The 72,089-nt window shown below is 39.3% G+C and overlaps 2 protein-coding genes and 1 long non-coding RNA gene across 6 annotated transcripts; 1 reads left to right on the forward strand and 2 right to left on the reverse strand.

Moving 5' to 3' along the window:
* Positions 1 to 822: 822 nt before the first annotated feature.
* On the reverse strand, positions 823 to 26,654 carry Gm33594. 2 transcript variants are annotated; one of them, XR_374379.4, is made up of 3 exons: positions 24,780 to 26,654; positions 4,549 to 4,648; positions 823 to 3,883 (listed from the first exon to the last, which is right to left on the reverse strand). It is a non-coding gene; the product is annotated as a predicted gene, 33594 (long non-coding RNA). The 2 variants fall into 2 exon arrangements; XR_374378.4 differs by lacking the exon at positions 24,780 to 26,654 and having other exon boundaries at positions 4,549 to 6,401.
* On the forward strand, positions 16,481 to 59,658 carry Galnt5 (polypeptide N-acetylgalactosaminyltransferase 5). 3 transcript variants are annotated; one of them, XM_006498048.4, is made up of 11 exons: positions 16,481 to 16,519; positions 16,984 to 18,444; positions 33,482 to 33,648; positions 35,749 to 35,868; positions 43,217 to 43,352; positions 43,912 to 44,031; positions 44,675 to 44,792; positions 46,468 to 46,791; positions 50,738 to 50,818; positions 53,830 to 53,991; positions 57,443 to 59,658. In XM_006498048.4, exons 2-11 carry the CDS (start codon positions 17,021 to 17,023, stop codon positions 57,581 to 57,583), a joined length of 2,793 nt encoding a protein of 930 aa, XP_006498111.1. In that variant the 5' UTR covers positions 16,481 to 16,519; positions 16,984 to 17,020; the 3' UTR covers positions 57,584 to 59,658. The 3 variants fall into 3 exon arrangements, with proteins under 3 accessions (XP_006498111.1, XP_006498112.1, NP_766443.2); XM_006498049.2 differs by having other exon boundaries at positions 16,509 to 16,544; NM_172855.3 differs by lacking the exon at positions 16,481 to 16,519 and having other exon boundaries at positions 16,786 to 18,444; positions 57,443 to 57,802.
* Positions 59,659 to 63,745: 4,087 nt separating this feature from the next.
* On the reverse strand, positions 63,746 to 71,495 carry Ermn (ermin, ERM-like protein). The gene is made up of 3 exons (NM_029972.4): positions 71,107 to 71,495; positions 70,382 to 70,474; positions 63,746 to 66,896 (listed from the first exon to the last, which is right to left on the reverse strand). The coding sequence occupies exons 1-3, from the start codon at positions 71,345 to 71,347 to the stop codon at positions 66,385 to 66,387; spliced, it is 846 nt and encodes a 281-aa protein (NP_084248.2). The 5' UTR covers positions 71,348 to 71,495; the 3' UTR covers positions 63,746 to 66,384.
* Positions 71,496 to 72,089: the final 594 nt, after the last annotated feature.

Genomic DNA, 72,089 nt, shown 5'->3' on the forward strand with positions numbered 1-72,089 from the left:
CTTGGCTCTGTGTTCACCCACCTCTTCACACATCTGGATCTGCCCCAGAACCATTCACTCTTCTCAGACTGGTGTTTGACCCTTCTTTATCTCACAGCTGAACTCTGCAGTTCACTCTCAAACCCGGACTCCTGAAGCTTCAGCCCCTTCTTTCTCACACCATTGGTCAGATTCCTTATCTTGTCATTCCAGATTTTCTCCTCCCACTGCTCACACTTTTAGACCTCTGCTGCAGCCATTTTAACTTGTATTCACCATATATAGTATGATGTGTGACAGGAAAGCTAAGACTAGGAATTAAAACTAGAATTAAAAGAAGTTTCCTTTGCTATGTGAAATCTTGTGATAAATTGCTGTCATTAAAAACTTGAATTCTTGTAAATTCATGGCTTTTCAATAAATTCTGATATTATGGAAAGACACAAACGTGTTCACCTGTGTTTATGAAATAGGACACATACAACACCATTTAATTTTGAATTTATTTTTATACTTTAGTTTGCTCTTTCAACTTTATTCTTTTCTTCCTTCTTAACAGGGTCTCACTGGCCCCAAATTAACATCACTCCTGTCTTAGCCACTCTCGTGCTCCGATCTAAGACTAAAAGTATATGTCAACATTATTCATTCTAATTATATACTTAAAATGCCTCTGTCAACACACTTACTTTTAATTAAACCTTATTGGTTATCTATAGTCAAATCACAAAATAATATGGGCCACTCATGGAAACCATTGAAGCACATTCTAAGCCTGTGCACACTAGGAACTTTTATTAGTTAATTCTTTATTGCTGTGATGAAACACACTGACATGAAGCAGCTTATGGAAAAAGTCGTTTATTTTGGCTTACGGTTCCTGAGGGATTAGAGCCCATCCCAGCAAGGACAAAAGGGAAGAAATGGAAGAAATGAGATTTATGACTGAGAGGCCACATCTCAATCATTAACACAAAGAAGAGAGAATGAATTTGAAGTACTGTAAGGGTATATCATCTCAAAGCCTACAGACAGTGATGTACTTCTTCCAGCAAGATTGTGCATCCTACAAGTCTCCAAACAGCACCACCAACTGGCAAATGAGTGTTTAAACACCTGAGCCTGTTTTAGATGATTCATATTTAAATTACCACAGAGTTGAGTAGATTTCAGTCACTTGGGTAGTAATTTTCTATGTGAGTATGGTTAATGTCTATCTACTTATTGGGCAGCAAATCACTTAGCTTTGTAGGAAGTTGTTCTGATGCTAAGGTCCCATTCCCCAATTGGTTCTTGATCTGTCAGTAAAGAAAGCCATGGGACAATTGCTGGGTAGAAGGGACAAGCAGGACTTCTGGGTCCCTGGAGGGGACAGAGAGATGCAAGGGAGGACAAAGTTTGCCATATTTTGGAGAGAAGAGAACCAGGCAACAAAGTGAGATCTTGAAACAGAGTGGCCATATAGGCTGCTCTTCCAGGAAGATGGTCAGGGGAGTTTAGCAGCTGAAGTTTAGGCAGGTGGAGAGATGTAGATAGAAAATTGGTAAGGACATGCTTTTCTAGGTGGGGGATAGCAGCACCCAGAAATAGTGTCCAAAGTCAAGCTAAAATTGTACAACTGTGTGTCTGTCTTTTATCCAAGGATTCAAGGGAAGCCGGGTAGGGGTTGGTAGCATAGTCACTTCCTGGAGCTAAAGGCAGCTAGAGTGTAAAACTACATACAACAGAGCTCAATCTTGAGTAGTTGTTGTTGCTGTTGTTGTTGTTGTTCTCCTCCTCCTCCTGCTCCCCCTCCTCCTGCTCCCCCTCCTCTCCTTCTTCTTCTTCTTCTTCTTCTTCTTCTTCTTCTTCTTCTTCTTCTTCTTCTTCTTCTTCTTCTTCTTCTTCTTCTTCTTCTTCTTCTTTTCTTCTCCTTCTCCTTCTCCTTTTCCTTCTCCTCCTTCTCCTCCTCCTCTTCCTCCTTTTCCCCTGCTCCTCCTCCTCCTCTTCCTCCTGATTCTTTAGAAAAGACATGTTACAGTACTTCACAAAACTCATTTTTTCATCAAAAATTTTCAATACAAATATAATAACAATTGTCATTCGTTGCTATCTAGCATTTCATAAGCAACTACTGTGTATCAGATGCAGGCAACTCTGTCCTCCTTACCTTCAGTTATTATATACTCTCCTGCTAGCAACACGTTTCACTTGGGTGTTAAATAAAAACGTCATATTTCAATAAATTATGTTACTTCCATTCTCTCTCTGAAACATGTGAACACTGGTGCCAGTTTCCTAAGTCCTAATTTCCACAAATAAACATTCTATTATACCCAACACATCAGATGAATACAAACTTCCCATTTCTAACCTGTAGAACTATCAAGACCATAGCTGGAATATGTTCAGTGTGTTTGTGTTTGTGTGTGTGTGCTTCTCTATGTCTGTATGTGCTTTTATAAACAGGTAGTCAATTCAGCACAAGAAAGTTATGTGTGCTAAAAGTTTATCAAGGAATGCACCATGAGCTGCAAGAAAAGTTTTGTTACTTCTTAACTATAGTCATAAAAAGTATACAGTCACGACATAAAAAATTGTGTGGTTCCATCTTAACTTGCATATTTACTTATGTTTCCTTCCAAATGAGCTGGTCAAATGGGAAGGGTAAATTATTTAAACAGATGGAGGAAATCAATTGAAAATATTGTCATTAAACCAAAGCACACATAATTACAAAGAATCTCTACTTTGTTTTCACAAAACAAATTAAAAATGAAAAGTAAACAAACTGATGTTAGCAATTTTTGTTCTAATTTTTTTATGGCATTACCCTCTTTTAGCAGATTCAGTTTAATCAAACATGCCTTCTAGACTGGCTTCTCACAGAATAATCATTAAAGTCTGAGACTATGACTTTGCAACATCACACAATCTTAAAACACCTCCTCTTTGTCAATCTGTCAAAAAGATTCACTATCAGTGTAGGAGTAAGACAAGAAACCCTTCATCGTTTTCATAGTTCCTCATGTGTGGTAGATGTAGTTGTGTTCCCTCTGGGTATCTGCATATGTATGAATCTATGTGGGGATTGGGAGAAAGGGAGAAAGGATTGAGTCTCTATTTGCATATGCAAGAAGAGATGAAAAAGAACATTAGGTGAGTTCAATCTTGTTGATGTCACTGCAAGGGTCACTATGCCATACTTTTTGTTTGGTAATTATTAGTTTTTAAATCTTATCCCCCCCCCCATATACTACTTGGAGCAGAGAAGGATTTTACAACATGAAAGATTAATCTAAGCCACCTTATACCCAACAATATCAGAAAAAAATCAAAACCCTTGTCAACGTTTGTTGAGCCTGTGCTTCTCTAAGCACCTACCTGAGTGAAGCCATTTATCTCTAAGACACTGGACAGAGGGCACTCATTAACCTCCTTATTACACAAAGGTTAGAGCACTTATTCAAGTCATAATGCTAAAAGGGGTATACTCTGAAACACAGAATCTATCTCCATAAACTTCTTCAAACTGTACATGGGAGTTTATGGTTATTTGGGTTGAAATGATACTTTATTGAGTGTGATTGACCAACACTTTGCAAGATATTGAAGATCCCTTCCACTTTCCAACTTAATGCTGGTAGCAGCACCCAGGCATAGTGGTGCCCAAGACTGATCCCAAACCTCACCATTTCCAAACATCTGCTAGTGAATGCGACAGTCCATGTTAAAAATACAGCAAACCATATTTTACAGGAAATATCCCATTTAATTGAGGGTCTCATCATGCACTCATCAGCAAATGTGTGTAACTTAGAGATAGCCAAGGATTGAATAATTGTACTTTTTCAGCCTCCCCTTGGCCTTCTTGACAAATGTTCTTTTGCTCCAGTTCTTATGCACAAAAGCCAGGATCTTTTTTCTAAAAAGGCAAAAAGAAAGAAACACAAAAATTAAATGTGAGAAAAAGAAGTGGGGGAAACTGAAGCAAAATAGAACATAAACACAATAGTACTGGGGCCTTTTGAACTACTCCTGAGTCAGCAAATTGAAAGAGGCAAGCTCAAAAGGCCAGAGAGAGATGGCCCCACATGTGCTTATATATATATAGTCAGCATGTCTTGTATGCTCTGTGTCTATGTGTGTGTAGTCTGTATACCTATGTATAAACATGAACCCATACACCCAAGTATAACTAAATAGAGTTTATACTTATCTACAAATTTGCACACATAGCCAAGTGCATATGTATGAACGTTACATGCTGAAAACCCTTCCCTCCCCCTCAAATGCTACTTACTTACCTGTATCCAGTTCAGTCTACTAATTCACCTATCTACAGCCTTATTTCATCCCTTCAGAAATAAGAGGAGTGCTTTAGAGCTGTGCCTAGATTGCTTAGCTCAGTCAGAGCAGTATGCACACTCTCCCATGTCTGCCCAGCCCTGGGTGGATCTCCCTCACCTTCCAAAAGTGAAAGAAAACACTCAGACACTTCACATCAGAAGAGCCCAATACCTCTGTCCATATATAATAATGTAAATAAACAATCGCTGATCATAAAAAACCTACAAACTAAACACCAACCTGTTTTCATTGCCTCTCATCTTCCTTCCCACATATACCTGCTTCTTTCTTCTTCCAGGTTGTGTTAGATGTTTGTCAGCCTGACTCAGGGTAAAGTCTTCTGAAAAGAGGAAACTTTAATTAAGAAAATGTTCCCATCAGAGTGGCCTGTAGGCAAACCTGTGGGATACTTTATTATTTAATGATTGAAATGGGAGTGTCCAGACCATGGTGAGCAGTACATCTCTGTGAAGGTTACTCTGGAAGGTACAATAAAGGTAGCTAACCTCCAAATAGAGAGAACATGTGACATTTGTCTTTCTGGGTCTACATTGCCTCACTCAATATGATCTTCTTCCAATTCCACCAATTCCAATTGCATTCTCTCAAGGGAATGAGCGTTCCCTTTTCCTAATATTCCCTCTAACATTTGTCTACTGTTTTGTTGATCTTTGCCATTCTGAATGGAGTAAAATAAAATCTCAAAGTCATTTTTGATTTCCCTAATTACTCTGGTTAGTGAGCATTTTTTGAGAGGTTTCTTAGTCATTCCTCTTTTGTCTTTTGAGAACATTCTGTTCAAGTCCCAGGTCCATCTTTTGTGATTCTTTGCTTTTTTGAGATCATTATATACTCTGGTTATTAATCTCAGAGGTCTGATTTTGTAGATGGGAAAGAGTCTCTCCCATTTTGTGGGCTTCCTTTTTCACACAGTTAAATATTTCTTCAGCTATAGGAAAGCTATTATATTTTATGAAGTCCCACTTGTCAATTGTTGTTTGCCTTAATTCTTGGGCAGACCCACTCATCGTGGGTGATATGGAAACCTAGCCAACTACCCAGAGTTAGTGAAAGCATGGGTCTTGGAGGAAAACCTACAACAATCACCTTACCAACCATCACAATCCATAACTACATTCTAAATATTTGTCCTTCTCCCCATAGATACGTATAATCCTCAACCCTATCAAAGAAACTTCTCAATGCAACAGATGGGAACCATTACAAAAAGCTATAATTAACCAAAATTCAGAGTTGTGGGGCACAGTTCCAGTGGATACATCTATAAAACAACTCCCACTCAGGAAACACTGGAGGTGGAGACAGAAAAGATTGTCAAAACCAGACAATCAGGGACTTTTGCTGTAAAATTGTGTTTCTAAGTGATATCACAAGCTACACCAATAAGTCTCACCAACAGGATTCCCTAAACATGAGTCAAATAAAAACAACAATAGACATAATTATTGAATGATGAAAGGACCACAAGGCCCCAACCCTGCACAAAGAGTTATAGGCAATTAAGGAATTCTGAGACTCTGGGGAAAAACAACACCATTTGGTTATCTAGTACCAATTAGTTAGCCCTGGAAACATACATTCAAATAACATTATATGGATTGGCCCAATTATATTTTGGATATATATCCTAACTATAAAAGACACTATGTACATACATACATATTTGGACTAAAAATGACCAATAGCATAAATGTTCCTATAATTTTTAAAAAGACACAGAATACATTTGTTTTATGGTATTGAACTTTTATCCCATCAGGATTTTTCTTGTAATAATGATCTATTACTTTACTTATTTTTATTTTTAGATCAAAACATAATTATGTCACTTCTATTTCTCCTATCCTACTTCTTCCACTCATCAAATTCATGGCCTCTTTTTTCATTTATATATATTAAAAGGAACCTATTTGGAAGCAAGCAAAGATAAGCAGAGATAAAACGAAGGAATGTTAAGTATTTGTACCTGATGACTTTTCCTCTTCCTTCTTTCCTTCCTTCCTTCTTTCCTTCCTTCCTTTCTCTCTTTCGTTTATAGAACAGGTAGACCAATTACAAATAGTGAAGAGTTATATATATATATAAAATAGTGAAGAGTTATATATATATATCAGCGAGAGAGAAGGAGGAAGAGAGAGACAGAGAAAGACAGAGAGAGACAGAGAGAGAGAGAGAGAGAGAGAGAGAGAGAGAGAGAGAGAGAGAGAGAGAGAGAGAGAGACTTATTAGAATGGCTGTAGTCCAAGTAGTTTAATTGTGATTTTTCTACCAACTGAAGGTCCAAGAATCCAGTAGATTATCAATCCACAAGGCTATCTGTCTCTGCTTGTTTCCAGTATACACTACAGTCCTGAAGATGTGGTCTGTAGTGCGAATGAATGAATGGGCTTGTTAGTGAGCATGAGAGTGAGACAGGCAGGCAAGAAAAGCTTCCACTTTCTATGTTCCATTATACAGACTTCCAAAGAAGATGTAGCCCAGATTAAAGCTATATATTCCCACCTCAAGATATTAGAAGTGAGTCTTCTAATTTTAAATGATTTAATTAATAAACTATCTTTCATAGGTATACCCAATTATTTGGGTTTTAGGTAATTCCAGACATAGTCAAGGTAGTAACCAAGAATACCCACCGCAGGCATTTTTCCTAAATTTTGAGAGGAGATACTGTACCAAGTAATGAATCATTAATACACGCCAACTCAGTCTTTAGGTTTGGTGAAATCTTCCATTTTGATACTACCATTCCTAACTCTTCACTATTTGTAATTGGTCTACCTGTTCTATAAACAAAAGAGAGAAAGAGAGAAAGGAAGGAAGGAAAGAAGGAAGGAAGGAAGGAAGGAAGGAAGGAAGGAAGGAAGGAAGGAAGGAAGGCAGGCAGGCAGGCAGGCAGGCAGGCAGGCAGGAAGGAAGGAAGGAAGGAAGGAAGGAAGGAAGGAAGAGGAAAAGTCATCAGGTACAAATACTTAACATTCCTTCGTTTTATCTCTGCTTATCTTTGCTTGCTTCCAAATAGGTTCATTTTAAGTTCCTTTTGAGTACTAAAAAGAAAGTTTGTTTTGCTCAACAGCAAGTAAACAAATCCCCACTGATTCATAGGTAAAGAAGCTAAAGAGACCTATTTCAAAGGAAGATTTTCAAGTATCCAAACGATATCTAAGATATATAATTAAAGGTTTCTTATACCTATTAGAGCTATTGTGGTAAAAATAAAAGGTAAATAAGAGAATGAGGAGAGAAGGTCACTCCTGCATATTGTTGGTAGAAATGTAAAGTAGTACATTACTTGTAGAAAGCACTTATGTAGGTTTCTGGGAAAAAAATAGAATTGCTGTTTAACCCAACAATTGCATTTCTGGATGTATATCATTAAAGGAAATAAAAATCAGTCTTTCAAAAAAATTTGCATCCTCATGTTCTTTGAAACTCTACCTAGAATCAAACTAGGAATCCATAATCATATGAATGAATAAAGAAAATGCAGCAATGTAATATCATTCTTATGTCAAAACTAAGGAAGTCTTACCATTCATACCAATGTGGATGATTCTGAAAGACATTATTCTGAGTGAAATAAGGCAGAAAAAAAAATCAGATTAATGCTGCATGGTCTCACATATGGACTCTAAAATACAAACTCAGCAAAGAATAATTGGATGGTGATATCCAGAGGCTCAGAGAAAAACAGAAACAGATTTGAAGGTTATAAAGTCTCATTTTTGTAGCACGAATTATACTTGTAGCATTGTAGCGTGAATACTTATGTGGTACAGATACATAGAGTGTGGTCATTCCGAGAGACTGTCAATGCTCTCAGCATCAACACAAAAGTAAGCAGGGAGGGATGGGTATAGCAGATAGCACCAGTGCGGACATCGTTTCACATCCATGTCAAAGAATCAACATAAAGGTATGCAATTTTCTTATAAATTAGAAAAATAATTTCAGTGGTACATCTGTAGATAAAAATTTTCTATAAAACATATGAATATATATTCTCACTTATAGCTTTATAATTAGAGTTGAACAGTATGGTAAATATTTTAAACCAAACCCAGAAGTTAGTTACCAAGAATATTCCCTAATAGTCAGGAAATAATGAATTGTCTGGAAGACTGACTTGGACAGTGTCTTAGTTACTTTTCTATCATGAATAAGAGACACCATGACCAAGGCAGCTTACAAATGAAGGCATTTAATTTGGGTCTCGCTGTTCCTGAGTATTAGAGTCCATGACCAGAATTGCAGGGAGGATGGCAGCAGGAAGGCGGGCATGGTCCTGGAGCAGTACCTGAGAGCTTCCATTTGATCCACAAGCACAGGGCAGAGTGAGAGCTTTTGGCATAGAGTTTTGAAATAGAAAATGTCGTCCCCAGTGACACATTTTCTTCCTTAAAGACACACCTTCTAATTTTCCCCAAACAGTTCCACCAATGGAGTTACCAAGCATTCAAACATATGAGCATTTAAGGCTCATTCTCATTCAAACCACCATAGATGGCAAGCCAGAGAAACTGGTACTAATGTTTCTAAGATGCTGAATACTCACTGAAGGTTTGAGGCTAGAGATAAAGCTAGATTTGCCATGGTCACACTGACTGACAGTAAGAGTGATGCTGGCAAATTGTGATCAAAGAACAAGGATTCGAGCCAGGCGGTGGTGGCACACACCTTTAATCCCAGCACTTGCGAGGCAGAGGCAGGTGGATTTCTGAGTTCGAGGCCAGCCTGGTCTACAAAGTGAGTTCCAGGTCAGCCAGGGCTACACAGAGAAACCCTGTCTTGAAAAACCAAAAAAAAAAAAAAAAAAAAAAAAGAAGAAGAAGAAGAAGAAGAACAACAACAACAACAACAACAACAAGGATTCATGCTCTACTTTAGTCATTGGGAGTCACCCTAGAGACTTTTGTTCTGGCCTGGAAAAATCCAATGCTGTGGGTCCCACTGTTAAGAGACCGGCCTAGAGCTGGATACTCGGTAAGTTCTCAGAAGATAGCTCTTGCTAAGGTTGTATATTTAGACAAGGCCACAAAAGAGATTGGGGGAGGGAGGGGCAGTGTTTCTGCTATTACGCTCATTTATACCCATCGGACAGAAGAAGCTAAAATAAAATTTTACTTCTAAATACATAGTTTGAACCATATGAGAAATTAGAACAACATTCCCAGAAACTTCACGTATTTACACTAATATCTACTCCAAATAAATATGCACAGATTTTTGAAACATCAGATAATCAAACCTCCCAGGACCAACCAGCTTTGCTTTCTGGTTATCATTACCTCAGTAAACAACTTTAACATAATCAGCTTTCAGCCCATAATGTGGACATTGAACTCACTAGATTAAAAACAAGAACACACATAAAGGCTATCTATTGAGTAGCTTACATTTTACCCACCCATAGTGTCATGGGTCTAAAGTTAAAAAAAAAAGTCAACTTTTCCTGGCAAGAAATGACTAAGAGATGCACAGCTGGTAGAATTATTGGAAACTGTTACCAGGTCCCTGAGCGCCTGCAATATTGAGACTGTGGAATTACATTTAGCCAGCTTCTGCTATCCCCACAGAAGCACTTGGATGTGTGACAAAGCCATTCTTCTGTGACTATTCCCAGCCAAGCTGGTGCTTCAGGAATGCTCCAAATCCACATTTCTTTCTCTCAGGGTTTGGTCAGTGTTTCCTTTCTCTCTGATATACTCCGTGTTTCTCCCCAAATCAAATGGCATCCTGAAGAGTAACCTAGATTTAATTGCTTTGCTTCAGGAAAATAGAAAACATCTCACTCTTTAGCTTCCTCTACATTTTCCCTTCAAATGATGCAGAGAAATCAATTCTAGACCTTAGATAAAATGTACATGGAGGGGGAAGAACGCATTCAGTACAATGTATTAAAGCTGCCAGCAAACACACGCTTGTCGTACATTTTGATTTTTATTACTAGACTTTAAATGACTAACTATAACGTTACTCTAAGTGTAACTACCACTAGATTCAATGTCAACTTTGTAAACTATCTACAAAGCATTTTGTTTGGGGGTTTAGCATGGTATTTTTTATACAAACTAGCCATGATGGTAAACATCACCACTTTATTTTGAAATGCTGACCGTAAATTGTCGTGATCGTGTTGATGGAGTTCCAAGTTCAGGCTGCTGGGGACGGAAAGTGGCACCTACTTTGTTGCCAGTGCTCTCACTAAAGAGCTATCATGGGCAAATCTATGATACAATCAATGACAGCGACTGGAAAAATGGCTCAGTGGGTAAGAGTACTTACTGCTCTATCAAAGGACCCAGGTTCAGTTGCCAGGTCCATATTAGGAGGCTCACAAATACCTGTAACCAAAGTTCCAGAGGATTTGAGGCCCTCTTTTAACCTCCACAGACACTGTCCACACTTTGTGATCATTTGAACTAGAAATGCCCACTGTTGTCTTAGTTATTTGAATGCTTGGTCCCCAAGTGGTGGCACTATTTGGGAAGATTTATGAACTGGAGGAAGTATGCCACTGAGAGTAGAAAGCCTTGTCTTTGTTCATTTCTTCTCTGCTTCATGCTTTCTGTTAATGACGTGATCTCTCTGCTTCCTGTTCCTATACCGCCATGCCTGCTGCCTGTTAGCATGCTATGCTCTGCTCCTCCAGAACTGGAAGCTCCAAATGAACCCTTTCTTCTTTATGTTGCCTTGGTCATGGTGTTTTATTACAACAACAGAAAAGCAACTAATACACACACACACACACACACACACATATTACATTCTCATCTCTCTCATATATATATATATCCATAAACTTATATACATAAAATAAATTAAAATGTTTATGAAAATAATATGGTAAGAATGAAACACAATACTCAGTTAAACCTCTTACCTCATTGCCGGAATGATACTAGTCACCTTAACTGACATTCTCTCTTCCCACAGTGACTCTAGTTTATGTCAAGTAGATAAAAGTAACTAGCACACATACACTTTACTATCTTATACTATAGATTAACACTAATAATTATGAAACTAAAATACTTATAAGCTCTGAAAATACTCTTCATATAGTAATATCAAGTATTCCGCCAAAATTTAATTGTTTAAAATAAAATAAGTACACCTACCTCACTAATATATGAATTTGCTTTTGTCTTTAATAAGTGGTATAATTATATGCATGCCAAAGAATTATTTTCAAATATATTGCTTTAATTTATATACCCAGAAACATAAATTTTCTTTGGTGAAGAATTTAAGAAGGTCTGAATCTGAGAAACAGCTCTCTGTAACATTTAACTACATGGACCAGAGAATCACACAGAATCACAATCATTCAAGAGCCTACTCTTTCATGCCCTGCTGTAAGGCACTTCGCTTCTCTTCATTTTCATTTCCTGTCTACAGAACAAGCAGTGTAATTTTATCTGTCTCATGTGCTATTATTGTAAGGACTGAATGTGATACTCAAAGGGAAGAGCTGAGTGAAGTGCCTAGCACATAGTACGGGAAGCACACACACGCTGGAGCCGGATCCAGAGTGCTGTTTTCAAAAGCCTTGCCTCCACTAAAGCCACGGCAGTCTGTCTTCACATCTAGGCATTTTTTTAACTTATCAGTATTTGATAGTTCATTTCTTCTCTGGACTACAATACAACAAGAGGGTATAATTACATTCTCATCTTGGTTTTGAAGTTTATAAATAGACTCTTTAAAGAAGATCCATACTTAATGAACTATGTCTCCACAAAATCCCGGTGTTGTTATTCATACTACGTGTTGTATATTAATACTCAAATGTGCTTCCCTTTCTATGCCTACTGGAACCTATGATGTCCTTAACACTAGTAATTGTGTGCTTTGTTCAGCATCTTATCTAGGGCCCAGGTTATATAAGAATGACAGATTATTAAAAGCAGATAATACAGAAGAAACAGCTGAACTTTAATCCCAGCACTTGGGATGCAGAGGCAGGTAGATTTCTGAGTTCAAGGCCAGCCTGGTCTACAGAGTGAGTTCCAGGACAGTCAGGGCTACACAGAGAAACCCTGTCTCAAAGAAAAAAAAAGAAGAAGAAGAAGAAAGAAAGAAAGAAAGAAAGAAAGAAAGAAAGAAAGAAAGAAAGAAAGAAAGAAGAAAGAAAGAGCATTGAGAGAAAGAAGAGAGGGAGGGAGGGAGGGAGAGAGGAAAAAAAGAGCGAGCTGAACAACCCTGAGATTCCACTTCACTCCAGTCAGAATGGCTAAGATCAAAAACTCAGGTGACAGCAGATGCTGGTGAGCATGTGGAGAAAGAGGAACACTCCTCCATTGTTGGTGGGATTGCAAGCTTGTACAACCACTCTGGAAATCAGTCTGGCGGTTCCTCAGAAAATTGGACATAGTACTACTGGAGGATCCCGCAATACCTCTCCTGGGCATATATCCAGAAGATGTCCCAACCGGTAAGAAGGACACATGCTCCACTATGTTCATAGCAGCCTTATTTATAATAGCCAGAAGCTGGAAAGAACCCAGATGCCCCTCAACAGAGGAATGGATACAGAAAATGTGGTACATTTACACAATGGAATACTACTCAGCTATTAAAAAATGAATTTATGAAATTCCTAGGCAAATGGATGGACCTGGAGGGTATCATCCTGAGTGAGGTAACCCAATCACAAAGGAACTCACACAATATGTACTCACTGATAAGTGGATATTAGCCCAGAAACTTAGGATACCCAAGATATAAGATACAACTTGCCAAACGCATGAAATTCAAGAAGAACGAAGCCCAAAGTGTGGACACTTTACTTTTTCTTAGAGATGGGAACAAAACACCAATGGAAGGACTTATAGAGACAAAATTTGGAGCTGTGACGAAAGGATGGACCATCTAGTGATTGCCATATGCAGGGATCCATCATATAATCAGCTTCCAAATGCTGACACCATTGCATATACTAGCAAGATTTTGCTGAAAGGACCCAGATATAGCTCTCTCTTGTGAGACTATGCCGGGGCCTAGCAAACACAGAAGTGGATGATCACAGTCAGCTATTGGATGGGTCACACGGCCCCCAATGGAGGAGCTAGAGAAATTACCCAAGGAGCTAAAGGGAACTGCAACCCTATAGGTGGAACAACAATATGAACTAACCAGTATCCCGGAGCTCTTGTCTCTAGCTGCATATCAAAAGATGGCCTAGTCGGCCATCACTGCAAAGAGAGGCCCATTAGACTTGCCAACTTTATATGCCCCAGTACAGGGGAACGCCAGGGCCAAAAAGGGGGAGTGGGTGGGTAGGGGATTGGGGGGGTGGATATGGGGGACCTTTGGGATAGCATTGAAAATGTAAACGAGGAAAATACCTAATAAAAAAAAGAGTGAGCTGAGCTCTAATGCTATCAGTTATTTGGATATTGTAACCCAGAATAGCAAGCCAGGTACCAAACAAGGAGGAGAATCAGGGGCAAAAAGTGTATGTCAGATCTGCATTATCTCCTTCTGAGCAAAGTACAAACCTTGTTAAAACACTATAGAAGGCAATGACAGAATTAGGAATTCAGAGTTTACCTCCACACCCTATTTACCTCAAAAGATAAATCATTGGCTTTCTATAGTAAGGGACATCATATCATCTCAGGGCTTTTGAGAAAATTGCTCCAGAGCAGTGGTTTCAGACTGGATACCCAGTCTTTATAACTAGCAATGACAAAGTGTACATTCTGACTCAGTTGTTTTGTGAAACAAAGCTATTATTAGGTATTACTCTGATAAACAATTTTACAAAATGATGGGATTGTATCCTAGCTTCATTTCCCATTGCTATGATGAAATGAGCCAACAAAAGTAATTTAAGGGAGAAAGGGTTTGCTTGGCTCCCAGTTCCAGTGAATCTCACCATTGTCTGAAATTCAAGATGGCTGGTCACACTCCATCCTCACTCAAGACTGAAGAGTAGGAAATCAATGCACTCAAGCCAGGACACAGTTCACGATACCCTTTTCATGCTGTAAGGTTCTAGTCAACAGACTGGTACTGCCCACAAACACAGTGGGGCTTGCCACCACAGTTCACCAAGTTAAGAAAATCTTTCCTGACCTCAGTCAGAGGCCTGTCTCCCAGGGAATTTTAGTGTTTTTCCTAAGTTAACAGTTAGCACTGAGCATCATACGGCTATAGTCAGGGTTACCCAGAGAAACAGAAACAATAAATAGAGTGCACAGACATGTGAGAGACAGGCAATAGATGACAAAGGACACAGTAGGAGTATTGTCTCACAATTATGGGTGCTGAGACTCAGTCCTACAATATGTTTGCCATTACTAGAAAAGTAGAGGTTGACAGTGTGGTACCATCCAGGTTGGAAATACCCAGGAACAGATAAAGCCAATGATGTAATTGCCAGTCTAAACTTAAGGGCCTGAGAAATGGGCAGACTGCTGAAGTAAGTCTTAGAGATCAAAGGCCTGTCAGAAGAAGAAGAAGAAGAAGAAGAAGAAGGAGGAGGAGGAGGAGGAGGAGGAGGAGGAGGAGGAGGAGGAGGAGGAGGAGGAGAAGAAGAAGAAGAAGAAGAAGAAGAAGAAAGAAAGAAAGAAAGAAAGAAAGAAAGAAAGAAAGAAAGAAAGAAAGAAAGAAAGAAAGAAAGAAAAGAGTAGAAGGAGGAAGAGTAAATTTGCCTTCTCTGAACTTTTGACACCTGTTAGTGTCTTTCTTATTCAGTTCACAGGCTCAAATGCCAATCCATTCCAGAAACATCTTTACTGAAACACACAGAAGTAATACTTTATCATTTCTCTGTGTCTTAAACCAGCCAAGATGTCAACTGAAATTAAGCATCATTGAGACTTTACTCATAACCAGCCTGGTAGTAATAGACCAGTGTGTTACAACTTTGACTTTACATTGAAAAGACCCGTGCATTTTTAAAAGACATATTACAAGACAATAAATCATTTCTACTTCCTGCTTCTCAGATATTCAGAATTTGGGGCAGTGATAGTTAATATTGTCAACCTGATAGGGTATAGACTATCTAGGAGACGAGGCATGTCTCTGAGGAATTTTCTAGATTGGGATAACTAAAGTGGGAAGACCTACTTTGAACATGGGTGGTCCTATTCTATAATCTGGTATAGAGGGATATAGAAACAAAAGAGCAAGCTAAGACCACCTTTTGTCTTTCTCTCTGCTTCCTGACTGCAGTTGATACATTGTGACCACAAGACTGGATTTGCTATGCCATATTGCACCCTCCAACTGTATCGAAAGTGAGCCATCTTTCCTTAAACTGCTTCTGCCAGATGACAATAATAAGAAAAATGGATAGAAGAGGACTTCTGAGTGATTTAAAGATCAAATCTATGAAGAAACTACTGGCCTTCCCGTTTCCCAGAATTTCCCAGAGTCTAGACAAAGTCTTGGCACAATAGTCAAGCTATTGGTCCATGACTTAGTAAATACAGATTTGGGAGTGTGTCCTAATCCATTCAAGTTTCTATTTAATATTACCATAGACTGAGTGGTCTATACTCAATATGAATTAATTTCTCACAGTTTTGGAGGCTAAGGCATTCAAAAAGAACAGATATGGTTTCTTCAAGAGTCCCTCTTGTTGGGCCCTCACATGGTGAAAGGGGCAAGGCATCTCACTGAGCTCACTTATAAGGACACTAATCTAATATCTAAGGGCTGCTCCTCCCTTATCTCAGCACATTCCAAAGACTTTACTTGCTAATATCACCCTACTGGTGATTAGGGTTTCCACATTGAATTTGGTGGGGACACAAACATTCAGATCATAGCAAAGTGCCCTGAATTTTATAGGAATATTACAAAATGTATCAGTTTATTAAGGCTAAGAATTGGAGAAAAAAAAGATGGACTAATGTAAAAAAGAGTAGCTGACCTACTTACTTAAAAAGATTTCTGTACCTGTTGGTAGAAGCCTCCAAAATAGCTAAACACCCCTCTCTGGCAATTACGCTATAAGATACCCCCTTTTTTAAGCCATTAACCTCTTAGAGCTGAAACATTAAGGTCAAGAATTAATTGATTGCTCCAAGTAAGTACTCAAGTATCTGGGTACCACAGGGTTAATGTGTAAGAGTGGGGTAGGAGGGGTTACAAACCAGGAACACATGTCCTCTAAGTTAGTTTGCTTTCTGTTTAATTGCCCTTAAAACACATACTCTCTCACATAGCACAGAAGGTGAGAGCTGAAGGAAGTTTGCTGGGTAATGGCTTGAAAGGTTTTCCTTCTGAGACATGGTGTTGAGTTACAGCATGCAGCGAACTGGGAGGAGAGAAGCTGCTGGCTGCAGCCCCAGCCTAGTCCCACGTTTTCTTGTTTTCTTGGGCTGGAAGGAAGATGGACATGAGCCCTGTGAGACAAGATGCAGTGAAACTGTCCTGCAGCTGCAGCTGACTGCTCCGGGAGCCACCTGGAGCCAGTGTATACTAGGGTTTAGCCAGGGCCAGGGAGCGGGCACAAATACTTTGCTGTGAAATGCCACGCAGGCAGAGAGTGACAGGCAGTCAGTAAGAGCTGAGCTTTTCCCCCTTGGACAGCTATTTCCTGCTTGGTTCCGACGAGAGGGGCCTTGCTCCTACTGCTGCTGCTGTTGCTGCTACTACTACTGCTGTTGCTACCTCAACTCTCTCTCTCCACTCCAGGTAAGCAGAGCGCAAGCTGCAAGTCAGCCTTTGTACGATGAACAAGATCCGAAAGTTTTTCCGAGGAAGTGGGCGAGTCTTGGCATTTATATTTGCAGCGTCTGTCATCTGGTTGCTCTTTGACATGGCAGCTCTCCGCCTCTCATTCAGTGAGATCAACGCAGGGCTACTCAAAGAAGATATCATAAGGAGGGAACATACGGGATTCAGAGTTGAGCCAGACCAAGTGAAGGTCCTTTACACCAGCATCAGAGGGATGGGGCTGCCTCGGAATGGAGCGTGGGGTAAGGAGAACTTTAGAAAAGCTGAGAACCATGAACTCAAGGTTGAGGAGAATATGGACCAAGTCCAGAGGAAAGGGAAAATGCAGAACCTCCTGGGAAGGAGAAAGGCTGTGCCTTTGTGGCATCTTGCACATCTGCAAACCCTCCCAGTGACAATTCCCATGCAGAAGACCCAGGGGAGAGATAGCAAGCCTGAAGTCTCCTCCCAATACATGATGTCCAAGTGGATGACAGTGTTAGAGTCTGAGAAGACCCCATTCACAGCTTCAAGAGGAGTTCCATTGACCAAAATAGCAGGACGTACAGAAACCTTCGATAAAAAACAAGAGGCCCCCCAAAATTATAATGTCAGCAGCGATACATCAAAGCAAGCATCTGAAAGGACCCTGAATATGACCATCAGTGTCAAGACTGATAGATCAAAGCAAAAATCACAGACAGTAACAAAATTGAGGATGCACTTTGCCAGCCCACCAATCCTGAAATCTGAGGAAGTCACAGTCATAAAGAAAGCTGAGGCTCAGAGCAAAGACCTAAAACATGAAGCCCTTAAAGCGCTACCACTTCTTAAGTTCATTGCAGATATGGGTCATTTAAAGAACCAATCTACAAATGAGACACAGTTGGGAAGATTGCCAGAAGATGATGCAGCCAAAGTGGCGCCAGGGAAGAAACTTAATTTCTCTGAAAGTCATGTTGTGATTATAACTAAAGAGGAAGAACTGAAGACAGACACCAAAGAGGTACCTAATTCTAAAACCCAAACTGTGTTTCCTAAATTACTGGGTGGAAGTCCACATAAACAAATCCCCAGAAATCAAAGCAAGACGTCATCCTCTCCCCCAGCTCTGAAGAAAGCAGTGTCTCAGTCCAAGCCCACCATATCTGGGGGACTCCATACAGCAAGAAGCAACTTGACTGCCAAGGCTCCAACTGTGGGATACCAGCAAAGCCATGCAAATATCCCTGAAAACCCTGGAATGCACCACGTGTTCAGAATTGATGTGACCCTTTCTCCAAGGGATCTCAATGCTCCGGGTCAGTTTGGGCGCCCTGTGGTTGTTCCCCCTGAGAAGAAGAAGGAGGCCGAGCAGAGATGGAAAGAAGGAAACTTCAATGTCTACCTTAGTGATTTGATTCCAGTGGACAGAGCCATTGAAGACACAAGGCCTGCTGGGTAAGACCCATTTCTCTCCTCTTTCACTGAGCTAAGGACTCATGTACAGAAGGGTTTTATTGCAATTCAATTTTGTGTGAATTTTGGCCACCTAGGGAATTAGCTTGACAGTAAATTATTTGATGGTAGACAAATAGTCAACCCTACACATAGAGAAAAATTCTGCTATCAGAAATATGCTCTCTTTATGTGCTCACATCTCAGCTCCCTTCCTTAGTTTTCATTTTCTTCCCTTTGTAAAATGACATGTGTTCACTACCCATTAATTAATGATGTACTTCTAATTACAATTTGATATTCAGTTCCCTAAGTCAAACCAGCCTGGAAGCTGGAATCCAAATGTCAGTTTGAACATGTCTAGTGTATAAGCAATGACTTTTTTTTTTTTTTTTTGGCTGCTTCAGAAAATGTTTCTTTTGAACCTAGGTAGTGGGGACAGGGTTTTCGACAGGGTTCTCAGAAAGAAGGCATATACAGGTGAACCTTTGGTAGCAACTCAATTCCTGATAATCTGTAGCTAAGTAGTAAAATGTAGAGCATGCTTCCATTATAACAGTGAGAGTGGAAGTTTTCGTGTCAGAAGTTTTCAGTGTTTATAAGCTTGGCAGAAGTGTGTTTGGGAAAGGTTAGTCTATACGCTAATAGGTGGCCGCCTAACTCTCCCTGAAATTAAATCTTAGAATAACAGTAAGCAGTGATGACTAGGACAAGAAAAGAGATGGTTGTCCTCTCAACTTAAAAGTCCTTTTGTTGGTGAGAATAATACACATTTGTGCATTCTGCTACACGGAGCAGTGATGTTGGGAAAAGTCCATCAACAACAAGCAGACACCTGTCAGAGCTTCAGGAGCACGCTATCAATGATCCTGCTAGCAGAGTTTCTGCATTACAGGAACCTGCAAATACGAAAATGAACTTCGTGAGCCCGAGAAAGGAGGGGGCAGGCTTTACAGCCCGACTTATTAGATGAGGGCTCTCTTTGGTGTACTGATAAGTAAGGATACTTGTAGCCATGTGTTCACTACTACCCATTAATCAGTAATGTAGCTCTGACTATAACCTGATGCTCAGTACTCTAAGCCAAGGCAGTCTGGAGCCTGGAATGCACAAAGGACAAGTTTGAGACTTTGAACATGTGTAGTACTTAAACAATGGCTTTCCTTGGCTTCTTCAGAAAATGTTTCTTTTGAACCTAGGTAGTTGGGGCAAAGTTTTGGATAGAGTTCTCAGAAAGAAGGCATGTACAGATGAATCTTTACTCATGGTTTTAAAAAAAAGTGTATTCATTGTGTTGAAGAAGACAGTTCGGTCTCTTAGCCATTGGCAAAAAGCTATTAGCCACGTACTGTTGCTTTGTCTAAACTAGGCACTGTACCATCCCATCCATACTCCCATGGGTGATGGGATACATCCGTGAGAACACAATAACATTCCCAGAGAAGGAAACTGAGGCCCTAGGAATGTACATGTCTCAGATCATTGACCTAGTTCTTTGAAGAGAAGTTATTAAACGTCACATTCAAAATTCTCTTTCTCTCTCCTGTCTTTTGTGTATTATCTCCCAAAAAAGAATTCTAAACCATTAGACCAGTTTATTCCCTGAAATCCCACATGTCACAGTATTGAGCATTATAGTATTTCACAAGGAATTCAGGAAAAAAGTCTCTTTTTAGGCAGCTTTGTTTAACTATGCCCTTGGTGTTCAGCAGACTGTTACCAGCGTAGTGAAGAGTCAGGCGGGGCACAGGAGCACAGGATCCAGCTCTAAGTAGTCAAGAAAGGATCAGTGTGTGAGGCCAAGAGCAAACACTAGTGCTATCACCCAGCTGATTTATTGAGGGCCCCTTGCCTTCCAGAGTTGAAGTCCTGCAGCCTAGGAAGGTTACAATTGGACTCTGTCTTCTACAGGAGATTGTCCAGCTGCTGTTTCTGAAACTGACACGTGTGCTTGAGGTGGTGACTCAGAGAACACATACTCAAATCCCCTCCCTTGTGCCACACAAACCACCTTGGATAAATATAGGTGTGTGTGTGTGGGGGGGGGGTGTCTGGGAAAGATGCCTGGCTGATGCTCTGCCCCCAACTCCAGTCAGATGAAGACATTAGACACCAGGAAGTCTATGTTTGAAACCCTCAAAGGATTTCTGGTCCTTTTGTGCTGTTCTTCCTTAAAGGAGAATAAATCATTTTTCTTTTCTTTTACTCACACTTGCAAACTGTGTGTTTGCATGAATATGTTTAGAAGAAAGTACAAATAAAAAATATGTGGTAGTTTTTTAGTTAGGCAGGATTTGGAGCAAGGGTGTTTTATTGTAGTGTTTTTAAAGCTTTGATATTATTTTTCTAAAGCGTTGATCAAATTATCTGAAATGTCTTAATCATGCATATAATAATGTTTTAGGTAATAAACTTTAGTCATCTTATAGAAAATTATTATAAAATATAGTAATAAAATATGTACTTGCTTGCGGGTGTATATGGGTAGGGTGCTATAAGAACCAGGCCTCATAATTAGCTGAAGTGCAGACCACTATAATCTTCAAATTTCAAAACTTTAGGAATAGTTTCCAGATGTTTATATTTTAAAACAAAACTGCTCTTATAGATTAACACAGTGCATGCCATATTATAACTTCCTGTTGAAATCAGATCGAAAAGGTATTAAAAGCCAGGATTTGCAACATTCATTTCGATTTCATTTCCCTCAGCACAGATAATGACTAGATTCTAGTTAACTTCTTACGGCTAAATTAACTTATATGCTAGGACAAAGTTGACGTTGAGTAGAAGAGACAGGGTTGCCAGGACAACCATCTCCTACTTTAACCTTAAAGTCAGAATCTCTTTTATAAACCACCTCTTCCAGATCTTTCTTTCCATATTCTAGAGAAACAGTTCTAAGATACTACACTATCTCAAGGTCTTAGGCAAAGACAAAGGACCCCTCTCTGACAACAGCACTGTTCACATTGTGTTCTCAGGGCTGTCTATGAGTCTCTTCCTGGTAGTAGAAACCTAGTCTGGTTCCTGTGCTATGTTTCCCAAGACACCTCTAGATTCTCTCAAGGTGGGCCCTCAGCATTGGGGAGCCAATCTCATAATACTGGAAAACATATTTGTAGATTTGTAGTTGATTGTGTGTGTGTGTGTGTGTGTGTGTGTGTGTGTGTGTGTGTGTAGGCTTGAGGTTGACCCTGGCTGTCTTCCATTGCTCTCTGCTTCATTTATCAAGTCAGGATCTCTTGCATAACCCACATCATACTGACCCAGCTGATCATCTTGCCCTGGGGATTCCATTTCTGCTTCCTCAGTAGTGATTCACAGGCAGGCACCACTCGGCAGATTATGGGGTTCTAAGCTGTCATCCTCATGCTTGCATAGTCACTGATTTACCTACTGAGCCACCTCCCCAGCTCCCATGACTATGTTTTCTATACGTGATGCTCCTGACTATCGCCTGTTTAATTTATTAGTTGATTTCTTCAGTCTCCCTCTGCGATCTGCTTACATGGCCTCACTATTTTTACCCTCACATGCTAATTGAACATTACACAAAATCTCAGTGTAGAAGATCTCATTCTGTGCCACGACATAGCTACAACCATTAAATTCCAATAGTGTTGAGTGTATGCAGCCTTCTCTTCACTGAATCATTTTGATTTCTCAGTAACAAGAAGCTTAAGCATCTTTTTGCCTTCACGCTGAAGTTCCAGGCTTCTGCCGAAACTTTTTTTCAGTTTTACTTCAAACTCCCTGAGAATACAGCACAGAGCTTCACATTCCAAAGATAAAAGTTGGCACAATGCTGACTTTATAAGCATATTTCTCTAAAGTTGGATTTTGAAAATGAATGCTACTGATAAAAAAATCAATAAGAGGTATCAGTTCAAATGAAGCTTTTAATAAATCACCTCATAAATTCCTAATTATGTCCTGATTTCTTGTGTTGAATATGTGGAGTATATTTTCATTTGACTTAAAGTATCTATATCCTGTCTTATACTATTAATTGATTCATGTTTATTCATTAGTTCATATTTTTATTCTTTTAGCTTTAATTTTAATGTTTTGATTTTCAAGCAAGGGAATTGCTTTTGTTTAGATATCTTTCATTCAAGAAATAAAACAGAATTTCATTTTCACCTAGACTACTTACATATAAAAGATACCAAAAAAAAAAAACCCAAACAAATGTTCTTTTGACAGTTACTTTAAACTGTGGTATTCAATCTTTTAAAAGTAAAAACCTTATAACTGAAGTCTTTGTACTTAGATCTTGAAGGCGTTTACATCAGTACTAATGAACATTCATACACATTTCACATGCACATATAACACATACAGCACACACACACACATACACACACACACACACACACACACACCTGTTGCTGAGCTGAGGTGCTCCTCTCAAAATAGGGCCATTCTACTTAGAAAAGCCTATCTTTAAGCCTGAATCAATGGTTAGATAGAACTCCAAAAATGAACTTATTTTAAGAGTGCACTTTCTGAATTTGGACTTGGAGAAATATTTAAAAGAATTTTTTCCTCCAGTATTTAGTTGTCAAAATACAATAAGAATTGGGTCTGGGAAGATAGATGGTTTAGCATTGAAGACTACTTATTGTTCTTGTGGAAGACACAGATCAAAAATCTATCACTACATGATAACTAAAAACCATCTATAACTCAAGTACTGGGGAGTGAGCTGATGCCCTCTTCAGACATAGAGGGGTACCAGGTAGACACATGGTGTGCGCACACACACACACACACAGACACACACATACATACATGCATGTGTGTGTGTTTGTACACAGTCAAAACACTCATACACATGAAGCAAAATTTAAAAAATCATTTTACAAAAGCAACAAAGACTCATAATTTACTTATCTATGTCTGCTGTATTGCAACAGCGATCAACAGTCTACATTAATGCTAGAAGTTCCTATGGAATTCTGTCAATTTCTCCCATAAAGCTATTATGTCTTTGCCACCTTAGTCCAGAGTCAGGAACATGAGAAGCAAAAGATAGCACTGGGCATTTTCCTACAAAAATGCCAAAATTACTAAGGGAAAATTTTCCGGAATCTTAATGTTGCCTGTAGGAAGCTGAAGAAAGCCACAGCTAAAGGAGAAGGAAGATGAGGTGGGAGACAAAGTAATTGACCATACATCCTCCCCATCTACAGGCTTCTTGAACATTATCAGGCTGAGAGAAAGGAAAATGTTAAAGTCAAATAACATTCAAGATTTTATTTTTATATTGATGAATATTTGTCTTGGTGTGTTGGGGGTGATTTTGTGACTAATAGTTCCTGGAGAACATCATCTGTCACAGACAGGAGAAGCTGTGATATTTCCCAGCCAGAGAAGAACCCATCAGTTACAAGGAAAAAAAAAAAAAAACAGCACCCAAAAGGTTTCCTTCCTGATTTCATGCATGGAGGTGAAAGCACTTTAACTGTATGTGTGTCTGTACATGCACGTGTGCATTTGTCAGTACACGTGTGTATATGAAAGGGCTCAGAGCTCTGTTTCACAAGAGAGAGAGAGAGAGAATATATATATGTATATATATCATATATACACATATACGTGTACATTACATATATGTGTGTGTATGTATATATGTGTGTGTGTATGTGTGTGTGTGTGTGTGTGTGTGTGTGTGTGTGTGTGTAAAAGTAAGGAAAGTAAGAAAGAAACATTTTTAAAAAGCAGAAGCTAGACCATGGCACAGCAATGGTTAAATATGGCTGAGCGATATCTCTGAAGCCTTCAGATGTCCCTCTTTGTCACATTCACCACTAACTTGAAAAAGAAAGACAGTCAAAGAAGGAAAATATAAAATGCATTTCAGCCATTAATTCAAAGCAAAGAGAGCTATTACATGGGTCCTAATTACCATAACATGGAGGAAGTTAAAGCAGGTCAGAGCACATCCTCCTAAACGCTGCTCATGAGCTGGAAGGATGCTTGGGAGAACATAATGCGTAGAGTGCAGGACTTTGGACCAATTCACACAGCTTTCTCAGACATCTCAGCCGTGATCAAATTCAACCACCAGCCTCATTTTATCAAATTCTCAATGTAATATTGCCCTGGGTCCTTCTGTCCCAGAACATAATTTCCTGTTGTCCTCCCTGGCTGACCTGTTCCAACAGAGCTTTCCAAAGAGAAGAATGAGTCTTCTGGCTTCCCTTACCAAGGCTAACAAAACTTAGGAAAAATAGCAATGTTTACAGACCTTGTTTTGTTTTATTTCAAAACTAAATGGAGGAGTTTACACTTCCCTGGAAAAACATCGATATTATGCCAAACTCCAGTACCTTTAGATGGGCTTGCCTTTTAAATGTGAGGCACTGGCCACTTGAGAGAGTTGAGATGGAGAACTGAGGTTTGCAACATTCTTGCCTTGAATTCTTATTCGTCCTAAGGAAAAAAAACATTTCAAGGTTGTTATGGTCACCATCACCCCAGCCTTATCTACAGAGAAGCTGGGGCATTCTCATTATGGCAATAATTTAGGCAGTGGTCATTGACTTCATTGCATATTGCAAACCATACTTTATTGTTAGTCATAAGCCAGCAGATCAGGCCAGGTAGCTGGTACCCTTTATCTTTCATGCATCTTATATCATTTGACTGCTACAACAGCCATGACAGACTGATAAAGTATTGTACCTCATGCACACACACTCACACACAAACACTCAAGGAAAGACAAGGGCTCACAGCTCAGAAGTGATGGGTTGGATACCAATGCTTAGACTTCTGATTTGCCATCACAAAGTACTAATTTCACCAATCAGGTTCTTTCTGACCCCAACTAGTCTATTTCATAATAATATGTCTAAGCCTCTTTGGTTTGTCATGGTTCTTTGTGAAGTGAAATCTGTGTCTTGCTGAAACTCATAGGGCATGTTTACTCTATTAGACAGTGATACATGTATGTGAATATGTTATATGTGCTTATCTGTTTGATAATAATCTTTTCAGAGCAGCACTAAGGATAAGAACCTGCCCTGTATGATTTATTAATGAGAAAAGTGAGGCTGGATAAAGGAAACAACTAGCAGATCCAAGAGCCATAAGATTCCCCAGCCTCTCATTTGAGTACTCTTTCCACAGGTTCCATAGCTTCCTTCTTTTGATTCCTTATAGTCATGTGAGTTTTGGAAAAATTAGGACCTCTCTCTTCTTCGTGTGTATGCCAGATGTGAAAAGGAAAATCTCAGGAAATAATGACAATGGCTGAAGAGCCCAAGGTGACAACCTATATGCCAGAACAGGTGTGAGCAGTGACTAACCCAAGGTTATACGCAGTAGGGCAGGCCAGAAACATGGCCCACAAATGCCCAGCCCTCCTCCAGGATTATTTTTACCCTAGAACTCCACCATCTTAACTCCTGCCTCTATCCCAGTTTCACCCTGACAGCTGTCCGCTCAAAATAGACTATTGTTAACATGGCAAGTGTTAGTGTTGGTGGGATGTATTTGGGAGCCCAAGCCCGTTCTTTCTGATGACACACTCTTGCCTCGGCAACTGCAGCATCTCCAGGCTAAAAGCTTTAGTAAGAAGTGGGGGAGCGGACCTGAACATTCTCAGTCAGGTGATTTTAACCAAATGTCAAGGATCATTTACCCTAAAAAAAGAACAAATCACAAAAGTAAAATCCTCATATCCCTATACCCTCTTATCAGCGGGAGGCAAAAGGCCCAAATAATTTTAAGGTTTAAGAAAGAAAATAATTCCAGACAGAACATCTCAGCTGGTCACTTGATTCTCCTGATGCTCCTGAAGATATCAGAGTGTAGAGAATGAAGGGCGCTCAAGGCTCCCATGGAAGCTAGAGTTGAATTGCAAATAGAAGTTGAAACATATTCTTTCGACCTTCTGTTCAAACCCATAAAGACTGAGATTTGACCTTCATGATGTGTTTTGCTTCTGCTGGAATAAAATGAAAAATTCATAGAAATGAAAGAATGTTATCATTCCCTCAGTGTTCTGATTTGAAGCCGTCTCTATTTGATAGGCTCCATTCAAATCAAGTCAGTGACCAAGGACTGAGCACACAGAAGCTGAGGAGGTAAACCATCGGCATTGGAGTCTCATGATAAATGAACGAGCACTTTGTACATTTAGATTAAATATGGTCCGGGACTGGCCAGTGCTTCGAGTAAGAAACTGTGAGTCAAGATAGAGAGATTTTGAGTTCTCACACAGGATTTTCAGTGTGAGGCTTGCCTAGTATTTTTTATATCCATTGTTTCATGAACCCTGCATCACTGTCCTGTGATGCAAACATCATAGTCTTCATCTTAAAATCAAATGATCTGAAGTTAGGAAGATTAAGCGTCATGCTGATGCTCAGACAGCCTGACAGTGCCACAAAGGGCTAAAGTGAGCTCTCTATTGTCCTTTCACGTCCACATTCCTGATTCTAATATAGTTATGCATCCACTCTTTCAGGATGGTGAAATTCCTCACATTTGGGTCCCCAATAATCTGTAGTCTTGGATTTCTTCTATAGCGATCCAAACCTAGACTCCCCTAAGCAAAACAGTTTGAGTCATTTTAAGCAGAGAACCAGACTTGGAGATTCTAAATACCTAGTTTGTGTAATAAGTGATCATTTAGAAAACAGTCGTACATTCTTAATCTTAAAAAAAAAGTTCACAAAACTAAATATCATGAACATAGATTAGACTTTAGTGGCAATTCCCCGTCCTGCAAAAGTATCAGAAATCAAGACTCTGACAAATCAAAACAAAGATAATTCAGTTTACTTGGGTTAGTGGAGAATAATTTGAAGTGGTTCTACACCCTATAGAATATAGAGGAAATTGGATGGCTGTCACTACTTGTATCTGGATTAAGTGTTACTAATGCTGAGAGCTGACTGGTCTGACCTGTTTGCCTGTGAATAAACAACAAAAGACCTGGTTTGTTATACACTTGGCACATGTTTAAGCTGTTTACTGCTATAGCAGATTCTAAAAGTGTGTGACCTAACACTACCCAGTTTCTGGATGTGAAAGAACAATGAAGAGCTCACGTTAGCCCTTTGTGGCAACCGACAGGCTGTCTGAGCATCAGCATGGTGCTTAATCTTCATAACTTCAGATCATTCGCTTTTAGGATGAAGGCTATGATGTTTGCATCACAGTTTTAAGCACAAGAAAGTCTTCTAAATGTATATCTAGGAGAGAGTTCTTTGAATTCCAGAACATTCTGAGCTACCTTACGCCAATAAAGCAAAGCAAATTACCTGTTCCTGCTCTTCCATTGGAAATTTGATTTCAGTTACATCACAGGAGAAGGGATTACAACTACATTCCAACATTTTCAGGAGGAGAAATACCTTTTCGATGTAAAGAAATTATATATTGATTCTACATGACTATATTACACAAATTTCACATGACTATATTACACAAATAGTTTTCTGTCTCTTTGTAAAGGTTTCTTACAAAATAGTCTACAAAACTCTGTCTGTTCCTGCATCTGACCTGGACTAATTATTCTAATAAAAGTCTCACCCAGTTCCTTCTCAGTGGACCACGGCCTCATCACCCCAGTCTTTTCTGCTCAGCACCACAGCTTCTGAGAATTGGAACCTTATCTTAGAAACGTAAGATGCCTTAGAAAATACATTTCAGAATTTACTGTTTCTATTACCCAATTGTCCTGCAACTGTTGTTGATTATACAATCAACAACAATTTTAATTAATCCTTGACATTCCTGCAATTGGGGGCTTTCCGTGTTCTAATTCTTTTCTAAATTTGATTATCAATATTTAACTCATAGAAAACTATCACAACTAATATTTTATGTATTTATGCAAAAATTATAAACATATAAAAGCTCCAAACATGGTTTTTAAAAGAATGCGAGAAAGAAACAAGAGAGTAAATGGCTAACTTAATATTTCTCTAAGTTATAACAAATCTACTTTTGAGTTAGGGAAGAGGAAGTCCCACATTTAAAACAAATATGTATGCTCCCCTGTAAAAATGATAACTATTTTGTACTTTGAGTTAAGTTCTTGGGGCAAACTGATGGACATGTCCCTTTAAAGATGTATTTGCTTCCTAACTCCCACAGTCTGAAACAATTCCTCACATAACAAAAAAAAGTGAATTTTGTGTAATAAAGCCTGTAGCTATTAAATAGAAGGCCTAGTCTGGTGGAATTTGGGCAATCATGATAGAAACACCTGGATTGCTTGTGTTGAAGATGTCAATATAAGCTGTGAATGCTAAGGATGTTTGTGAGGATCAGGAAAAAAAGTGAGGCAGAGAAGGGTCCTATCACCCTTGTGGACTGTGGACACTTATGTAGTCATGAAAAGATATTGTTAAAAATATGGGCTTGGCTCCATACTTTGTTTCTGTAACTCCTTCCATGGGTGTTTTGTTCCCACTTCTAAGGAGGGGCATAGTGTCCACACTTCAGTCTTCATTTTTCTTGAGTTTCATGTGTTTAGGAAATTGTATCTTATATCGTGGGTATCCTAGGTTTTGGGCTAGTATCCACTTATCAGTGAGTACATATTGTGTGAGTTCCTTTGTGATTGTGTTACCTCACTCAGGATGATGCTCTCCAGGTCCATCCATTTGGCTAGGAATTTCATAAATTCATTCTTTTTAATAGCTGAGTAGTACTCCATTGTGTAGATGTACCACATTTTCTGTATCCATTCCTCTGTTGAGGGGCATCTGGGTTCTTTCCAGTTTCTGGCTATTATAAATAAGGCTGCTATGAACATAGTGGAGCATGTGTCCTTCTTACCAGTTGGGGCTTCTTCTGGATATATGCCCAGGAGAGGTATTGCTGGATCCTCCGGTAGTACTATGTCCAATTTTCTGAGGAACCGCCAGACGGATTTCCAGAGTGGTTGTACAAGCCTGCAATCCCACCAACAATGGAGGAGTGTTCCTCTTTCTCCACATCCTCGCCAGCATCTGCTGTCACCTGAATTTTTGATCTTAGCCATTCTGACTGGTGTGAGGTGGAATCTCAGGGTTGTTTTGATTTGCATTTCCCTGATGATTAAGGATGTTGAACATTTTTTCAGGTGCTTCTCTGCCATTCGGTATTCCTCAGGTGAGAATTCTTTGTTCAGTTCTGAGCCCCATTTTTTAAGGGGGTTATTTGATTTTCTGAGGTCCACCTTCTTGAGTTCTTTATATATGTTGGATATTAGTCCCCTATCTGATTTAGGATAGGTAAAGATCCTTTCCCAGTCTGTTGGTGGTCTTTTTGTCTTATAGACAGTGTCTTTTGCCTTGCAGAAACTTTGGAGTTTCATTAGGTCCCATTTGTCAATTCTCGATCTTACAGCACAAGCCATTGCTGTTCTGTTCAGGAATTTTTCCCCTGTGCCCATATCTTCAAGGCTTTTCCCCACTTTCTCCTCTATAAGTTTCAGTGTCTCTGGTTTTATGTGAAGTTCCTTGATCCACTTAGATTTGACCTTAGTACAAGGAGATAAGTATGGATCGATTCGCATTCTTCTACATGATAACAACCAGTTGTGCCAGCACCAATTGTTGAAAATGCTGTCTTTCTTCCACTGGATGGTTTTGGCTCCCTTGTCGAAGATCAAGTGACCATAGGTGTGTGGGTTCATTTCTGGGTCTTCAATTCTATTCCATTGGTCCACTTGTCTGTCTCTATACCAGTACCATGCAGTTTTTATCACAATTGCTCTGTAGTAAAGCTTTAGGTCAGGCATGGTGATTCCACCAGAGGTTCTTTTATCCTTGAGAAGAGTTTTTGCTATCCTCGGTTTTTTGTTATTCCAGATGAATTTGCAAATTGCTCCTTCTAGTTCGTTGAAGAATTGAGTTGGAATTTTAATGGGGATTGCATTGAATCTGTAGATTGCTTTTGGCAAGATAGCCATTTTTACAATGTTGGTCCTGCCAATCCATGAGCATGGGAGATCTTTCCATCTTCTGAGATCTTCTTTAATTTCTTTCTTCAGGGACTTGAAGTTTTTATCATACAGATCTTTCACTTCCTTCGTTAGAGTCACGCCGAGATATTTTATATTATTTGTGGCTATTGAGAAGGGTGTTGTTTCCCTAATTTCTTTCTCAGCCTGTTTATTCTTTGTGTAGAGAAAGGCCATTGACTTGTTAGAGACTGCCATATCCAGGGATCCACCCCATAATCAGCTTCCAAATGCTGACACCATTGCATACACTAGCAAGATTTTACTGAAAGGACCCAGATGTAGCTGTCTCTTGTGAGACTATACCGGGGCCTAGCAAACACAGAAGTGGATGCTCACAGTCAGCTAATGGATGGATCACAGGGCTCCCAATGGAGGAGCTAGAGAAAGTACCCAAGGAGCTAAAGGGATCTTCAACCCTATAGGTGGAACAACATTATGAACTAACCAGTACCCCTGAGCTCTTGACTCTAGCTGCATATGTATCAAAAGATGGCCTAGTCGGCCATCACTGGAAAGAGAGGCCCATTGGACACGCAGACTTTGTGTGCCCCGGTACAGGGGAACGCCAGGGCCAAAGGGGGGGAGTGGGTGGGTAGGGGAGTGGGGGTGGGTGGGTAAGGGGGTCTTTTGGTATAGCATTGGAAATGTAAATGAGCTAAATACCTAATAAAAAATGGAAAAAAAAAATAAAAAATAAAATGTAACCAAAGCAAAAAAAAAAAAAAAAAAAAAAAATATGGGCTTGGAAAGTCTTTCTCCTGATGGCTTGCACGGATTCAGCAGCAGCTGACTGGGAACTGGAGAAGAGGCAATGTGTGTTACAGAGTGGCAAGGAGCTTGACTAAATTGTGTCTTATAACACATAAAAATGAACAGAAATTGGAGGTGATGAACTGGTGCACAGCATTGAAGGTGTGACCTAGTATCTTCTTTCTGCTCATAGCAAAATGCAAGGAAAGATAGATAAATTAGAAGAAACTTTGGAGCAGAAATCTTAGCTGTTATAGCAACCACAGGTAATTAATATAATCCTTGAATATAGTCAGGCATGCTCATACTTTACAGAAATTCCAATGCAGGTGCTCTTTGTACAGAATAAGATTAATTTAGACAGTCTTTTATTTTACATTAACATTAGAATCAGATTAAGGCATCTGATTGAAATGTGTTATTTTGACCTTACAGCACCTGAAAATGTAGCCCATGTTCATTTTAGCCCTATAATATTTTATTAAGTTTAATCACATATTATGAGGAGACTGAATTAGCTTTAATGTAGGAACTTACATTCCCAAATGCATGGGTAAGTGAACTGTGAGTTATTCTTTTGCCTCCTGTTTTGTTTATGACAAAAAAAATCTCAATTTCTGTGCAAACTTTTTGCATCGGTTTACTGGAGTTGAAGTTGGGTGCAATTCTCTAAGGCTTTTGTATATTATGTTAACCAATCACTTTAGGAAAAGAATGAAATTAGAGACCATGGTGAGTTTCCTTGTATTTCTTATGAACAAGCTCTGTATCAGATATATATTTAATCAAGACAGGTTTTTAATCTATGCTTTGTAGTTGGCAAATTAAAGTTCAAAGAAGTTATGCAATTTCTTCAAGCTAGTAATTTGGGATAAGTGATATGCAACCATATGTTTATTTAATTCCCAATCCAAACTCCATTAGTACAGAAAAACCATAGACCACTGAAATGAAAACCACATCATTTTACATTCCCATGTACATAATAACCAGGGAAATGATGCTGGGGGAGTCACTGATCATCTTGTGCTTCATTTGCATTATTTAAAGAAGTGTGTGATAATATATTACACAATTGCATCTCAAGCAATTGCCATGATATTGAATTACATTGTGTTCACAGCAATACATTGACAACCATAAACAAAGGACAAGAAATATTGTTTAACTATAGCATTTACTTTTATGTGTGTCTTACTCATTAAATTAACAAAAGTGATCCATGGTACTTGACAGAACCTCTGGTTCTCACAAATGCTGTATCTGCTGATAGCTATGTTTATTCTGGGCATCTAAACTTCTATGGTTACCTCTAGGGCCAAGTTAGACCAGAGTTTCAGTCCCGGATTTGGAACTTACTAATAACATAACCAAGAGCCATCCGTCCAAGACTTTGGCCATTTGTCTGTTAAAAAGGGAAAGAGGCATGGGTTCTATACTAAAATAAGGTAGAGTACTTAAGTATTTATGTACATGCACCACTGATTATTATTTTACTAAGAGGAGGTGTGTTAGTAGAAGGGCAAATACAATTTGGACATCTCACTAGGAGCTATCCTGTAACAGTGGCACAAGCCAGATACAGAAAATGCTACAAGGAGGTAGCCATGAGCTACATAGGCTGTAGGAGAGCCTGTCCAGGTGCAGCCCACAAAGCACCTGCTCCCTCTCTCCCTCTTAGCCTGGCTATCCTTTCCACGCCAGCAGAATGACTTCAAGTATGGCTACTCTGCAGCAGTCAGAGCAAGAGCCTTTCAAATAGAGAAGTGGGAGAGAATGCAACTATTTGGTACATATACATTGTACCAAAAAACAAAACAAAACAAACAAACAAACAAAAAACAGAAAAACCTTTCATATGCTGAGTGGAGTGAAAGATAGCTCTTTTGCCATTTGGCAGATGGTTATTTATACAGTCATAAACTACTTAATGACACTAACGCAGAAAGCTCTCTTCTGGTATATAATTAAATAATGATAACGAAAGCTACTGTTTAGTAAATGCCTGTGCCAGGAACCATGATAAATGGTTTCTATGATGATCAAAGAAACTCTGAAACTCTAAGAGGATAAAAAAACATCCTTTTTACTGCAGTGTTATACCTCCAAAGGAGGCATCATGTCTGCCATTGTTAGTCCTTTTAACAAACACTATTGCCCATGCATATGACAAAATGAACATGGTACTCCAATAGACTGCTAATGTGTGTGTGTGTGTGTGTGTGTGTGTGTGTGTGTGTGTGTACAGATTATTCAGGACCCTTTGAGAGCTCAGTAGCATATCTCTTGTACTGTGCTTATATCCTGGCCCAGGTGTGCAGAGCAACTAGTTCACAATGACCTCCCAACCACCAGCATCATCATGTGCTTTGTAGATGAGGTGTGGTCCGCTCTACTGAGGTCTGTGCACAGCGTCCTCAACCGCTCCCCTCCACACCTCATCAAGGAGATTCTGCTGGTGGATGACTTCAGCACCAAAGGTAAGAAAACCTTTTGGGATTCTTTCTGCAAAGCTAAAAGCTTGATGAAAGGCAATGGACTTTTGTTTAGAGGGTAATTTAATGAAGCTTTAGTATTTGTAAGTGCCAAACTATTGTTTCATGTGCAGCCATAAAAGTATGAATCTAAGCACCGTTCATATATTACTAATTGAAGCTAGAGGGATGGCTCCACAGTTAAAAGCACTGACTCTTCTTCCAGAGGACCTGGCTCAACTCCCTGCATTGACATAGCAGCACAAAACTATCTGTAACTGCAGCTCCAAGGGGAATCCAACGCCCTTTTCTGGCCTCAACAGGCACTGCATGCGTGTAGTACATAGGAGCACATGTAGGCAAAACATTTGAACACATCACAAATCCATCTTTAAGAATATCACTGATCATTCAGGGGTCTGTTGTGCTGTATGTTTCAGGCATTGCCATTGGGACCTACCTGCTTCGCAGGAGTTATTTTCATGCTGTGACTCCCCTAGGTGATCATTCGAGTCTAGAAGATGATGAACAATTCATTTTTCATGGACTATAATGAGCAAAGTCCACCCTGTTTATGGAATTATTTTTCCTAGTCAGTAACCACAGATAAACTCTATGGAAAGCAAAGAGATGGAAACCCCTCGACTCCTCCTGAAGAGGAAGAAGAAGGCACATTTCAAAGGCTCAAAAAGATAGCTGTTCTAGTGTAGTCTGAAAGCAAAAGCCACCCCAGTTTTTAAGATTCCATTTATTTCCATTTGTTACATGAAAGGCTTTTGCTCTTTGCATTACCAAAGTATCTCTGTGTGCAGGAAGTCATATAGGGCCAGCAATGCCCCAAAGAGAATTCCCAAAATGTCCCACACTTTTTTTGAATTAGGAAAAACACTTGGATTGTGATGTTAGAGCGACAGCTGAACCTTGATCTATAAGCATGATGATGTATGTGCTGTCTTTGCCCTACTGTTACCACCATAGCCACAGAGAGCTTAAGCAACAGGAGGATGCCATAAGAGAATGGGAAATGCTAATGAGTGACTGGGATACCACACGCAGAAGTAGCAGCCAGCCACCAAAGCAAGACAATCCCTTTGATGAGGAACAGAGCCTGTTTTTGTTTTCTTGGTTTATTTTTGTTTGTTTGTTTTTGTGGACCCTGAGAATTGTACAGTTTCAGGGTGCTCTTTAAGAAACACACACACACACACACTTAGTAGCAACTATGCTGTAAATATATTCCAGGAAAATCAGAGTGACCTAGTTAGTACCCAGGAGCAGAAGTGGGGGAATCAGCATTCAAGTTCAGCCTGGGCTATATTGTAATAATTCAGACTCAAAAAAGAAAGAAAATATGGAAGCCATTCCTACTCGGTGTATAGTTGTCAAAGCCACAGAAGTGACTATAACTATATCCTTAAACATCTCTAAAATGTTCCTTAGCTGAACCCTCTTATAGCCAACTAAAAAGCAACAACGCTCTAAAGTGAGCTGAAGTCCTAAGTCCTGTGACCAAAACTCTTGTGGGGCAGGGCTGGAAATTAATTAGGCAGGACTGTTCCTATGAGCACAGCAGAGATTACAGCCACTTACACCGCATCTCAGGCTGATTTCTTCAAGCTGTACACCAACCAGTCAGGGCTGATTTTCTTCCCATGGTGAGAATTCCATGCTAGGAAATTGCCCACAGTCACTTCAACCAAGCAAGCCCTTCTTCAAAATGGAGAGCCCAGCAGCATGCTGTCTTATGTAAATATAGTACTCGAGTTGTTGCTCTGTCCTATGATCTCTAAATGTACTCAATAACTCTTCGTCACCACGAAGTGTTAGTGGACACGATAGCTCTTAGCCAACCAAAATTGTGCTGTCTTCTTAAAAATTTTTTTCAAATTTTCACTCAAGTGAGGCTCCTATCTTGGATTTGAGAGATTGGTTAGTTTAGAATATTGAACCCACGTTAAAATATTTTCAGTAAGATGACATCAAAGAAAATTATGGGCCCAAGGATAAAATTTGCCAACTAGAATGACATCATAGTTTTGGATTTGAAATTGCAAAAATGCTCCTGGTTAATTAAAGTATTTTGGGTTTGTTCTTATCCTGATATAGAATACCTCAAAGCTGATTTGGATAAATACATGTCTCAATTTCCAAAAGTTCGGATTCTTCGCCTGAAGGAGAGACATGGCTTGATCAGAGCGAGGCTGGCTGGGGCACAGAACGCAACAGGTAAGAAACTGCCCCACACCCAAAACTGGGTTTATCACAATTTTGCTTTAATTTATAATACCTTTCAAACAAATACAGAATATGAAAGAATATAACCAGAAATACCCACATGTTCTTCTTGTGTGCATATTAATATCTCACCATGTGACATGAAATACACACACAGAGAGAGACAGAGGGGGTGGTCATATTACCTGCTTTTTCTGAGCCTTTCAAAAGAAATTTAGAGAGAGCATAACAACATGGACCCATGGCACAATACACCTAAGTTTTCCCTGGACATTATAGAAAAAAAAGGGAGGTGAGATTTTCTTAAATAAGTATACTTTTATATTGAAAAACAGCAAATACCTATAAATGCTCTTATCAACTTTTCTCATTATTCCGAGTCTTTTTCTTTTCTTTCTTTCTTTTTTCTTATCTTTTAAAGGAATTATTTGTTTATTTTATGAATATAAGTACACTGTACCAAACCAGAAGAAGGCATCAGATCCCATTACAGATGGCTGTGAGACACCAGGTGGTTGCTGGGAATTGAACTCTTGAACTCTGGAAGAGCTGTCAGTGCTCTTATCCACTGAGCCATCTCTCTAGCCCATTCCCAGTGGTTTTGAATTCAAGATCTTTTTATATTTCATGCTCTTTGGTAATTTTGGCATTGGTTAGTTTAGTTATTTTGATTTCCCAGTCTAGTCTCCTCATACCTTGCATTGACACTTTGTTGCATTACTTTAGTATTTCAGACAATGTCAACGTATTTGTACAATTGATCATGTTCTAAATTTTTGGCTCTCATGTTACCTGTAAGGTAAATGATTTGCATATGGTTAATATATACAGTTTGACCACAGGTCACAGCAGTTGCCTATTTTGTGTTTCTTCCTATACTGTTAGACTGTTCCACTATTTGGTTATAATGAGTTAGGATATTAACAACTAGACCTCTCCTATGGGGATTGGAAGAAACTTATGGGTTAATCCTCTATTTCAGAAGATTAACCTAATGCTCACACATTTCACACAGGGATTTAATATGCATTATCATCCCTTGCTTGTACCGATTATTAGAATGTGGGACTATAAAACAGCTTTTCCCTTTTTTTCAAAAAATTGCTTGTTTTTTTTTTTTAAGCTGGCATTTGTATGTAGTAAAGACATCTCTTCCAGATCCTGTCTCTTTTCTTCTCCTGTCTTCTTTTCTACCCATCTCTTGTCCTACTCTTCCCCTAACCTTCTCTCCCATCAGATGCCCCTTCAACTCTGGTTCTGTAGATAACGCCTGCCATTCTCTCAAGCTGGTTAGTAGGAATGGAGGTGCCTGCAGCCAAACACCGAAGTCCAGAATCTACATTCTCATTTACTACACTCTTTCTTGCTTGTGGGCACTTAGTGACCACTCCCCATCTGGAAGTTCTGGCATTGCCTGTGTCCATAAGCTTGGAGAAAATAAATTCTCATGATAGTCTTATTTCCTTGTAGCTAGACCCCCCCAAATGTTCTTATTATCCCATTGCTAAAAGTGCTGATCCCTTTGTGTATTAGTATGGGGTCTCTAGATGACAAGAACTGGTAGACTGAACATATAGTAAAGGGAGAGATAATAGGTTGTCTTACACAACCCAGTCTGGGTACTCCAACAATGGCTGACAAATACAAAAGAGTCTGAGAACACAGTCTCAGCCTGCCACTGAAGGTCTAGAGAATTCCTGGAGAGTAGTTTGTTGTTGTATTACTGACTTTTCCTGGGTAGATAAAAAACTTTCCCTGGGGAGATAGGGAGCCCACGAAGTATGGATACCACCAAAATCCAACTTCATGAACATATGGAAGTTTATCTGTGTTATTTATAGGTTTGGGATGAGGAATTACTCACAGGAGCAGAAATAGCTCAAAGACAGTTGTATCACCAAAGCTCAACCTAGAGATGGCTGAAAGCTAGGGACTTGGAGCGTGCTGCACACCTGCAGGGAACTCAACAGGTTGGAGAGCTGCCTTTCCTGGTGCCTCAATTGGTCTGAGCCTCTTCCAGACAGGTCAACTGGTCTCTACTTCTTTCAGGCAGCTGGATTTGTCTGAGTCTCCTCTAAGCAGGCTTTTCTATCTGTGTACCTTTGTTTTACAGATAGGAAGGGGCTAGTGAGTCTAATCAATTTCAAAGTCTTCTTGAAGCTATTTGAGTTGTTTAATACTCTCCTGCAGTATTTAACCACCCCCCCCCTTAGAATACCACTATTTTACCTCCCTTTAACATCCTTTCTTCAGAAGTTTCCCTTCAAGATGGAAGGTTTTAACCTCAAAGGAAACTGTTACACAAGAGTGGTCTCTACTCTGCACTGGAGATCCAAAGAAGCTAGGTTCTGATATTAGCAAACAAATAGAGAAGCTGAAGTAGAGTAGATCACCTTATTAGCAAGAGTGGAGTGACCAGGCCAAAAAAAAAAAAAAAAACGAGCCCCCTAGTGCTATTCCTTTTATCTGGGCTACCCTGGAAGCTGTTTGCTCACATTTAGAGTCAATCTTCCCACTTTAATTAACTTGATGAAGAAAGTGCCTTACAAGGTGCTTAACTTTAGGTTGTCTATTGAGTGGTTTTTGATCCAGTCAAGTTACCAACCAATATTAACCATCACACTTTAGAGAAGAAATTGTAATTGAATAACAAATGAATCACAGTGAAATTAGTGGTAGCTAAGATTTTTTATATTTGTATTTATTTTCATTTATCAATTATGATATTAAGTATTAAACCCAAGGTCTTATACATGTAAGTACCTGGGTTACCACTGAGCTATGGGCCCAACAGTAACTTTCTTTTTTACCATATTTCATTGGGCAAAATCATGTCTCATTATGAAATTCTATACATGTGTATCACTTACAATGATATTGCTTATCCCTCATCATCCACACCTGGCAATGTCTGAAAATTTAAATGTCTCTCCAAGATTAATTTCCTTAGTAAAGTAAATCTATGAATAATGCAAAACTATGATAGTTAAGAAAAAAATTTAGAAAGGGAACTTATCAGCTAGCATGTAGCTGAAGAATATTCACATGTGCAAGTGTGGAGCACAGATATGAGCCCCAAACTCCCAAAGCAAAGAGGTAGTTCTTATGTCCCGATGAGAACTGACCAGGGAGGTGAGTGGTAAGAGGTTCATTTTCAGGAAAAGACAAACATAAAACTTCTGTACAGTTCTGTATGTCGGGCTAGAAAACCAGTGAAGGTCAGTGAAGAGAGAGCTAAATTGTCTGATTTGCATTTTAAAAGCTCAGTCTGCCTCCATATACAAAATGGATGTCAGCGAGATGAGAGGAAAGAAATAGAGAATTCAGTTAGGAGGCTATTACAGTTGTCCTGGACCAGAGAGGAACAAGGGCATCTGGAAGAACAGTAAGATTCATAATTTACACTGGGCATGGAGGCTACAGGATGCACCATCGGACAAGACAAGATGAGAGAGGAAGTGAGAAAAAAAACAGACAACAACAACAACAAAAAAGCCTTGAACTGGAATCAGAATAACTTGATGGATCATGGGCCCATAACTGAAGGAGTAGGTCTGGCATTGCAGTGAGCTCTTACATAGCTCATGTTGACTTTAAAATGAAAAGTAGACATCCATGAGGAGAAACCTAATGAATACAGACTGAAAGCCATGCTGCTTATCAATGAGATTTCCTCCATCCCACACAAAGAACAAAGTATGCTGGCAATACCCTCTTAAATGGCCCAACAACTAGATAGTGGTATAAGGTAGGACACTCTCTTTGGGTGAACTTGGTGAGAAACGGGGGGGGGGGGAGGGAATTAGTTGAAGTTCTCTCCATCAAACACTGTCTTTAAGTTTAGTGAATCCAAATTTAAAATTTTGAATTAGTGTCTCACATTCATCAGTACCCTTGCGAAAATTAACTCAGTGATCAATGAATGGGTCATTGAGAAGGGCTTCTGTTAAAAAGTAGACTTTACATCAGAATCCAGGTACATGAGCACGGAAGCACTTGCAGTTTGTTCTATTTTCCTGTCTATGTTACCAGAGTCCCAACATACTGACTGAGTGCTTCCCTAAAGTTCACAGACCTCCTTCTGGAAAACCCGAGTTTTATGTATCTTAACTCCTCGCTGCTCCTAGTAAGAAGTTCTGTACAAGGAACCTAAAGAGGACACTTTTGTCACCTCTAAGTTTTGTAGGACTACCCCATTATAAAAAAATCACAGCAAAACCAATTTCTTTAAGATAGACATTTTAAATGATATAGAAAACCATTGGTCCATTTTAACACTTAAAATAATTGTGTGTGTGTGTGTGTGTGTGTGTGTGTGTGTGTGTGTGTGTGTACACTAGTACAATGAGCTCTCCTTAATGCATCCATAGGTTCAACCAATTTTGGATGAAAATATTTTTTAAAAAATTCACCTGTACTACACACACTCAGAAGGCTTTATATCACAACTATTTACATAAAATTAGGTATCATAAGGTATCCAGGGATGGTTGAAAATATGCAGGAAATATAACACTATTATATATAAATAGGCAATGTCAACACCTGAGGATGATGTTATGCCTTGTGAATACTAAGAGATCACTACACATATTAAACAGTAAATAATAAATTTATAAATTATCAAATTACTATAAAGATGGAGAACATTTATTTTCATGTTCCTTTATGTTCCTATCTCCTGTGGAATGCATGGTTTGAGTGCAATACTTTGTGAAGGTTACTGGGTGGCCAGTGTCTGAGGGCTTGGAGAAAAGAGGAGAGTTGTGCCACAATAGGGTTGGTAGCACCCTAACTTAGGATGCACCCCCTCTCCTGGAAGCAAGCATGACCTATGCTAAGTTTAGACAAGAATATACTTCAGGGATTACCTTTGAACATGGTGGGCTGGCCTATTCAGTGTATCTTTCTCATTGCCCTGAGCGTTCTCCAGCCCTGTGAACAGCTATGAGTTTGAACTGTAGAAATTGAAGATTCCTTGAGATCAGAGATCATCAAGGATGCTAAGCAAAATTATTCTCAGGAATGCTTCAGCCAACCCAAGAGCTAAAAATAAAGAGTATTAGTCCTGTGTCTACATAATCATGTCTGTCCTCAAATTATTCACCCAGTGGAATTAACAGAAAAAAAGAAAAAAGAAAGACATGCATCTGACAAGGATGGGGCGAGACAGTCAGAGACACAGAGCAATAAAATTCAGACTATTTTCCTTGAAGGATTAATTAGCCACTTTTGAAGTTCCAAATAATCAGCAGCTAACCAGTCCTCTTACCATTAGTAAGCAATTGTGCCCTCAGCTAATGTAAATACAAGGGTTATATCAGTTAGCTTCTGATGGCGTGAGGAGTTCCAAAGGACCAACCAGGGTGTCAAAATTCTATGGGCAGGAGAGCAACAATATATTACTAAGAATTATACACTGAAGAAAGGTGGGACATAGAGCAGGGAAAGTGCTTAGTCAGAGTCCTGGGTCAGATTCCCAATCACTCCATGACAGGCCCCTTAGCAAAGTTCTCAACATTGCCATTAGCATTCCTCAAGTAACTACCCAACAAGAAACACCAAACTCTTAACCTACCTACACCAAGGTTTTCTGAAAAGCATTACTGGGCATCATTCTATACATTCCAGAGTCTGCTGCCTCAGTATCACCTCAAAGCCATTAAGTAAAATTAAATGGAAAGCCAGGCAATGTTCCTCTAGGAACAATAAACACGATGATCTAGCACTAACTACTTGATGATATGATAGTGTCCGTGAATAGGGTGGAGAACTTGGAGTGCTATGGTCATGAAGGAGTAAGGGTGTTTGGCAGACTGAGTAACTTGAAGTTGGCAGTATTTTTCTTTTCTTCTTCTTCCTCCTCCTCCTCCTCTTTCTCCTCTTTCTCCTCTTCCTCCTCTTCTTCCTCTGCTCCTCCTCCTGCTCCTCCTTCTTCTTGTAATTGTTGCTGTTTTTCATAAAGCCCATCTACAAACAAGCCAGCATTACCAGTATATAGTTCTAGAAACCAGAACATTATTTAACCAGGTTAAAACAAGATTGGGTTAAATTAGTCTGAATTTGAGTTTAAACTAGTCATCAAAAACATAGTAAGGACTACTAGCCATTTGTTAAGAGTGAGTATTAGGCAGATCTTAGAAGCATACAATAGGGTAAAGCAAAAAGGACACAGTATGTACTTCACCCCTCTCCACATTTCCTCATGCCTCCCCCAGTTTCTCTGCATCAGCACAGCCTCACATGTGATGGTCCCACCACAATTAGAAACACTACTTGGAGCCAGCAATGCATGGAACTCCTTACTTTCTTATCTAACACAATCCTGAGATTTTATTTTAAAATAAAATATCTGAATGTGGAGCAATGGTATCCGTGCGTAGGAGATTCTCCTTTTCCCCAAATAAAGCAATATAAAAATTCCAAAATGTGTTTTAGGCAGGTGCTCCTTCCCTCAGGTCCTGGCAACAGATGAATGAGAATATCAACTAGGTAGGATCTGGGCCAGGTAGGGAGGGAATGCAGATTTGGAGCCCCATCGTGAGCTATGTAATGAGTTGTTTCATACTATTACATGGCACCCGAGGTAAATTACCTTGGAACGTTGCCCTAGCTATTTGTTCCTCCAATCTTTATCTCCTAAGTAGAAATTAAAATAGTCTATGCTTCAAGTTTGTAGTTGGAAACAGATAAGACCACCGGGTAGAACAGAGGCACTTCATGGCATGACTTGCTCAAACATGGTTAGACATGGTAAGACATGCTAACTGAGCAGCCAGGTCCTGGAGTGGACAGTAAAAACAATAATAAGAATGAAGGGAACTTCAAATGAAGAAGTGTCTCTCAGACTTGCCTGTGGGCATGTCCGTACAGCATTTTATTTTATTTTATTTTTTTAGTAATGATTAATGTGGGAGGACCCATCCCACTGTGGATGGTGCGACCCTTGGGCACCAGTCCAAGTTGTATAGGAAAGCAAGCTGAGCAGACCTTCACTTCCATCAATAGTGGGTGGTGATTGCATCATTTAAATCAAATCAACCGTTTTCTTCCCAAGATGCTTTAGTCATGGTTTATTACAGCAACAGAGAAGCAAGCTTGTCACTAGCTTGTCAGTTGTTTCTAACCATGAGTCGTGCTTATTCTACAGAATCTCTACCTCTGAACGCTCTCCGTATTATTACAAAAATGAACCTCTAAGAACCAAGAACTCAGTGCAAAAAGAACACCCATGTTTACAGTCATGCCTCTTGAATAATCCCTAACACCTTTAATGATGAAGAATATGCACTTGCCATATTGTACTGAATTTTCCAATGATTTCTTTTCGACTCTACAGGTGATGTGCTGACATTCCTAGACTCTCATGTGGAGTGTAATGTGGGCTGGCTGGAACCTCTACTGGAAAGAGTTTATTTAAATAGAAAGAAAGTGGCCTGTCCAGTAATTGAAGTCATAAATGACAAGGACATGAGGTAACACTACCATACCTTGACACCAGAGAGTAACAGAGAGTGATGGTTCTCACATGTGCGATGTTAGAACCTAAGAAGCATGACCTACTTACCCAAAGAAGTGAAAAGATATGATCAATATCTTGGGTTCACAAGCTATCAATTCAGTACGCCAATACACCAATATTTATCTGCTAGTAACCCCAACTGCTAATTATCATATTCATCCCCTTTGCTGGTCAGTTGAACTCCCAAATATTTATTTTTCTCAAGTTTCTAGTCATACCCATATAGACTTTACAGGAAGTCTATATGTTCTTCTAAGTTGTTTCTTCTTCTAAAATGGCCATTATAGACTGAGAAATGAATTTAAGTTGAAAGAATTGATCTTACCAGCCAACCACCCGTGTGAATCATATCTATAAACTTCCCAGAAGTGATGATGCAGAATCATATGTGTCATCAACTGTCCCCAACCTAAACTTGTCACAAAGCTGTGTTAGTGAAGTCAACAGAGACACAAATAATCTTGAAAATTGCATTTGCACATTTCATTTGTTTGTTTTTTTTTCTGAATTAGTTACATGACAGTGGACAACTTCCAAAGAGGTGTCTTCACCTGGCCCATGAACTTTGGCTGGAAAACAATCCCTCCAGATGTTGTTGCAAAAAATGGAATTAAAGAAACAGATATAATAAGGTAGGTATGTGAAACTGAAGAGTAGACAACTGTCCTAAGTCCTTCTGTAAAGACAGAAAATAAGTTTTAAAAATTATACTCTATTGTTCTGAAAATCAGCAAGAATTATAGTAGTCAATTAGGCATGATGGCACACACCTATGATCTCATCACTAGGAGTCAGAAGCAGGAGAGTGGCAAGTTTAAGGATAGTCTAGGCTACAGTAGTGAGATACTGTCTCAAAAAATACCAATAACAAAATTATAGCTCTATTCAAGACTTTATCAAAGCAAGCAAAGTTTCCTGAGAATATAGTTTGCTACCTGACCCTCAAATTCAATTTGAAATGTATCCAATTTCACCTTGACCCAGAGAAATCCATAAAAAAACCCCAGGGGTTGAATCCATTAAAAACCCTAGAGATTGAATCATATAATTGTGAAATAAGAATCATAGTTCCACCCATGTCTTTTTCAACCCTAATCAGACTTAATTCCCATGAACCAGAAGCACTTCCCTAAGCCAAACTTCTGGCTCCATCCCAAGACTTCCCTGTACCTATCCAGAAATACCTCCAAACTCCCACATAGCCACATAGAGGACCCACTCTAGAAGCTAAGTTGCCATCGGATAAAGGTTTAACACAATTGTTTCTTGTTGTAGGTGCCCAGTCATGGCAGGTGGATTATTTTCCATTGACAAAAGTTACTTTTATGAACTTGGAACATATGACCCTGGTCTTGATGTTTGGGGAGGAGAAAATATGGAGCTATCATTCAAGGTATCCACTACTAATTGTTTATTATTATTATTATTACTTTAAAGTTTACCATTCTAGTGTCAGGGGAGATGACTCAGTTGCTAAAGAGATTGGCACACAAGCGTGATGATCTGAGTTCAGATCTCATGTAGAAAGCCAAGCAGTGATCATAAGGTATCTACAGTTCCTCTTGCTGAATCAGTGCGTTACCCATCCAGTAGGACAAACTGTTCAAAACTTAAAGTGGAGAGAGATTGAGGAAGATATCTTCTGTTACCTGTACACTCCACATACGTGTAAACACAAGCATCACCACATATGGAAGCACACACAAAGGCGTTTATGATTCTTAATTGGCTTCACTTTACCAATCCAATCATATATGTGACTGCCACTGAGAAGGAACTTCACCGTGGTACAGGTCCTATGGATCAAGTTTCATTTCCCAGACTTATCTTGGAAGAATCAACCACTATTGTAAATTTACTGGAATTAATATTTCACAGCAGTGTTTCTATGTCTAATCATGTGGGAATTACTTTCTTTTTTCTGCATAAAAGCTATGGGATTTCTACTTAATAGAAATTACTCTGGGATTCATCTGTGACATACAGTGGCTCTCTTGGAATAGCTCTCTAATACACTGGAGGCAGTGAAAATATCTGCAATGAGTAATCTTGATTAATACAAATGAGAAAGAATCCCTCCAGTGCGGGCCACTAGCAAACCAAATCTGTGCTACAGCATCTTTGGAGGCTGTGTATGCAATGACTTACATCATCATTGGCTCGTGTCCAGGAAAACCTTAGCAAGAACAATAGAACTCTACCAGAAGCTTCCATATGGGACTGGGAATTCTCTCTTCAAATGGGTTTAACTTTGGATGTCTTGACCAAGAACTTTTGAATTGGTTACCGTGAGCCTACAAGTCTCCCAAGGAAGGGGAAGGTGAACCGATAGATATCCATAACTGTTGGCGTTTAGTCTAGGCTCTGCCCCACAGTTACCTGGCAACAGCCAGGTGTGCCTGGCTCACTATAAAAGGGGCTACTTGCCCCCTCCTCTTTCTCTTTCTCTTGCTCTCTTCTCCTCTTGTTCCTGTCCCCCCCCTTTCCCCATTCCCCTACCCCCTCTCTCTCCATGTGCTCATGGTCAGCCTCTGCTCTTCTCCTTTCTTTCTCTCTCTGCCTTTCTCTCAACTCCACTCCCCATGCCCTGAAAAACTCTATTCTATTCTATATCTCCATGTGACTGGTACCTCAGAGGGAAGGGATGCCTCAGCATGGGCCCGCAGAGGCCACCCCTTTCCCCCCCCCACACACATATTACAGAGCCTCCACCAAACTCTGGTCTCTCTTTTTATAAAATACAATAACCATTTCCTGATTCAATCCAAACAAGAGCACATATTGGAGTTCTATAAAAAGTTCTTTAGAAAAGAGATAAAGAGAAATTTGCATAGATGATTAGGAAAGGGAAATAGTCTGTTTCATGGACCAGAAAGCAGTCTACCATATACAAAATTAAATAAGCCTGCTGGATTTTTTTCTTTCTTTTGTGAAAATGCTTTTCTAAGTTGCAAGTCCTACTTAGCAGGCTGAGAGAGTGTCTCCACAGAGTTCCATAGCATTGTTAGTGGCCTGTGATTTGTGAGCCAACACTTGATAATCGGTACTTTTAACTGACTCATTCCCAGGTCTGGATGTGTGGTGGTGAAATTGAGATCATCCCCTGTTCCAGAGTGGGCCACATATTCAGAAACGACAATCCATATTCCTTCCCCAAAGACCGTATGAAGACAGTGGAACGGAACCTGGTGCGGGTTGCTGAGGTTTGGCTTGATGACTACAGGGAACTCTTCTATGGCCATGGGGATCACCTCATAGACCAAGGGCTGGATGTGGGCAACCTTACCCAGCAAAGGGAGTTGCGGAAGAAGCTGAAATGCAAAAGTTTCAAGTGGTACTTGGACAATGTCTTTCCTGACTTGAAGGCGCCCGTTGTGAGAGCTAGTGGTGTGGTAAGTTAACAAGGCCGTTTGCTAAAACAACAGAAACTCCTTTAAGCATGCTTAGAAAAGAATGACTCTAAGCAGAAGGCACAGATGACACTAAAAGAGAGTACAGATAGATGAGAGTTGTTAGAGGTATATCTGAAGAAATCTATCATATGTCATGATGACTGATAACTAAATATCACATACCTATACTGCACATAAGAGACCAGGAAGTATGTCAGGATGTAGGCTTCATATCCTTTGGAATTTGACACTGAATAGAGAACAAGAATAATAAGAAAACAAAGTATGGACACAGAATTCAATGACTCTTATGAAGGAATGGGCCAGAGATGCTGATGCCTTATAAATGCATGCTGTCAAGAAATCCTGTCAGAAGATTAGAAGCCAGGTCTGTGACAAAATGTCCAACCAGCTCCGAGAAAGCAAGGTGTGGAGATACAACTCCTACACAACTCAGGACAGGTTGTGGCAATCAAGATATGGCGAGGTGGATGTGACTGTCAGGGGATAAATGGTGAAACCTAGGTAGAGAAGTGAGAGTCAGTTCATGTAGAGTCTTGTGGGTAATTTTCTTTCCATATTTCCTTCCTTCTTCAACGGGGTTGAATACAAGCTTCAAGTACAGGGGAAATACAGGCTTTAATTGGGTTCTAAAAAACTTTTGTAGAGAGGTTGAAAATAATAAAAATAGTCAAGGCACTAAAGGAAGTTTCACAAAGGGTGAACTGAGGTAAAGAATTTGAATGGGGCACAGTGCAAAGGGAAACTCGGAGAAGCTGAGACCCTGGGGCAAAGAAAGCCTGGAGTCCACCCACGAGTGCAGTTTCCTGTGATGGCATGTGACAAGCCAGTCCTCCACTTGAGCTCATGTTTATGTTTGTGGATTAGTCTCTTAGTTTACTTTTTTATGTTTTCACTCATTGCCCCACCTCCATGTTCAGGAAGATCTCTAACTTGCCTGTCAGTAGAACACTGGCAGAGGGCTCTTCCTAGGAAATAAAGGTATAAACCAGCCCCTCTCCCAGCCTGTCAATCTCCTAATAACAAAGACTTGATAAAAAAAAAATGATGCTGTTGTCCCTACTATAGAAATCCAGAGGGAGTAGTAAAAACAGGAGAGCATTCTGAATATTTGTTCTGATTTTATATAATTTAACCAATAAATACATGTAACCTGGCTTATTTATAACAAAGTGTTGTACAGCAGGATTTGGGGAAGGTCAAAGTAGACATCAGCTACTTTCGATAACTATGTAGGAAGGACTGATTGGCCTTAGCCACATCAAACACGTCACTTGCATCTTTACATTCCATCCTCCAAACAAGCATGGCCACGAAAAGGCTCAATAAATTTCTCCAGAGAATCTGAACTTAACTTAATCTGCATTACTTAACGTTAGCCACAAGAGGGTGCAATCAAACTATCTTTGGATTCCTTTGTAAGTTGCCACTGGTCTTTGAAAAGCTCTCCTCCTCAACAAAAAAATCAGATGCCTGCGGATGCCTGCGCCCTCATGTATGAAAATGCTGTGTATACATTTCGCCAGATATCACCAGGCTCTTCTTTTTTTTTGTATTTCTGTTCTCTTTTCTGCCTCAAGCACACAAATATTAATGAAGAGATACCATTTACTTTCTTCTAACAATCGTGTTATTACCATTTTAAAATTTTGAGGTTTTTTTTTTTCCAATGAATACCGAATACCAATCACAAAAAAGTTGCAAAAAAATTAAAATCTGTTTGTTTCTTGACCCACGTTTTTCCAAACGTTCAGCCTGTACACCTTGAATTTTATGCCCAATCAATGTTATTTTTTTTGTAATTTTTCATAAAGTCAATAATATTTTAAATCAATAAACAGCTCATCATCACTGTTTTTTTATTACAGTAAGTTGTAAGCAAACAGCCTAATCCTAAAGTTCAACAATTACATAAATAAGTGTCAGAAATCTCCACCTTTGACATTGGGAAAATGAAACCATTCAACACAGAAAGTATAAAATCTACTCAGTGCTTTATTATTATTTTTTTTTAACTTGAAATAGTTTGCATTGAAGGATCAGGGAGGAGATATTTTTCCCTCAGCCTCCAGTGTCTTCCAAGGCCTGCAGGAAGGAACAGTTTGAAATCAAAGCAAAACAATAGCAACAACAAAACTATATAATCTAAGCCTCTCCAAAGCATAACCTGGGTAATGCTAGCTGTGCGGTCAGGAGTCAAGTAGATCTGGGAAAGGAAACAGTTCCCTGAGCTGGAACCTTGTGTTCTGGAAGAATCTGAGAAGTCCTAGGATGGGCAACTTGCTTAGCTGTGATGGAGCCAGAGTTTTCCAAACTTATTTATGATAGGATTTCTGAATGAGCCATGAGGACATGAAACTTAGAACAATTAGGGTTTTAATTTTCTTCTTTGAACTGCAGAATTGTTCTATGCCTTGTGCTCCCTGAACTTGGAGTGCCATTGCTTGATCCTTCACGCTGCCCCCTGCTCAGACCTACTGATGGTGAATGTGCGTGTATTTGTCATTTCAAACTGTGAATGGAACATTTTGAAGATTTTGTTTTTAATGGAGATCTGTCCTCCTAGAAACACTTTGTGTTCCCCTGTGTCAGACACTATAGAAATGTCAACCATTAAAACTGCCAATGTTTGTTTATATTCCTTGAAGGTTGGTGAGGGTTCCTAGCCCTAGCAGGTAGATCACATTTTTATTTCAAAGCCAAAGGTCAATGTGAGGTTTCAGATTCCTAGAGAGAATCTAGCTTCCATATTTTCTCCCTGTGCTAGTAGATCAAGCTTTTTTCCTAAAACCCACTGGCAGACGGTGGTCTTTGTGTGGAAACAGCTCAGTCCCAGCTCTGACTTGCTCATCACCTCACACACCCCACATGCCCACACCCATTCCCATATGTTTCTGTGGGAACAGTCTTCCTACTTACCAACATTGCAGTAGTCCTTCTCTCGGCCTTCTCTCTGCATTTCTGACCTCACAAACAACTCCCTACTTACCCTTCAAGCTAAGCTATGCATTTGCAAGTGCAAACCAACCCACTAGACACCCCACTATAAAAATCTAATGATGTTGCAGCCAACATGGCCTCTATTACTGCAGCACCCCAGAAAGGACACAGATATGCTCACTATCTCCCAAGCTTCTCCGCCTTTCATGGAATACATATAATTCCTCCTCTATACCTCCGGTAAATTGAAAAACCTAAATTGCATCATTAACCTACCATCTTGTTAGTGCTGCCCAGCGCGTCAAAGGAATCAACCTTGTCTGCATTAAATGGCAACCGAGAGAAAGCTCCCTCCATATTTGACCCTGTAAATCCATTAAAAACTCCAGTCTGCCAGAAAGGGCCCTCATGTTTGGCTCTGTTTTAGCTTTCGTGACTTTCCTGTAATGAGTCGTAGCTTGACTGAGTCATTAGAAAGAGTCTGCCAGGGAATGAGCTGGAATCTGCTGTTCTCTGAAGGACTCAATTTATCTATGATCCAGTACCTAAGTGATCAGATAATTTGGAGGGGTCAGCCAAGGAACACAGCCTCTAAGTCTTGGCTTGAAATGGAAGGTGTGGACATGGACTATTAAAATATGCATTGAGATCAATTCAAACCCTCCCTTCCCAAATCCTTACTGTCTACTCCAACTTTTGCTCACTTCCATTTAGCATTCCAGCAAAGAGTTAATGACTAGCTAATGTCCATTGCCACTGTGACTGAATCACAGGTTTAAACTGACGGCTGTGCTGTGACAGAGTGACATTGTGTCTCTTTTAGAGAAGTGACCAAGAAAATCATATAGTGCAGACTTTTGCCAATCTATCAATCATCTTTTCACCTTATGATCTTCTACATTGTATTGTCTAAATGTGTCTGAATGTTTCGTTGTACATTAAGATATGTCAGTCCTTAATGCTCATTTTGTATTTTGCTTCGTAGCTTATTAATATGGCCTTGGGCAAGTGCGTTTCCATTGAAAATATCACAGTCACCCTCGAGGACTGCGATGGGAGCAGCCAGGTAGGCTCAGCCTGGATTCTCTGTCTCTTTGCAGCAGCCATGAATAGTGATTAAGCATGCTTGTTGCTCACATGACAACTGACCTCCATCAAGGAGAAATCCATAGATTTCTCAATGCCAGTGGAATCAATAGTCTGGTATAAGGAAGTGCCACACAACAGAGAAGCAGTAACAGAAAAAGTTGTTACTGTATTCCTTGCTCTGTGATGGATTTATTCTTGGCTTTTATCCATGCAAGACTAGCTCAACATATACAAAGTCTTAAACTTTTTTTGTAAGAGGCAATGAAGATAGTGCCTATCTGAAATGAATTGGCTACTCACAGGGACTGATAAGCACTTTCGAATGGTGGGTACTCTGTAGATGTTGGCAAAAATAAAGTGATAAAGACAAAAATGTCCAAAATACAGCTGGTAAAATGGCTCAGTGGGTAAAGGGGCTTGCTATAGAATGTGAGATCAATCCTTGAGACCCACATGAATATATACCAAAAGAATCAATTCCACACTACTCTTCTGACCTCCACAAACCAGCTGTGACATGTGTGCCTATGTGTCACATATGTACACGCATACATACAACTAGAATAATAAATTTAAAAGTTTATCAACAGATAATATAGAAACCATGCTTCTGAGCCGACATCCTGAGGAGTCAGCTTTATTTTCTGATTCCATTCCTCTCCCCAAATTTTCTCCTTCTTCTGAATTTTAAAGGAAACATCCCATAAAGTATGATCCTTGATTAAAAAATAATCTTCTGATAAAATAACCACAAAAATCAGAGCACAGTGAATGGAAGAGGGTGTGGGGCCAAGAAAAACAGAGAAAGACTACTCCTGCTGTGCTGAAGGCAAGCGCCAAGTGATTACCCTGCTCTCTCCAGCACCTGTATCCCAGTGGAGAATGGTATCTGATTTGGATGCTAAATCAGATTCCTGGGAACACTGATTCATGTGTACAAACCAGATTGCAGATCATAGTGTGGTAGACAGATCCTTTCCCAGTGATGCCCTTGGCTTGCTGAATTATTTCTTTGTCCTGATTTCATCATTGTGGCTTATATTTTCAAGCACATCCCATCGCTACATCTTATTTCCAAATTGCCCTTAGAATAGAAGGCATGTCTGTCAGTGTAAATCTTCTGTGGGTCATAAACCTGAAGCCAAGGAAACATTTTCATAATTAGGAAAGAGAGAAGATGATAAGTTTAAAGAATAAACTCAAAGAAGTAATTTTTACTTATTAGCAATTCACAGTGGAGAAAGTCATAAATTATAGAAAAACCAACTACAGAATTAGTCTAAACTTTATTAAAATATTCAATAATTTACTCCTTTAAAATGATCACCGTAGGAACTTAGCATACCTGTAAAATCAGTATTTCACTGAAAACCCAACTTCTGTTCCTGAATACCAATGAGTTGGGAAGGGGGACCAAAGTATGAATAATAGAGCCACCTCCTACCAGAAAACTCCATCACACTTTGACCCTCTTGAACCTTTTGAGCTTCTCTTGCCAGTGGCTTGTTTGAGTAATAAAAAGGACAGGAATGTAGAGGAATTTAGTTTGATTTGGGTCAGAATTGATAAGGTTTAATACTGGATTTGTGTTCATCTAAAATAACTCAAAAAAGATGAAATACTTAGCTTCACCCTCAACTCCTGTCCCTTACTTTAACTTCGAGTCTTCTTAGACTTTTACTTTTAAACTCTTTCTACGGTAATGTTCAGCTTATCTTAGTAACTATATAACCTCCTAGTCTGTTGCCATGCTTCTCAGACACTAATACCCACACAAATCACCTTGGGAGTTTGTTAAGTGAGATTGACTTACAGGGTCCATAATGGGGCTGAGTTCCAGCATTTCTCACTAGCGTCTGAGTGAGAAGATTCAGGGACTATTCTTTGAATGGCAAGACTTGCTACCTTTTCTTTAATATAGCCTTATAGTCTAAATTAAGCATTAACCTGAAGCCAGTCATAGTGACCCAGGCCTACAATTCCAGTTGTTAGAAAGATTGAGTCAAGAAAATAATGACTTTAGGGCTTTCTCAGACTACATAACAAATGCAAGGCTATTGTGGCTTACATGGTAAGCTTTGTTTCAGAATAAATTGTACAAAAAAGCATAGGACATGTAGCACAGTGATAGGACATTTGCCTCTCATGTGTAAAGTCCTTGGTTCAATGTTTAATACCGCAGATAAAAGATCCTCCAGCTACATTAGAGATGATTCATAGAGGAAAAGCATTGCAATGCTTTTTCTGTCCTGGACTTCCCTGCCTCCCTCCATGGCAAATTTCACAAGGACCAGAGCTTTAGGATAAATGAATCAACCAACCTTAAATTATTTTCAAATCACTGTCAAATTATTTTTAAGGATTGAAAACACGATTGAATTACCTGAAGTGATACTTATTTCAGACCCTGTCAACTCCTCCAGTCTGAACTTACCCTAGGAGCTGATCCTATGAATTGGGAGACATTACATGGTAGCAAGGACACATTTCAATAACTTTCCACCCATCAGAATAAGTCAATGTGAGTCCAAGTAAGAATCTGAAAGAAGAAGGTACGGTAATTTCCACTGAAGAAATCTAAGACTGGGCTTTGATCCACATAAAGCCACTGATGGATAGGGATCTTAACTGCATGGTGATTTACACATTCCAATACTGAGCACCCAGATTGCCTGTAACTCATACCACTGGAAATAACATCCATATTCAGAGATATACTTAGTGCACTAACAGCATACGCCACTTCCGGTAATATTTATTGAGAGCATACTGTATGCTAGACACATGAAAATCATTACTGAAACCCACAGTGATCGTCTTCCTCTTCAACATAACAGTGAAAAATATGACAGTGGGCAGATAGAATAATGCACATACCTCATTGGATCAGAGTTCGCATGGTCTCACCTATTGCTGATAAAAGGTTTGGCAACTTCCCCTCCCTCCGCCTGCTTACTGAATGGCCTGTCCTGTTCCCATTCCCTACAGCTTCAACAATTTAATTATACCTGGGTAAGACTTATTAAGCACGGAGAGTGGTGTGTGGCACCCATCCCTGAAAAAGGATCCCTGACACTGTACCATTGTGACAACAGAAACAACAGGCTTAAATGGCTGCACAAATCAGCATCTGCCTTCCATCCAGAACTGGTAAGCAAAACCTGTGCCATCCTTTACTACAAAGTCAACTCTTATTATTTACTACAAAGTCCACTTCCCCAGTCTGAAGCCTTAAATGCCATCAGTAACAACAGAGATAGTGTGAAGTTTCACTCAAGGGTATAAAGACCATTGTTGCCCCATTTTAATTTAATTGAATTTTGTTTGCTCTCTTTTCAAAATTTCTTTCAACTCAGTGGTTTAAATTAAAAGCACCCATTTCTTTCTGCTATACTGGTACCATCATCCTCGATTCTAGCATTCATTTAAATAAACAACAATGTCATGTGTATTTCTGAAACGTATTCCCATTGGTTATGGGAAGAGTCTAGAGGTAGAACACATGAAAAAAGTAAGACGCTGTATGCTTCCTACAAATGTTGCTGTCTAGAATGACTCCAGTTCCCCTTTCTGCCCTCGTTCTAGGAAAGGGGTCATTTCTCTAACTCCATGTGGGTCTACAGATAAGACTCTCCAGGCACTGCAGGGACAGACTAAGGGAGGGTGACTGTGGTCTCTTGCCAGCTTTGCATTTGGTGATAACACATCACTGAGAATGTTTGCACCTTCTTAAAAGCTACCCCAGTGCTGCTGCATTCAATCTCAGGATCCATTCAGTTTCGCCTAGTCCTGTTTGAAGCAAATTTGAGGTCATATGATTTGTCTAAGAATTTCGAAATGGTAGGAATAGTCTCAAGACTGTCTTCTCAAATTTCTGTCATCTCACTAGCATGCAGCCACCTAATGTCTTCCAGGCACTGGTGTTGAGGTTACAGATAGCACCTGAGCATGCCTAGGGGGAGACTGTCTTGATTATGTTAATTGGTGTGGGAAGACCTAGCTTCCTCTTGAGTGAGACTGTTCCTTAAAAGGGCTATGTGAAGGAAAGAGCTGAGGAATATATAACATTGACTTCCTACTCTCTTTTCATGAAATGTGACTAGTCTCACAAAACTCCTGTCAAACTAAGTTTGACTCTAGAAAACTCCTGGGAAACTACCCACCCATTGTGGGATGTCATCTTGAACTGTGAGCTAAAATAAACTGTTGTCCCATAAGTTGTTCTTATTGGTATTTTATCTAAGCAACAGGTATGAAAAGTCACCAAGCAATATAGAAATCATGATTCTGCCCAGAACTGACCCCAATAAAAACTTATTTTATTTTGGGGGTGCCCCATTTGTTAGGGTGTCCTTCTTTTGATGACATATTCAGATATTCTTTTTTGCTCCTAGTATAGGGCCAATCTACTCATTCTACACACACACACACACACACACACACACACACACACACATATATATGATATATATGATAGATAGATAGACAGATAGACAGACAGACAGACAGACAGACAGACAGACAGACAGACAGACAGATAGATAGATAGATAGATAGATAGATAGATAGATAGATAGACAGACAGACAGACAGACAGATAGATAGATGATTCTGATTATTTTCAGTTAATAGTACCAAATAGAGAATGATTAATGTATAAACCTCTATTTTTGTCTTTCACGTTTGAGAAAATGTCATGAATATCTGTCAACTAAATTACATCCCAACTCCTACTTCCTTAACATCCTGAACTGAAGGAGGAAACAAAGGGGCCAGAAGGAAAGGGGGACAGTGGGAACATTCTTTGTGTGCACAGTGAATGTTGGACAGGATTTACAGTGTGGTAATATGTAAGAATAAGTCTTACACAGGAAGCGGATTAGGAAGAAGTAAGGAACTAAGATAACAGAAACCAGGAATCTGTGGTTTGCTATATCGTTGTCTTCTGCATTTCAGCCCCTTTGTGTTGAAATGTATGTAGATGGCCAGAGATTAATGGCCTATAATTGACTCTCTCTCTCTCTCTCTGTCTCTCTCTGTCTCTCTCTGTCTCTCTCTGTCTCTCTCTGTCTCTCTCTGTCTCTCTCTGTCTCTCTCTCTCTCTCTCTCTCTCTCTTTCCCTCCCTCCCTCTCTTCTTCCTTTCCTCACTCCCTCTCCCCCCTCTCTCTCTGTGTCTGTCTCTCCTTTTTCTTTTTTTGACAATTATCATACAAATTCTCTTAAGCCCCTTGCTACCATTTTAGAAAAAATACCTTAGATAATTAAATGGGAGAGAGTGAACCAGCTCTGTTTTAGAGGTCTGAGTTCATCTTAGGTTAGACTTGTTGGTCTTTACCTGAGGATCTGCCAAGAAACCTCATCTCTCAAATACTTTACCATCTATAATTCCACTCTGGGGACCAGGTCTTTAACTCTTCAGCCTTGGAGATAGCATTCAAGACATAGCTAGAGCAGTCACTAAGATATGTAAGCCTTAAAGAAGAAGAGAAATGGAGGAAGACTATGGATAACACAAAACCTCCTTTTTTCAGAGTTTGACTCTAGATAGCAATGACTAGTTAAAATTACACACTTCTAAATTTGTATTTTTAAATGCTCCTCAGACAGTCCTCCCACAATGCTCTTGACTTTGCCCTCACTCGAGAACCAGATTTGGAGCATAGAAGTCCTCCCTATCACTGGTCCTTCTGTGTCTTTTGATGGGGATGAAGTATTCAGTTACCTCTGTCCTTTGCCACAGAACACTGTCTAGAGAATGTTGAATGACTTGCTTCAAGGCCAGCTACTTTGCACAACCTTATATGTATGCAAGCATCATAGTTCCAAGGTTTTGTCAAAGTTACAGTATTTTATGGAAATACATTTAAAATGTTTTAACTTAAAAGCATTCCCTTTCTGGGTATAAAATTTAATTATATTATTATATTACATTAAACTATATTTAACTAGCTTATTAAATTATATTAAACTAATTTATTCATAACTAAAATTATCATGGTCATATTTATGGAAAATTGAGATTTACAAGTTAAAAACTGCAAAACCATAGTTGATCCTAGGTAGATTATCTCTCACTTTTAATAAATATTCAGCAATATTAAGGTTATCTGGAATACCCTTGTCTTTTTCTAACTAAATCTGTGCACTGGACATTTGGCATTCTATATTATCATATAATAAGCCCACAAACAAAATGTGTCATTTCTAGCATTTGCCAATACAAGTGAACATTCTATGACATGAGCTGGATTAATAAATTAACAAGCTTGCTCTCTGTCATACTACAAGATTTTTTTGTTTGTTTGTTTGCCACCATCAATGAAGTAGCCACCCAGTAGACTCAATAACAACCAGATTTTTTTCCTTTAAATAATGTAGCTATCAACCATACAACCATTTGCTTCCTGATGAATGGAAGAAGTTAGATCACTTAGCTTGAGACAGAGACACATCTGATATCTTCCAAAGCTTGTGCTTATATCGCTAATTTAATTCAGAAGAGTTCCTGGGGGAATGAAAATATAATTTGCTTATTAGATCTTCATATCTCTGTGGTCAAGTTTAGTCTGTAGTTCATTCCCATCTCCTCTTTCTCTTCAGGTGGATCACATTGTTTTTGAAAACTATCAGCAGTTATTATGTATGGAAGGGAATTTCTCTCAGAAGACCCTGAAACTGGCTGCTTGTAACCCAATGGAACTGCAACAAAAGTGGAAATTTGAAAAATACTACGAAGTCTAAAGAAAAATAATTTATCAATTTAAGCCACTAGGTTCTGTGAAAATAACACCAAATTTGCTGACTGAATTTCTCTCCATAGTAGCTTAAATTTTCCATTTTAATAGCATTTGAATGGAAGGCTTTTGAAAATGACTACATTTGAATCACCAGACAATAACTCAGGGAACCAAGCTGCCATTGGGCTGCTGCTCTTCAGCTTTGGGTGGCCTTTGGAAGTGTCTGTATCCCGCCCTTGCTGAAGTGCATAGTGCAAGCCTTCCTCACAGACTCTCACAGGTAACCAGAATGAAAAACATGTACTGATGTCATGCCCATGACTGCTGTCACAGCCCATGAGCAGAGCTAAACCCAACCATGTTCTGATTTCATCAAATTCATCTGCTTGGATTCCCACACCTGGGAGGCCTAGCTAGCTGCAGAGACATCACCTTGTTGAAATATCTTCAATGTTTACCCGGCAGAATGTAGCAGTCATATGAGTTCTCCGTGACCCCTCCCAATGGAGGTGTTGATCTGGATGACCAGTCTTCTTAATCTTAAGCTGGGGGGGGGGGGCAGGGATTTAATTGAAAAGGAGGAAGCCTTAATGCACTTCATTCTATGTATTGTTTCAGTTCACTTTTTGCTCTTTAATAATGGTACATTTTTTTAAACCTGATCATAGCAGTAATCTATTAGATTTTTGTTTTCTTCAGGTAAAGAAGGAGAAGCAATTGAATCCCAACATGCTGTATTAGCAAAACAAACAAACAAACAAACAAAACAAAACAAAACAAAAAACAAACAAACAAAAAAGCGTGCTTAACCATTGAACATTCCCACACAGAGTTAAATGAGAGAAGTTGATATAATTAAAGCAGAGATGATTCTGAACAGTAGGAAAGAACTTAAAATATGAAGACAATAAAAATACTACTTTAGATTTACCAATAGTCACTTGGATGGAGTATTCTGAGAAATAGATTCTAAACCATGCCAAAGCAGGTGCAGATTTAAAAGGAGGAGATGCTATAAGCAACTTTGACGGTTGGAGATGGATGAAGGCTTGTCCCAGACCTGACAGAAGAAGACAGGGGGTAAAAGTGCTTCTGATGGGGAAATAGAGAACACAACCCTTACTTACATGGACCTGAGGATGGCACAGGCCAGCTGTGGGAAGCTGGATGTTTGCATATCTGAACTGATTCTCATGTTAAGTATAGCAATCCTTAGGTATTGCTAAAGAACACTTAGAGACCAGGGTCTGCTGCAATCCTTTTGTTAAGAAAATAGGTGTTAGTCGACAGATTACCTATCTGATAACTCTCACAGGCCAGTTGTGAAGAACAGGGTAAGAATTCAGATCTCTGGGTGTGAATCTCTCTATTGTTTGTACCATGAGCCATCGTACACCATTGCCCGTAGAGGTCATCCAAAGGACATAACTTCCTGAAGCTGAGCCTTGCAGCATGGCCTTGCCTGCCTGTGCCTGATGATGGATTTAAGTCTTTGTTCACCTGAAATCAGAGTATTTTTGCTCTGGTTTCCTATTTGACATTTTATCTTCCAATTAATTATAAACAAGCATGACTCTCTGTGAATAATGAGAAAGGAAACATTTTTCCTTTACCATTACAGCATACACAGCATATTTAAGATTTCTCATTCCAGGAACTGATGATAAGAGAATAATTTCAAAATGAGGTAATTCTTACCAAAACAGCCATATGAAGAGAGAAAAGCCACACGTCCTTGACAATAGACTGAGTTGGTGACCAGACGGTACAAAATGTCTGTTCATGTCACTCAGTCACTTTCATGTGACTGAGACACCTTGACTGTGCCTCTGTTCATTGGTCTGCAGAGCATGTATTTTATCCAAGAACAGTTTACTCAAGGAAAAATCTTTTTAGCAAAAGATGAGCCATGCTTTGGCTAGATCCACCCTTGGATATGAAGAAAGTAAATTGTTTTGTTGTTGTTGTTGTTGTTTTTGTTTTCCCACAAGAGAACTTTCTGTAGCCTCTGCTCTATGCACTATCTAACTGTACCTTGACATATCTGTTATATAAAGCTACCTCTGAGGACCGTCTATAGAACAAGGGCTTTATTTGTAACATTATATATTTATTTGGGGGTAAAATTGTACCAATTTTCTATCATACATTGTCTTGCTTACCCAAAGATGCAAAGAATTAGTCATGACTTAGGAGTCTCTGTGGACCTAGTCTTGAAAGAAGGCTTATACAACTTCTATAAAACTCACAAAACTACAAGAAATGAGGGAAGTAGAAGGAGATAAACTAATTTTCACTGGGTGCTTACACCCTCTGTGCTTGTGTGTGCTCATCTTATTAGCTTGTATGCATCTTTCTTTCCTCCATGTGATAAGGAGAATATCTATCTCTTCCTTACAACTAAGGAAGGATATGATCATCTCATCAACAATAGATAAAACCCAATGACAATTCTGGCCAGTGTTCTGATTCTCAAATATACTGCCAACATTTTAAAAATTATTATTAATGAATTATTTTATGTATTTGCATCCCAAATGTTCTTGCCTCCTGGTCGCCCTCACAGAGTTCTTCCCCCATCCTTCCCTTTGCCTCTGAGAAGGTACCCCCTGGGCCACCCCCCCTCCTTGGATTAAGCCACTACCAAAAGCATACACAGGCTAGTCTGAGGTCCCCGCACATATGTACCAGAGGACTGCCTTATCTGGACTCAGTGGGAGAGGATATGCCTAATCCTATAGAAACTTGATACCCCAATATTTTTAATAAGCACTGTCCCCCAAATTTGTTTTTTGAAGACCAGAAGGAGTATAAAAATTCTACTACAGCATCTTTTACATATGACTAACCTTTGAAGGCACACTTTGTGGTCTGAGAGAATTCTTTGCTAGGAGGATGGGGCTTCACATTTCCTTGACTTGGCTTAGGTTATTGCCGTTTCTAAGAAACATGCCGACATGTCTTGTCAACTTGAACACAGAATAGCCTTGCTAATATTTGACAGAACTAATTTGATCAAAATACCGACTTCCTGAACACTGAAAGTACTTCCTCACCCTTCAGCATACACAGCAGCTTTCTCTTTTCAACACTTATGCAGAGCTCCCCCCCTCCTTTCCCGTGGGATGACACAGCTGTTGTTGCTACAGTGCTGTTTTATCACGAGCGTCAAATTTTCTCAGTTCTGCTTGCTGACATTCAATTATCTGTCATTCAGAGGACTGCAAAACCACCCTGTGCCATGATCGCAATGCATCATTAGCTTCCCCCATATTACATTGGAAGCATGCTTGTAGATGTCAGAAAACCTTCTCTCTAGTGTTGGCTTAAGGATAAGATAGGGTCATGGACATCACTTACAATGGATAAGACTCTAGCATTCCCAGCCTGTCCTTATTTCATGAATGGCTTACAATGATTTTCAAGGAGCTCTTAGGCAAGATAATGAGGTTGAGACAAGCCAGGCAGCACCGCCTTGTTGTTAAATACTTCTTTTTCTTAAATACTTCTCCTTTTACATTGAACACAGCCAAGAAGTCACATCTCCTACAATGACCTTAATAACATGTATAAAATGCACAAAACTATAAGAAAGAAAAGAAAAAGAGAGAATAATTATCATGGAATGCTTACACTCTCCTAGGTTTTGTGCATGCTCATCTTATTGGCTTGTGTACATCTTTCTTCCCTCCACATGATGAGGATGGTGTCTGTCCCTCCCTTACACCAAGGAAGGATATGATCATCCCATCAATAATAGACAAACCTAGTGTCCATTCTATCTGATGCTCCCCAAAGTATTTCCACTAGAGCATGCCTCAATCATTTTGTTTTAAAGTAATAGGGTTATCAATGTAGGTGAGCTCAGGTAAGGCCCTGGATTACAGATTACTGCTTTAAAGATAAGGAAATGAGTTTGGGTAAAAAAAAAACGTTATGGTCTCTCATGAATGTTTCATAGGCAGAAAGTCAACGTTAGACCTCTCTAATTGAGCAGCTGAAGTGTAGATGTCTGTGACAACCCTCATAGGACTTGTAATGATGGATTTACAGCCTTGATGTGATGTAGGACTTTCACCTTTCGTCTCCCGGACCAAACTGGACAACAGAAATGTAGAGAGCTGCTATTCCATGAACCACAGGACCAGCCTCCCTTCCAGCCTTTAAGTAAAAGTGACAAATGGTTCATTTTTTAACAGGGATGGGAAATAAATTTCAGGAGCCCTTCAATTTAAAACACAAAGAACAGCTTTTAACTTCAACTTGCTTTACAGAGTGTGTCAGAGAGATTTTACAACAACTGCACAGGGTATTCATTAATTGTTGCAAGCCAACTACCTAGACGAAGAGGAAATGCTAACCAACGCTAGAGTGCAGAATGTTTCTTTTTTTCTTTTTTTTTTTTTTTGACAAATGCTCATTCCATGGATGTTTTGCATAAGCCACATGAACTGTTATAGTCCTTTCTAAGGCTTGGTGGGTAGTGTTTCATATGAAAGACAGTCAATCAGCAGATTTAATAACTGTTTTAGTCTGCGGAGTCAAATGACAGTGGCTATCTCCATCAGGATCCCTGTACAAGTTTTTGTGAGTCCTCTCTTGGAGAAACACAAAGAAAATTCTCATTTTCCAACACAGAGACTGACTTTGAATATGTGGAATTCCTAATAATGGCAATCATCATCACTTGAGTGTAAATAAATGTATTTATACTGTTAGATACTTGACAGCTCAAAAATAGTGGTTATAAGGTCATAGATAAAGCCTTTGTATTAGATGTTGAAGCTGACCATTTGAAGACATCAGTTGAGAGAATATATGCATGTGTGTAGACATGCATTGTGTATGTGCTTCTATTCCATACTTTAAATTGGGAAGGAATAAAATCCTTAGGTCTCTTCTTACAGCCTAAAGGAAGCATGCAATGGTAAGAGACAGCTGGAGCTCTCTGCGCTCAAGTGAGTTTCCCTCAGGATCCTCTGCAGAATTTCCTGTGGATTTGCTGTGCCCACAGTGTCTCCATTATTGAACTTCACATAAAATTACATTTGTGGAGTGTGTAGGATTCTTACTTTATCCATACTAACTGTAGGAACTGGTCATTAAGGAGAGAGAAGGGGAGGGGGGCAGGAGACGATCAAGAAAATGGTTTTGCTATTGATTAAGTTTGTTAATGGGAACACACAACAAGTTCATAGAAGAAGTATTTGAGTTTACTGTATTCTAGATAGCCACCTCTTTTGCTTCTGATCAACTGAGGTTATTACAGAAAAGGAGTCAAATACACAACTTTAAATTTATAGGGAAAAATAATCAAAATTACTTTTAAACTTCATTTTCAATATTCTCCTGAGCTGCAAAGAAGATACTAGTTGTTACCAGTTTGTTTGACTTCTGGTGCCCACTACTCTCTCTCTCTCTCTCTCTCTCTCTCTCTCTCTCTCTCTCTCTCTCTCTCTGTGTGTGTGTGTGTGTGTGTGTGTGTGTGTGTGTGTGTGTGTGTGTGTGTTGATTGTTTGGCTCAGCCTTTCCATGTGCTGCAAGAGTTGAACACACATTATGCTCTTCATATTATGTCATGACCTGCTATTTTAATATTGGAAAGTATAATGTTTGGAATTAGCTTTTATAACCTTCTTATTATAAAGCAATGAAAGTTCAGGCTTCAAGAGAAGTGGTTGCTTTTCTCTTATCATTAAACACTGTTCCTCTTTATTATACTCTAGAATTTCATCCTCCTCTGTAATTACTTATTTTAAATGTTTTCCTTGATCACTTTGAGAAGCTTAATGTCAGTTGAAAGTATACCACAAATAGTACCTCATGTGAAATGCAGAATAACATGATCAATGTGTCAGAGGAGCTTAAGTACATTACCTTGAGGGCTACAAAGATAAATGTGTTTTTCATATTGTTGGTGCCAATATGCATCTAAAGCAATTTTCTTCTCAAGGTAATAGAAAATTTTCATGCACAGGAAATATCTAACCACCAGAAGTGCTCACAGTTTCACATATAATTATTTAAAAATCTCTTAGAAACAAATAATTTTAGTTAGGTGTTCTCTTGATTTTTGTAAAGTGCATTGATTGATGGTCTAAATAGCTGCTTACAAGAAAAAAATTCTCACTAAATTCTAAAGAAATATAGGCTGAAAACCTGAAAACCTGAAACAAAGAAAAACTTTTATTGAAAGGAAATCAGACAAGGAAATTCTTTATTTAACAGCAGGTAGGTAGGTAGATGATAGGTAGTCAGTTAGCTAGATATATAGATGATAGATAGATGATAGATAGATAGATAGATAGATGATAGATAGATAGATAGATAGATAGATAGATAGATAGATAGATAGATAGATACTGAACTAGACAAATTCCATGTCTTTAAATATAATATGAAACTAAAAGTAAATTTCATTTTCACAAAGACATAAAGCTATTGTTAATTCCCATTCATCTGTCAACAAAAGATAACTAAGATATCTAAGACATGCCAGCAGTCACATAATCTCCAACAGGTATCAGGTACCAGAATCCTTCTCACCCCTGAACCTGGAATCATAAAATCTCAGCAAAATCTTCATGAGTGGGTATCAATTGAGTGTAATCTAGGTGAGTTTAAAATATATTAATATACCCCTATGCAATCCGAATAGACCTTTGTTTTTTTCAGATTTCACAGACCCAAATATCCACCACCATGTCATCCAGGTGTTAACTCTCGACCTGCTGTGCTGTGATAGAATTCGGCAAAGTATAATGATAACTGAAGAATGTCACCAATGATCTCCTGATGCTGCATTGCTTTGTCCATAAGAATAAATGAAATACCAGTTGAATATGCCTTAAAATAGTCTTTGTGGACAGAATGTTTCATAATTGTTTAATTTTGTGATAAAAGGACCCCGTGGAAAAAGTCCAAGGTTATGTTATAGTTTTTGTCACGACCTTTAACTATATGCTACCCATTTCATGTAAGCTCCATAGTAACGCAACATCTCCATCTAACAAAACAACTGTCACATGGGTAGGTCAACAGTGTAGTCCAGTTACTTAAAACTGGGCTTTGAAATTAAGTAGAAAATGGCAGAACTCATCAGGAATCCAGGAAAGCACACAGGTTGTCTCTATGGAATAATCAAAGGCTCTAAATTAAAACAGGAAAGTGTGCCAGTCCATCAGTCTCCTAGCCAATGTTATCAATAAATACAGCATTTCTCTCATTTCATTCAGAACATGCACATTTGTCCTAAATGAAATCAGCAGGCTCAACACTCTAGGGGTAACAGATCTTTTACATGGTCAGGTTGTAAAGAATTGCTTTGAAGAATAAAAGAAGCATGTTAATTTGAACTTGAGTCTTTTAAATACTCCATAATAGTATACGATACTATGGAAATATATTATATGACCAGGAGGAATTAAGGAAGTTGCCATGAGATTGTGTGGGATTTGTTACACATAAATAAGCAATCATCTAAGCGGGAATAGCCCTGGCTTTTACACAGACAGAGTGAAGCAAACAATGGGATGAATAGCACAATGAAGGCTGTATTACAGTCAGACAATAAAGAATTGTCTTTCTATTTGGAACCAAAAGATATTTTTAATCTGTGATCACAGAAAGTTCAGGGCAATATATACAGAATCACGAAATGAAAATTTGTGGAGCAAACTATCTGAGAGTATAAATATACTTTTTCATAAATATTCAATGCATTATTTGATGTGTTGGCTCGGGTGGCACTCCACAGGTGCAGTTTTAAGCTTCTTGATTTGGGTGTTGGTCCAATAAATCATATATTCCCTATGACTATCAGCTTTTCCTCTAAAAATATATGTTCACACCCTACTTCTAAAATAGTCTAAGATAATTATTTTTTCATGTTCATAGTAACTAGTACAGTTATGACTGCCAGTGTCTCTCATTTCTAAGAAAAATAAAAACAGCTTTAAGATACTATTAATACAAGAAAGTGCGGTAATGAAGTAGGGCATTTTCTTAACATTGTGCTAAAATTGCCATTTTATTTTTAATGATTCTCACGGTGCTAGACAAGACTTTGTTTTCAGTAACAAAAATGAAAACCATCATCCAATACAATTCCCTACTCAATGGCTCCCCAGTCACCTAGGCTCTCTCTGGATCAACTTCACATTTGATTTAATTCACGTGGAAAGCATAAAGCCTGCACCAGCACTCAGCAAACAGAATTCTGACTGACAATTGCTTAAGCTTTTAGTGAGGGAATTCACTGAACAGTTGCACCTAGAAAGGAGATCTGCTGAATTTTTATTCAGTAGATGCCACGGAAACTGACTTAAGATATAATATACTTTTTACAATAATTAGAAAAGAATTTTTAAAAAAGTCAGAATCTATAAAAACTGTGTTTGATGGAGGTGGGGTTTAATTTTCGGCTTCTCATTGGCCTGAAGAAGAAAAAGAGACACCAAGAGAATGATGAGAGGCATGTCTACTGTTCTCTTTCCCTTGACTTGCCTCTCTTACTATTGCTACTTTTAAAGACAAATCCTACCAGGCTTGGCTCTGTGACAATGCTTACCTGATGCTATATTAGTTCACTTTTTTTTAAGCAAAAACCCAGGAATGAATCTAAAGCTCATTGGTTTCTAGTTACCCAAATAAGTTTTGTCTATGGTTATTTCCATGTTGCTTTATGGTGAAGAAGACATTAAGCTTGCACATCTTGCAAATGAGGCAGCAGAAGACATCTCAGCGGAAGGAAGTTAGAAGTTAGCTTTCCTTTAACACTCCCTACATTCCTCGGTCCCCGTTAGTTTATAAGTGCATCATTGACTCAAACTCATCAATTCTCTGTTTGGTGTTGCCTTTCCTTATTTTCCGATAGGATATCGTGTTGTATCTGGAATAAGAATTCCTGGCGATATCTCCCTTCTTTCCGAACACTGGCTGCTCATCTGGGGTCCCAGGTTGGGAGCCAGGGCTGCCTAGTGGGGAGTCCTCCCTTGCAAGGCTTTCCTCTTTTAATGGAGAACCTTCTCTGTGTTTTCTCTTAAATTCTATTACTCGAACTTCATCTTCCTCTTCAGCACACTCATCAACATCTTCCTCATTTATCTCTTCATTCCAAACTTCTTCTTCTTCTTCTTCTTCCTCGTCACACTTAGAATGCAAGATGTCAACTGGACGAGATTTCTGGAACCCCAGCCATTCGATTTCAGTTGTACTCGCATCTCCTCTCTGCTCAAGCTGTTGCTGGGCAGTTCTTTCCTTCTGTCTACTCACTTCCAGGTTACTGCTGTTCGGAGGAATCTTCTTCCACGGATGCCCTGCAGCAAAATGAACTAGTGGGTGAGACATGCTGGGTTTCAGAGCATCTAGTGGCTATTCAGTAATACGCTAAGCCATTCTTCTGGACAATGAGAGTCCAACTTGTGCCTTCTGGACTGTGACTCAGGGTTGCCTGCTAATTTCTAGACAATCAAATAGGTTTCACAGTCAAAAAGGGTTTGCAAAACCCTGCATTTTATACAGTTAAATGCATACCTCATCATTTAAATCTTTAAAATGCTAATGAGCATTATATGTTTACAGAAATGTTTCCAACACAACCTCCTTTGACTGGAATTCTTTCGTCATAGACTGGCGTATTTAGGAGGATTATTGTTCTCTGAAGCACACTTAAAAATTTCTCTCTTGCAATAATTATATGTGTGTGTTTATGTATATATGTATGTATCCAGATCATACACGTGTGTGCATGTATATATTTTATATGTGTGTATATGTACACACTCAGTAAAATGTTTGGATTTACTTCACATTAACAAATATATCCCACAAGGACCATGCAAACAATGACTTGGGCTAAAACTCTTCATTCCAGAAAGTAAATGATGTCTGCTCATGGCTAGTCAAACTCAGAGTTATAGACGCTGTCTCTGAGTGTGGCTAGGAAAATGGATCAATGGTTAAACTTACTAGCTATTCTTCCAGAGACACAGAGTCCAATCCCAGTCCCCACGTGGCATCTCACAACTATCACTAACTCCAGTTTCAAGGGATCCATTACCCTCTTCTGGCTTCTGTGGACAACAGGCATGCACACAGTGCACAGACATGCATGCATGCTAATCATTCACACACATAAAATGTCACCAAAATTAAGAGCTACAAAAAGGAGCAAAGGCAGGCTAGACAGGTGGCTTAGTGGTTCCAGAAACTTGCTGTTTCAGTGGAACCAGGTTTGGTCCCAGCACCCACATGATTGCTTCTCTCTATCATGGTCCGTGGAATCTTGGACTCAAAGGGGGAAAACAAGTTTACAGAGGAAACAGACTTACAGGGAGAACTGTGGAGGGGAAAAAAGTTGGCAATGGCCGTTCACCTTGTTTATAGGCTCTTGTGGCATAGGAAGAGAATGGTGAAGCCACATGTCCTGGCCTGTTCTCTATGGCTAGGTAACGTTTTCTACGTAAGCCTGTTATGTGTGCATAGTCTATGATTCTGTGTAACTCTAGTTCTAGAGAATCCAATGCCCTCATCTTACCTCCAGGAACCAGGCGAGAGATGAAGGCACTAACATACACGCAGACAAAACACTCCCTCACACACAGGCACACACACTAAATAAATCAACAAACAAATAAATGTTATTTAATATAAAATAAAAATAAAATGTTAAAAAAAAAAACCCAGAAGATCACAGGTCCCTAGATATTCAGAACTCAGGAATTTATAAGCGGGCCACCGAGTCGTACACAACATGGCTTAAGATCCTCTACTGACTTCTAGAGATCCAGCTCTAGAGCTTATGTTGGGCTTGTACTCATATAATGCTAGGTTCTCCTGTCACCCCAAACGACAGCAGAGCAACCGGGTTAATTGGTGCCATGTTGTGGCTTTCAGAAGACTTAAAGCACTATACTCATTTGTTTCAAAACAGCTGGATCATATTAACACAATTCACTAGCGTTTCTCGATGTTATAAGAATGAACGGTAAGAGAACAGAAGTTTTTACTGAACATGCACACATAACAGGCTTATGTAGAAAACGTTACCTAGCCATAGAGAACAGGCCAGAACATGTGACTTCACCATTCTCTTCCTATGCCACAAGAGCCTATAAACAAGGTGAACGGCCATTGCCAACTTTTTTCCCCTCCACAGTTCTCCCTGTAACTCTGTTTCCTCTGAAAACTTTTTCCCCCTTTGAGTCCAAGATTCCACGGACCGTGATAGAGAGAAGCAAACATGAATTACCACCCACACTCGTAATAACAGCTGCCCACTTGATATTCTTTACATTGCAAGTAAGTGTTGCAATGTAGAGTTGGATATTGGCTGATATCGGGCTGTGTTTTGGTGTGTTCTCCCACCAATAAGATACAACACAACACCACACACACACACACTGAATTTTTTATTCATATTCAAAACTCAGGCCCAAGACTGTCATGAATAAAAAGAAAATCATCCTTTGATTTAAATTGATTAGTGTTTTTTTCTCAATATTTTTAGCATCTTATTCTTGGCAGGCATACTCTCTTAGGAGACTGTATTTTAAGGGAAAAGGCACAGAAACCAGCACCTCTGTCACAGAGTCGAAGTGCTGTGTTAAGAGGGAAAGGGGGTGAGCAGAGGCAAGTTCACTGGTGACACCATGTCCCATGAGAGCCCCATCCCTCTCCACTTGATCGAAAGGCTCATTCCTCGTGACCTTGGTTTGCAGTGGCTCTCATTATGGGTAAAGAAGCTCTAGGTGGATGACTGTGAGCCCTGCCTTGGTAGACTAGTAACATTCAAAACAGAAAGACTAAAGGAATGCAATTATGGTCTTAACTTTCACAACTGCCTGTGCTGAGATGATGTTTCTGTGATTCCTCTGTGATACCAGCTACTGCTTTGCTAGAACTGCGTACATGCATGTTGGACAGCAGAGAATATGTGAGTTGTCTAGGCAAAGAGAGAGACTCCAAAATTCCCAATTACCTCCCTGTTCTCCTTGTTATTTACCTAGTATTCTCCTGTCCCTTGGGGCTTCACTTTTGTTTTGCCTGGTAGGAGCCTAACTAAATTGGTTAGGTGCCACATGCTGGCTTCAGTTTGAGGATAAGCTGTTTACAGCTTCTAGTGAGGGAAGGAATGATTAATTAGTAGATTCTATCCTGCGCTGAAACTATTTGAATGGAAATCTCGAAAAACCAAGAAAAAAAAAGTAAATATCTTCTTAGAAGAAATGTTTAGAGGATTTTTTAACTTTGTCTACTAACTATACTTCTATACTTGAAATTTAGCAATGCTACTTTCTTGGTCTTTTTCTTTCACCGTTGTTTAAAGATCATAAAATTATTTTTATCACTCTGGGTCATTTTTTGACAAAAAATACTTATTCTATACTTCTTTCAGACATAATTTTCCCACATAGTAATTGGTTTTATAACGTTACTTTAGATCGAATGTCAATAGGAAACTTTACACTAAACCTGTTTTTCAACCACCACAGAAGCTGCCCAACACCCATCTGAAGCACAAATTAAAGGGAGAGCTGGATGCAGTGGGCTAACCTATCAAGACATAGCTATCACTTCGCCATGCCAGGCAGTCAGATTGACCCAGACAATTTGGGGCTTGAGCCATCTAGAAATCTGGGTAAAGTGGGGCATGGCTCAGGTATCTGCCCTTAGCACCTTGAAGATTTTGGAGTCTTTCTTTGAAACTGCTTCTCTATAGCACACAGGCAGTACACACACCTTATACAATTATATCACATCCGGCTAAACAATTATGTTGGGAAACTAGGATTCCCGTTACCTTCTCGGAAAGCCATGTCTTCTGCACTTATTTCTTGGAGAGAAAGATCTTTGATGGCCTGGTGAACAACGAAGAGGTTCTCTTCTGGGTTTTCTAGGGAGAAACACAAGCAATGTAACATTTCCAACACATATGGTTAAAGGTTCACAAATCATTGCATTTTTCTGATTCCTTTAAATTTGATTGCATTTGTTTAATAATTAGTTTCCACAATGATAATATCTCCATACACACATACATATATATATGTATATTATATATACATACACACACACACACACACACACACACACACATATATATATATATATATATATATTAGATGGATTAGGATCTCTTTAGGATCTTATAATTCTGAGTTCCCTTTTTTTCTCTTTTTTTGCACATTAGTTCTATGTAACCAGCAATGGACCTGTGGTTCTAACCATTATAGCAGTAGTTACCATTGGATTACCATTTAGAAATTATGTAACAACTCAATAAAGGTGGCTGCTTTTATTCTGTTTTCTTTCAGTGAAAACAATCAGGGGTTCAGAAGAGAAAACAGCAGAATTGCAGAGCTATCAGACAAGCCTGAGTTATGAATCAGTATGATAGAAAGCCCCTATTGTGTATAGGGACTGTATTTCTTGGGTTCAGCTTATTTATGTGATATTAGTTAATACATATATTTTTGAAAAGCTTGTAAGTCGAAACAATTAAACTGAGAAAAAGAAATACTTTACCATTGAGGATCTTCTCATCTTCAGGCCCTTTAGGAAGTATGTTCCCTTTAGTGTTTCCAGTTTCTTCTTGATTTTCTTTTGCAGGTAAATCTTCAAGACTGGGTTCAACCTTGTAGTATGCCTGGGTCTCATCTGCATCAGTTGTCTCCTGCCTGGTTTGACTGCTAGGCTGTTGGCCATTCTCAGGTGGTCTGTCCCCATTGCACTCTGTCCCGCTCAGTGTCTCAGGAGTATCTGTCATGATGTTCACTGAGGTCTGATTTAAGGACGCAATGAAGAAAGCAAGCTCTTCGATAAGCTCTAATGCTGTGGTTCCTACAGTTCGAAACCAACTCTCAGTCTGACGTGCAATAGCAAGATTCCTCCGAAAGGTTTTCAGGGCTCAGAATGAATATGATAGGGTTTGTCAGTTTGGTAACCAGCCCGGGAGCAAAACCCAGCCAATCAGCAACATCCCCACCACCTCGCAGCTCCAGTCTCAGAATTAGTGTTGCCTTCAATTTGCATAAACAAGCAATCTGAAGCAATCAGGCTTTTGTGTTAGCATGCAAAGGGGGACTTGCCGCTTGTCAGTCCCCCTCTGGGAACAGAGATTTTTGTCCCTCTCCATAATGGCCCATTGTAATTTTCCTTGTAACAGGAGCCACAATTGTTCCCAGGCTTTAATCCAGAGAGAATGACCACCTTGAGGCACATTAGTTCTGTGTAACCAGCTTAACATTTCCGAACAGATTTGGTTCGAGTAAAACCTCAGCTATTTTGTAGGAGACAATGGCATCATTTCTCATCTATTAAAGACTAAAACCAGCTTTTCAAGGACCTGTAAACATGACAACTTGATTGTAAACGGCTTTGGCAACTGATTTCATAGTGTGCTCTCAGGAAGCTGATTTTCCAGTCCCCCCAGGTCTACAGACACCCACCCTACCCATTAAAACACTGGTGTAATTTTCCCTTGAAGTTATCCCTTGCTCCAATCAGAA

This window comes from Mus musculus, chromosome 2 (genome assembly GCF_000001635.26).
Source record: "Mus musculus strain C57BL/6J chromosome 2, GRCm38.p6 C57BL/6J".
NCBI lineage: Eukaryota > Metazoa > Chordata > Mammalia > Rodentia > Muridae > Mus > Mus musculus.

Excerpts from the sequence above, each read along its gene's own strand:
- Galnt5 (XM_006498048.4), top strand. The coding sequence starts at position 17,021 with ATGAACAAGATCCGAAAGTTTTTCCGAGGAAGTGGGCGAGTCTTGGCA. Across the intron at positions 33,649-35,748 it reads GGATGACTTCAGCACCAAAG|AATACCTCAAAGCTGATTTG; the intron begins GTAAGAAAACCT and ends ATCCTGATATAG. Across the intron at positions 50,819-53,829 it reads ACTGCGATGGGAGCAGCCAG|CTTCAACAATTTAATTATAC; the intron begins GTAGGCTCAGCC and ends CATTCCCTACAG.
- Ermn (NM_029972.4), bottom strand. The coding sequence starts at position 71,347 with ATGACAGATACTCCTGAGACACTGAGCGGGACAGAGTGCAATGGGGAC. Across the intron at positions 70,475-71,106 it reads AGATGAGAAGATCCTCAATG|AAAACCCAGAAGAGAACCTC; the intron begins GTAAAGTATTTC and ends GTTTCTCCCTAG. Across the intron at positions 66,897-70,381 it reads AGACATGGCTTTCCGAGAAG|GGCATCCGTGGAAGAAGATT; the intron begins GTAACGGGAATC and ends ATTTTGCTGCAG.